This window comes from Ochotona princeps, chromosome 1, assembly GCF_030435755.1.
Source record: "Ochotona princeps isolate mOchPri1 chromosome 1, mOchPri1.hap1, whole genome shotgun sequence".
Taxonomy (NCBI): domain Eukaryota; kingdom Metazoa; phylum Chordata; class Mammalia; order Lagomorpha; family Ochotonidae; genus Ochotona; species Ochotona princeps.
Window position 1 is genome coordinate 111,204,010 of NC_080832.1, and position 71,600 is coordinate 111,275,609.

Here is a 71,600-nt window from a genome sequence, read left to right on the forward strand (position 1 = left end):
TAAGTCAGGGTTGAGTCCTAAAGCCAATGGTTTTTTGTTTTGTTTTGTTTCTAAGATTTATTTAAAATAAATCTTATTGATTTTTACTTTTGCATTGGAAAGGTACATATGCAGAAAGAAGGAGATACAGAGAGAAAGATTGTTCATCCACTGATTTACTCCCCAAGTGACCACAATAGTCAGAGCCAAGCCTATCTGATCCAAAGCCACGAGCCAGGAGCCTCCTGTAGGTCTCCCAGGTGGGTGCAGGGTCCCAAGACTTTAGGCCATCCTCCACTGGTTTCCCAGGCCACAGGCAGAGAGCTGTGAGAGAAGTGCAGCATCCAGGACATGAACCGGCAGTCACATGGAATCCTGGCAGATTCAAGGTGAGAATTTAGCCACTAGGCCTTGGTGCCAGACCCCAGTGGAGTTTTATGGTGAAAGGAATGTAGCACATAAATGTGCAGGCATGTGGAGACGGTCCAGCCGACGAAAGTCACAGTGTGGAGGGATGGGGGATCTTTCTTCTTCACAATGGTCTTTTCTGGTATGAGAAGGCACTGCAGAAAGTTCATGGAAAATGCAACTAAAGACAAGCTTATCTTCGTGCAAAAACAATCCTGGTTCCTGGCTTCTGCCTGGCCCAGCCTCGACTATTGCAGCCATTTGGAGAGTAAACTAGAAGACTGCAGATCTCTCTCTCTCTCTCTCTCTCTCTCTCTCTCTCTCTTTCAGTAACTTTCAAATAAAGAAGTAAATATTTTGGGGGAAAATTTGAAATCATGCAATATTTGAAATCTATAACAGCCAGTTTCCATAAACTCTTCTTGAAAGATCCCTTCATATCTATATTATCTTCTCAACACTTGCTAAGTGCAATTTTCACTGTCTCCAGGAGACAGTCAATGACATTGGAGGAGTCTCCTACATCCAGGGCACAGCCAGCCAGTCTGCAACATCCTCCCGCCCCCGAAAGTCACCGCTGGCTGGGTCTCTGGCCAACAGAGCCATGCTCTAGCCCTAAGCTTAGGTGCAGTCACGAGCAAAGACAAGACCTCTGCCCTCAGATTTCTCATGAGACACCCACTTCCTAGGAGGCTTTTGTGATGTGACAGTACTTACTTGGCCACCAAGCTGTGCCTGTCCCAGCCATCAGTTCAGACCTGGAGTTTTAGTCCAAACCACCAGGATGATTCAGGAAACGATCATTGAGCTGGAAGCAGCACATAGCGAGCCTCTTGGGTGGATGGCCCGGGGGGAGGCCCCTGGGGTGATCCTAAGGTGACCTCCCATCCCTGCTGCCTCTGCAAGTTCCCACCAGGCCTGACTCATGCTTGGCAGAGCAGGGTTTCTTCATCAAATGAGCACATTGAGGAAATGCTGCAGGGAAGGAGAGGACCAGCACCTGCCTGGATGTAGGAGAACTGAGTGACGTGATTTGGTCCATAAAACAGAAGAAGTCAGTTGGGGGTTTCTGAGGACACTGTCACCGTATTTATTTTTATTTATTTATTTTTTATTCATTAATTACATTGTGTTATGTGACAGTTTCATAGGTACTGGGATTCTCCTCACCCCCACCCCACACCCTCCCCTCATGGTGGATTACTCCACCTTGTTGCATAAGCACAGTTCAAGTTCAGTTGAGATTCCCTCTTTGCAAGCATATTCTGAACATAGAGTCCAGCAACTTATAGTCCAGTCAAGTTCCTCAGCTTCTTAGGGAGACCCTGTCTGGTCTGAGGGCAGAACCAGCAGAGTATCATCCCGATCAATTAAAAGCTCCAACATAAAATCAGCAACAATTAACTTTGTTGACTGTCACCGTATTTAAAAACAAAAACAAAGACTGCTAACAGACTTTCTGAATCCCATAATGGCTGCATAGCACCCACAAAAATCCCACAATAATTCAGTAAGTGTGATTCATTGGAAAAGGTGAGAGAGAGAGAGAGAGAGAGCGCATCCAACTCTCAAATAGCCACGATTGGGTCAGAGAGAAGCCAGGAACCAGGAACTTCATCCAGGTCTCCCGTATGGGTGACAAGGACCCTGAAGCCTCCCTGTACTATTGTACAACCACAGAAAGCTGGAATGAGGAACGGAGTCAGAACTCGAATCAAGCACTCAGGTGTGGGATGCAGGTGGTGGCTTAAACCAGACCTTGTTCAGACTTGTTGGACCAAGTTTAGTCTAAGCATATGTTGCAAAGGAATGTTGAAATCTGCACATTGTTTTTCTGTAACACACATTTTCTGTGAACTTCTTGATGACTTCGTGCATACAGACAATGGATTAATATTCAGGCATAAGCATGAATGGCATTCTGTCATTGGCTGCCACGTGGGAGCATTATGTCACATGAAACCAATCGAGCACAGAGAGCCAAATCGGGCCCACTCCCTTTGGATTAGTCAAGTGAGGAACTTCCCTGCTGCCAGACTTCTCGTACTGAAAAAATAAAATGTCATGGGATCAAGTGAACTTTCCCTGACCGCAGCAGCAGTAGGGAGGGGGAGATGGCAGGCAGCGGCACCAGCCCTGGCATGTGTCACCCGGGTGCACATTCCCTCACTGAGGGCCAGTCACATGGCCAACTTCAAAGCTGAAGCCGTGCCGTCACCCTTGTGCAGGGTGAGCTGCGGTGGCAGTTGCCACAATCAGCGAGGACTGGGCGAGCACCTGCTGTGTGCTAGGCTGGGAGCCAGAGACGTGTCGGCAAACAGGGCAAAGCACCTGTGCCGAAGTCCTGCCGGGCCAGAAGCAGCAGCCCAGCCCCTCTTCTACGCCTTCATGCTGATATGTAGAGACTCCCATTACTCCGCCTCTTACATTTTTGTTGCATAACAACAATAACAACAACTTGCCGGTGTGTCTGAAGAGGCTGTAAATCCTTAATGATGAGTCTTACCCCACTCACTCATAAACCTGACACCCAGCCTGGCACCTCGCATGAACAAGAACATTATAGTGTTTATTATCAAACGATATCCGAGGTAGGATGAACTCAGCCACCACGGATAAAAAGCTGACATCAGCCTGAACACGCCTGGTTCTTCATAGGGCAAGAAGCCCAATTAGCACTGTAGGCTTGGTTTCTCTGCTCAGCAACATCACCCAGGACCCAGTTTCTTTCCAGTCTAGCACCATAACAACATAAGCTCTTTGCATTTTCCTTCTTGGGGTTGTGCCTCATGGTCACAAGATTGCAGCCATAGCTCCAGACAGCATATTCCTGTCTCCAGTGGGGGAAAAAAAAACAGCAATGGTCATGAGCAGACCCTTCTCTTACTGTCCATTTTATCAGAGAATAAAAGCCTTTCTAGAGGCCTCTCAGCAGCTTCCACTTCACAGCCCAAATGCGGCTCATGTGACAGAACATGTGAAGAGTCTGCATTTCCTGCTTGCTTTAAGGCACCAACAAAGGGGTTGTGAATGGCTTAGAAGCCACCTGGAAGAGCTCACCACACAGGAAGAATGTGTGCCCCATAAACACTCCGTGGCTGTGGTCTGAGTCTTACAATCTGGGTCTTCCTCCATCTCTGATACCGTGTAAGGCAGCCTAGCCACTGCACCTGCTGGCTGGCATCAGGCACAGCTGCTGCCTGCATGGGCTCCCTGCCAAGGGAGCCTGGGTGGCAACCTGTGCCAAGTCATACAGCGAGTCCAAGGCAGACCTGGGCACAGCGCCCAGGAGTCCTGACTCCCAGGCCACAGTTCTGTCCCTTGCTCCGGGATGTCTTTGTCTGGATATTCCCATGAGTCCTCTGATGATCCGAGAAAAGAAATGCCAAACTGGGAATCAGACATAGTTCAGTTTCAAGGTGATATGCATGAGCTTTGGAGTCCAACAGAGCTAAGGTTTAGACTCTGTCACTTCATAACAATGTATGAGGCCATGTCAACTCCTTGTGCCCAGTCCAGTGGAGGTGGTCACAGCAGCCTCACCTCTCATGTAGGCTGGAGGGTTGTGACGCTGGGGAGGGTGGCAGAGAACTGTGCTGTTCAGTGATCAATGCATGCTGTGGGAATGCTAGAACCTTCCATCTCTTCCACAGGGCTTTTCCCACCTCCTTTAAGTGTAAGGACAACCTGCAGATGACTGCATGTGACAGCAGAGGGAGCCAGGGTGACTCACAGCGGCAGGAGGCCTGGGACTGCAGCATGTGTCCTGCTGCCAGAGCCCCATGTCCCTGTGAGACTCACCAGCTAGGACAGACGATCAGCCCGGGTCACTTGTGGCCATGACCACCCAGGTGTCTGCTCAGAGCCGGGAGCAGCAGGGATTGGTAGAAAGTCACAGGTCAGCCAAAGCCAGATCCTGTCATTTGAGTTCGAGAATGAAAAACTCTTCCAAGATCCAGGAGCTAATCGGAAAGGGACAGTGACATTGTCCTTAGGCAAATTACAGGAGTCCCAGACCCTGTTCTTCTCAAAGCCCTAGGCAACTTCCACCCTCCACTTGTTCTCCAGATCCGACTATGAATTTGTTCTCAAAGCTTTCTCCACACCAAGAGCAAAATAGATTCAATGAACATGCACGTTCAACCAGCGGGCACCTGCGCTGAGCCAGACACTTTCCCAGGTGCTGAGAGAGGGCAGGGAAGATGACACAGTCACTGTGCTGGCGCAGGGGCTGGTGTTCTAGAGGCGTGGATGGCCAGAAGTAAAGGCAGACAGCAAAATGCACCGTGCCACAGGTGCCCTGGGTTTCCTCCCCAGCCTGTGAGTCTAAGGACAAGTGTGGCCAGAATGAGCCTTAGTGTATCCACCTGCAGAGAGGGTACAATCATTTCCCGCCAGGCCCTGACAAAGCCGTCGGGAAACGCAAGTGAGAAAACGTACCCTGGAGAGAAATGCATATGTCGCTAACACTCATCCATGTTGAGTGGCCCCTTGCATGTTGGCGCAGGGTCGGGGGCCCACCTGCCCTGTCCGTGCGCAGATCATGCGACAGGATGGGGACTGCAAGAGGAAGCAATATGCTCACAGTTGTGTCTGTGAGCAGGTCAGGGAGAACACAATGCATAGCCTAAATGTGCTCACTGGTTGCCCTTCTAGAACTTTCTCAGAACAGAGGATGGAGGTCAAGGTTGCTCACGTGGAATGGTTTCTACCAGAAACAATCAGAAGCCCCCTGAACTAAAAGACAGGTTGAATACTCAGGTCACCGGGCAGAGGGTTGAAAAGCTTCCAGAGAACCGACATAGACAGACTGACAAGAATTACAAACCAAAGAACAACAACAGGTTGAGGCAAACTGGTACATTTATTGTTCAAAAAAGCTGAAGAGGGGTCAGCATTGTTGTGTAGCAAGTAAAGCCACCGCCTGTAGCATTGGCATCCATACAGATATTGGTTCAAGTCTCGGCTGCCCTGTTTGCCATTCAGCTCCTTGCCAAAGCACCTGGGAAAGCAGCAGATGGCCTAAGGACTTGGACCCCTGCCGACCACATGGGAGACCCAGATGAAACTCCTGGCTCCTGGATTCTGTGAGGCCCAGCCTAGCTGTTGTGGCTATTTGGGGAGTAAGTGAGCAGATCTCCTTCTCTGTAACTCTGCCTTTTGAATAAATAAACAAATCCTTTTAAGAAACAGAGGAGAGTACCCATGGAATGTACTTAGTTATAGATGCACAGAATGTTCTAAAACTAGCTATGAGGCAACTAACAGTCCTAACTGTTTGGAGGAAGAGGAATGTTGCTCTGAATCCTTTTGGGGATTACAGGAATTCAGCATGGGTGAAAGAGAGAGGAAGGACAGGAGGAGGAAGAGGGAAATGCTGAGCGTGGGCTCTAGAGTCAGACAAACGTGTGACTTTCAGCTGAGTGTATTTGCTCAATTCACACAGCCTCTCCAAGGCTCTGTTTATGCATGAAAGGGATGTGGCAATATCCTGATGCTTCCAACACCCCTGGACCAGAGGCAGGAGGTTAAGACATTTAAGTGCTTAGGTTGAAATGGCTGCTTTAAGCCATTTCACCAGCCAATGGCATCCCACACCCCAGATCAGCTTCTAGACTTCCTAGAGGAGGTGGTATGCGATTCATCATTTCCTGTCTCACACAAGGCCCAAGGCACCCAGCACAAGGGAGTCCCTGTGCTCCTAAGATAGCAGGTCCCACAAGAGCTGGGTAAGGGGCATGTCCTGCATCTACGGCAGAACCACACCCTTGCAGCTACGAGCTCTCTGGTGACGGGGTCCTGCCCTACTGACCTGAAAGCCCCCTCACCCTGGGCTGCATCTGCTTATCAGTGAAAACACCAATTCTCAAGTGCAAGTGGGCATCTGATGCTGGGATGGCAGGGACTGCTAGGTCCCAACGTCTCGTGGAGGTGCCCACAGGTTGAGACCCTCACCTCCCCCATGGATTCCAGTCCCAGCGCCTGACACCATCTTCCCACCGTGCAGACCTTAAGAGGCAGTGGTGATGGCTCCAGTGATGGAGTTCCTGCCTTCCCACCTGGGAGACCCAGATTGTGTCATTGGCGCCTAGCTCTGACTTCAGGCCAGTCCCAGCCTCAGCAAGTCTTTAGGAAGCGAACCAGTGGATAGGAGCTCTCGCTGTTGGTCTGCCTGCTTTTCTGCCTATCAAGTACATAATAAAAATGTCCTAAACTTCATGGAAAATGGGGTGGGGGTGAGGGGTTGGCATTGTGACCTGATGCATGAAGCTGCCATCTTAGACTCCTACATTCCCATATGGATGTTGGTTTGAATCTCAATGTTCCAGCTTATGCAGCTCCCTGCTAATGCACCTGGGAAAAGCAGTGGAGAATGGCCGAAGCCCCTGGGTCCCTGCTTCCCTGCTGTCCATGTGGGAGACTAGGAAGAAGCTCCTGGCCCAGCCATGGCCACTGTAGCCATTTGGAAAGTGAACCAATGGGTAGAAGAGCTCAATCTCTCTCTCTCTCTCTCTCTCTCTCTCTCTCTCTCTCTCTCTCTCTCTCATTTTCTCTCTCTCTCCTGCAAGTAAAAGGAATAAATCTTTAAAAAGTTCATGGGAGACAGGCTTCATGAAAGATTATGGATGGATGGCAATTTTTGTACCAAAATAGACTGCTTTTTAATTTTAAACATTTTATGTTATTTGAGAGACACAAGAGGCGACCTGGTCCACTCCCCAGACATAGGGAACAGGGAAATTGATACAGGTTTCCCACGCTGGTGGCAGAGACCTAAGTGCTTAATCTACCACCTGCGGCCTCCCAGACTCTGTATCAGCAGGAAGCTAGAATCCAGAGCAGAACTAGAAGTCAACCCCAGGCTCTCCTACATGGGATTTCGTCTTCCTGGGCGTCATTTTGACTGGGGTGCAAAATCCTTTAACTCTATATTTCCAGGAAGTTTTTTTGGAATCTCCTGGTACGCATACATACCCGATGTACAGATGTTCTCTTAGCTGTGTGCAAAGCCACCTGCTAGAGACTGGAACCATCTCTGTGTCTATCAGTGTAGGGTGGGACAGCCTCTGTGAGGAAGGACTAAGGGGACAGATGATAAGGGGAATGTCTGTCCAAGGTGGAGTCACCACCTTCATGTAGGCGAAGTAGCAGGTGTAGCATGCATTTCTGGGGAAAGGAGAGCTATAGCCACTGTGGGCTATCATTTCATCCCATATCATCGAGGTGCTGGTGAGGAGGGGAACGTGGGAGACTCCCACTGCTTGGACTGGGGAGAGGAAGAAGATACTGACATTGATAAAGCTACTCCCTAGCTAGAGAAATCCTTACCCAAGCCCAGCACCCACCATCACACACCAGGAGAAGCAAAAGACTATCCACACACTGGACCAGCACCGTGGTGTGGCAGGCAGGCTGGCATTCCGTTTGGGTGCTGGTTTGAATTCTGGCCACTCCACTTCTGACCCAGCTCCTTGCCTGAAAAGCAGCTAATGATATTCAAATGCTTGAGCCCCTGCACCCATGTGGGAGATCCAGAAGAAGCTCTTGGCTCCTATGCTAGTCTGGAGTCAGTGGGTAACCAGGTTTGTGAGCCCCAGGGGTGGGGGATCGGGCAGGGCTCAGGTCGCCTGACCTGAGTCCATATGCAGGTGGGTGCAGGGTTTGTGAGCCCCGGAGGTGGGGGATCCAGTGGGGCTTGAGTCCTGGGGCTTGCCTATGAGGTGGGTACTGGGTTTGTGAGCCCTGGGGGTGGGGGGTCTTGCGGGGCTCGGGTTACCCAGCCCTGGTCTCTTGGCCCACCTGAGTGGTGCGTACTAGGTTTGTGAGCTTTAGGGGCAGGGGATCCGGCAGGGCTCAGGGCGCCTGACCCAGGTCCTCGGACCTGCCCATGAGTGAAAAAGAGCAGCGGATGTAGTCACTGATGTACATGGAGAATATAACAGCACATTTGGAACCATTGCAGAGGAAGAGCAGAACAAATTGGACAACTACCCCAGCAAACAATGACAGCAAAAATCTGGGTGAATGGAGACTTGAGGTCAACTATGTCAGCTAATGGACATTGGGAAGGCTGCTTCACTTAGATTAGTTAAACTGACAGCATTTCAGAATTATCCAAACCACTGTTCAGAACCCCCAGAATATGCACAACAGCAGGACCCTGGGTTGATAATGGGTGGTGGTTCCCCATTTGTGGACACTGGGACATTTGGGAGGCTCTGCTTATTTCTCTCCTTCCTCCAGAGACAGGAAGAAATAAAGAATTTGGAAACAATTATTTCACCCACTTTTTCCTAACCCTCAATCCTTCCCACCCTGGTCAACCATGTAATCATCATCAAAAAATTTAAAAAGAAGAAAAATAAATATTAAAACTGTGCAAGTTAAAACAAAAAGAAGAAGCTCTTGGCTCCTGACTTTGGATTGTCTCATGGAGCTCCATGGACGCAGGTGGGGGAGGGTGTGCTACTAAGGAATCATCAGCCTGGGGACTTGTTCTGCAGAACAGGTGCAGGAATGTGGGTGACCCTCGGCAGCATGGAACAGGGGGCTGCGGGAAGACACACTCGAGGCCCAGGACAGGCTCAACAGTGAATCCAGCTCCGGTGGCTCTCCTTCCCTACCTGTCTGTTCCATCAGTGACCACGAGCTGAAAAGTACCTTGGCAGTTAATACAGTGCCTCGGGAACACAGGCATATTGAGAACGAAGAGGCAAACTTTGGTGTGTGAGGGAGATTGCTGAAAGCCAACCAGCATGCAGTCTGGAGCTGACACCACCGGCCAACGGCGCTGTGGGCTGGCGTGGACCTGGAGCAGCTGGACTTGGGATGGGCTGCCGGAGGAGACAGGGTTGTGGCGGGGCATCCACTGAGCAGCTAATGGAAAACTGGCAGAACCTTCAAAAACTAAACATGGATCTGCCCTCATGACCTAGCAAATCCACCCCTAGAGATAGACTGAAGGAAAATCAGGACTTACCAAATGGCATGCAGGAGAATGTTCTTTGCAGTGTCATTCCTAGCAACACCACATCGGACACAACCAGCCCAAGAACGTACAAACCACAATGCATTTCTGCAATGGAGAACTCCTCTGCAGTGGGGACACGCATGCCAGGACACACAGCAGGGACACAAAAGAGCTCAGGCTTGGCATGAAGGCCAAGAACAAGCAACACTCAAGGGCGGCAGTTAGAATTCTGAGCAGAGGGAGAGACACAGATACCACTCATTTGCTGGCTCACTTCCCAAATAGCTGCATGGGTCAGAGCTGGGTCAGTCTGATGCCAGGCGGCAGGAGCTTTTCCGGGTCTCCCATGTGGGGGCTCAAGCACTTGGGGCATCTTCTGCTGCTTTCTCAGGTGTGCATTAGCAAGAAGCTGGATTGGAGGCAAAACAACCAGGACTTGAACCGGTGATGATGTGGGATGCCGGTACCATAGGTGACAGATTTTCCTGCTATGCCACAATGCAGGCCCCTTCCATCTAACTTCAAATTTAGTGGTGACAACTCTTTTTTTTTTTTTTAAACAAAACACAAAGAAATACACACTGCAAAAACTCATAAAGGACAGCTTATGCTTGGCTTAGCCTTAGTTCCCAGCACAGCGTGAGTGCAGAACGGCGAGGCAGGCTGAGGGCAGTCAGAGGTGGTGCTGGATTCACACCAAGGCCTTCTGCAGTGGCGGCAAACAGGTCACAGCCTTCGAGTGCCAACTGCTCAGAGTAACCAGAAGGCATCCTCTGCCTCGAAAAACAAGAGACTATGAGGGATTAGATGAAAATGGTGTTTGGATAAGGGTAGTTCTTACTTTCTCTGGCCAAACCTCTGCTGTATGTGCCAGCATCCCAGACAGGCAGCAGTTCGTGTCCTGACTGTTCCACTTCCCATCCAGCTCCCTGCTTGTGGCCTGGGAGAGCAGTCAAGGATGGCCCAAAGCCTCAGGACCCTGTACCCACGTGGGAGACCCAGAAGAAGCTCCAGGCTCCTGGCTTCAGATCGGCTCAGCTCCAGCCATTGCAGCTACTTGGGGAGTGAACCAGTGGATGGAAGATCTTTCTGTCTCTCCTTCTTTCTGTATATCTGCCTTTTCAATAATAAATAAATAAATCTTAAAAGAAAGGAAAAAACCCTCAAAGTTTATATTCTTTATGACCGTCTTTTTTTTCATTATTTTTGACAATCTTTACATAGTTAATTATGGCACAAAGGTTCAAGGGCTACAGAAAAGTGGGTAAGACTATTATTTCTACATTGTTTTTTTTTTCCTGTGTCTGGGGTAAAGGGGGAGATAAAGGGAGAAGCCCCACCCAGCCTCCCACCCATTCCAGGTCCCCAATGTGGGGCATGCTCTGAGGGTCTTGCTCCAGTGGTTTTGACAGTTCAACAGTTATGAATTGCTGCCAATCTCGCCATTCCAAGCACAGTGAGGTCGCTGCAGAATCCACTGATTGACACAGTCCACCTTAGAGTCTCCGTTTGCCCAGTTTTTCACTGCCAACATATGACTGGGGTAGTTGATTGATTAGTTCTGTCCTCTGTTGTGATGCTAGGTATCCTCTGCAGGTTCTGATAGACTGCCATATCCTCCATGGGCAGCTGGTTATGCTTTCCACTGCTCTGTCTGAGCCTCTGAGGAGGCTCGGTTCTGATGCTTGTACTCCATGGCAGACCACGGGTTCTGAGTCCGGCAGTTCGATTGGGGAGCGCCCCAAAGAAACTTTGTCTAAGGTGATCCCAGACCTGATTCTTGTGTGTACTTGCAAGTACAGGACCTGGCACAGTCCATCGCCCCGATCAGCTGGTGGTTGCAATTGCTGGGTTGGTTCTGTTTCCATCCCGGTCTTCCACTGGAACCAATGGGTGTTGCAATCCAGCCTGATTCTGCCCAGCACTCACTGGGCCCTCACATAAACCAGTGGGAGCTGCAGCCTACCTGGAGTGACCCATAATAACCCTCCAGGCCCCGCCCCTGCCCTGGTTCCCATGCTTGACAGTACGTGCAGCAGATTAGTCCAGTCTGTCCCACATCCCATTGAGCTCTCATACATGTCAATGGGCATTGAAGCCTAGTTCAACCCAACCAGTCCTACTATCCAGCCCACACACATGCTGTTGGTTGCCTTTGTGTCTAGCCACCCCTGCCCCTGTCCTGATTTTCATGCTCTCTAGTGGGAGTGGTAACCCAAGAGGGAGGAGCCCACTATTTCCCTTCTAGACCACTCCCACTCCCAGATTATGCATTTTCCAGGTGGTGCTGGAATTCAGTTTGACAGATTAATCCTCTAGAGCCAGCCTCTGCCAGCTGATGCTGTGGCTAAGCCCAACCAACCCTTACCCACTTTGCTTTTTGCTTGCATCAGTCGGAACAGTCAGTCCAACCTGGCTTTTCCCTGATCTAGTTCACATGAGGCCCACAGGTGTTGTAGCCCTGCCTGGCCTGGTCTGCCTCCATCCCAACCAATGCTCTCCAGTGGGAGTGGTTGTCCAGCAGAGGAGTATGACCATCTTGTCAATGCTGTGTTGCGACAGCAAAGGCTAGGTCTCCAGGGCATGCTGCAGGCCTGCCCAGCAGGAACCACCAATGTTTGCATCCTCAGCATGGCCTTCAAAAGGGGCCATAACTCAGCAGGAAGGGAAAGGCAGGGGCTCAGACACTGCCCTGGGGCCACTGTCTACCAGCCTCACACAGGTGTCCTTGGCAAGAGCACTCTCGGATAACCCAGCTTTCTCTGCCCTAAGTCTGCAAGTCCTGGCCCTCAGAGCACATGGTGAGTTAGACTCCTGTCCCATCGTTCCAAGAAGCCACTGCCTCCTCCAAGGCTTTCTTCCCTCCTCCCAGCTCTGGTGGAGGTAAACCTGCCTGCAGTCGGCAGCACTAGAGATGTGCAACCCCTTTGTTCCCCTGGGGCCCACATATTCAGGAAAACTGAAGGTGCACCCTCTAGCCCTTTTAGCAGAGTGAGGACCAGGCCCCTCTTGTCTCACAATCAGAGCTCAGGGGCTAGCCAGGTCAGGAGGCACCTGGGAAGTCAGTCCACACTTCATAGAATGAATGTCAGTAAGCTGCTGGAAGTGGCCAAGCTGACTGTGGTGCCTGACAAATGCTTTTTTTTTTTTAAGAAAAAGAAGCTACTATGGGGTCCAGTGTAACTTCATGGAAATGCCATGTCTGCTCTTCAGTGAAGAAGTTGGTTTAGAGTCTCACAGAAAACTTCTATTTCTTCATTGTTGCAAAAAAAAGACACTTTTTTATTGCTGCCCTCATTTGTCAGCTAATTATTTTTTCTGATAAACTCCAGCCCCGGTTCCATGTAATCCATCCCGTCTCCTGTCACGATTCCTGCAGGCAGAAGTTCAAGACGACCTCTAGATGTTTTTTCTGTGAAAGCAGCTGCTATGTACACACGCACACACCACACATGCTCGACTAGGCGTCAACAATGAGTTTCTTGTTCATGGTAAATGAGAATTAAGCTTGCGGTCCTGGACTACAGACTCTGTTGCCTTGAATATACCAGTACCATTTGTCATTGACTCTGCACCAGGCTAAAATGAGTAAAATCTATTTGAAGGTATCTTGTTTGTAAACATTTGTCAGATTTTAATTTCTTCTTTTTGTATTAAAATTCAACTATGGATGTGTATGAAACAAAATAAATGGAGACGGTTTTCTCCCCTCCCCCCCCCAAAAAAAACCACAGATTGTTATTGGAAAGGCAAATTTACAGAGAGGATAAGTGGAAAGAAATACCTCCTGTCCCTTCGTTCAATCCTCAAATGGCCACATTGGCTGGAGCTGAGCCGATCCAAAGCCAGGAGCTTTTTCCGGTCTCCCATTGGGGGTCCCAAGGCTTTTGGACTATCTTCTACTACTTAGTCAGGCCACAAGCAGGGAGCAGGTTGGGAAGTGAAGCAGCTAGGCCACAAACTGCTGCCCATTTGACATCTCGGCATATGCAAGGCATGCATTTAGTCACTGGGTCATCTTGCCAGGCTTGGGAAACGTTTTTATTATTTTCAAATGTTTTAGGAAAATAAGGAGTTCTGTTTCAAATCAGGGTGTCCCCTATCATTACACTATTGCAGATTTCAGTCCATGAACGCCAGTCACAGCATTGACAAAGTCCATGACCCACACATTTGCTCATCCCTAGGCTCTGAGTTTTAAGTTTGTGGAAAGCAGGAAATGTTGAATTACTGAGCTGGTTCAGGACCCTCCTCTCCTGTCTGTGCAATGAGACACAGGCCTACAGCACCCTGAGGGCTGCAAGTTCTCCCCTTCCCCACCCCACCCCACCCCTGGAGCCCAGACCCCTCTAGAGGTGCTGCCTCACCCCCTCCCCCAGAAGCTCTTACATCTGTCCACCTCACACTACTCTTCTTGGCTTTCCTGCCTTGGGTGGCTCCAATGTCCTCCACATATCCATCACCTGCTTTTTCTTGAACCCCTAAGCCTCAGTTTGTTTAGACATCCTGCAGGAAACACAGATCTATTGCAAATCAGGCTCCCCAAAATTAGCCAGCACAGTCCTAACACTCCAGCTTTTGACTTCTGACGTCTGATTCGCTGACAGGCTCCCCATCAAGTTCCTTCTGGGTTCTGACCCCACAGTGGAGGCTGACACCTCCCAGGCACTCAAGCCTTGCCCCAATTTCTCTTCAGTCCATCTCAGAGAGGCTGACCGTTGGTCTCATGGTCACACAGCCTATCAGTGATTGGACCTGTAATCCCCAAACTACCACTGGCTGGCTTCCAGGAGGCTGGGCTGTTGGTTAGTCACTGAGATCGAAATCCATACGATACCTCCCTGAGCCCCGATTTGGCCTAGGCTGTTCATCTGTAAGCACTGACAGATTCATCTGTTCAAATTCTACCCACCTGGACATTTGTTTGCAAAGTTACGGCATACAGTGAACTTGTAATTGCACTCTAAATATTTTTTGTAAATAGTATCCAATTCTCTTTACAATTCCAAATCAGAATTCTAAAAAGATTACATTTGGACCATTTCCCACTGCATTTTCAGGCACTTTAGCATGTAGCGAGATCAGAAGTGGAACAGCTAGGACATGAACCAACATTGATATGAGATGTTGACAATTTCAAGCATAGATTTTGCTTGCTATACCACAATGCTGACCCCTAAACGACTTTTTTTAAATCCCATTTTTTTAAAGATTTATTTTTATCGGAAAGTCAGATATAGAGAGAAGGAGAGACAAGAGAGGAAGATCCCCCACCCGATGATTCACTCCCCAAGTGGCCGCAATGGCCAGTGCTGCGCTGATCTGAAGCCAGGAGCCAGGAAGTTCCTCCAGGTCTCCCACGCAGGTGCAGGGTCCCAAGGCTTTGGGCCATCCTCAACTGCTTTCCCAGGCCACAAGCAGGGAGCTGGATGGGAAGTGGAGTTGCCAGCATTAGAACCAAAGCTCATATGGGATCCCGGCGTGTTCAAGGCGAGGACTTTAGTTACTAGGCCACCACGCTGGGCCTGAATCCCATTTTTTAAGGCTTGAATTATTTCTCTCTAAAAGCTTTTACTATTCCTCATCCAACAGGATGCCTTGCTCCAAGACTTCTACACACATCTGGCCCCAGAGGCATCTGTGATAGGGCATAAACTGTGCTGTGAGCACCTTGAGAACTGTTGGTACGTTGAAGGTAGTCAATGTCTTATCAGATTGAGAGTTTTCTCACTTAACTGGTATCAGTGACAAGAATGTCCAAGGCCCTACAGGGGAAGTGATCATGGAGTTTCTGTGTCCTCTGCCGCACCTGGAATCAGGCATGATCAAAGAGCACAAGGTAAGAGAGACACCATAGGCCTGGCAAGTCTTCTGTTCAAGATGTCCCTTTCCCGACACAGCCATTGGCAGGCTACACGGCCAGCAGCCCTGGGACACATGAAGCCCACAGGAGAGTCCAGGATTCCATCACTGTTTCTTAACTGTCAACCTTGGTCAAGTCTAAACCTGCTGGTCTGGTTTCTCATCTGGAGGTGAAGACTGAGGAAGTCAGGGTACCCTTCGGCTCCAACAGGTGCTGCTAGACTCACATGAAACCCATGTGTCCCAGCCACTCACCCACAGAACAGGAGCAGCAACAAGGCAGAGCAGGCACTGCTGTTAAGCCTCAGCAAGCTCTGCAAATGTTCAGGGGGCTAAGTGAGGGGCAGATCCTCCCAAACATGGCCACAGAGCAGCCGAGGTGTGAGCAGACAGGCTACATGCTCCACAAAGTCAAGGTTCTCCTTCATACTTCTCTTAGGCGTACACGGGTCAGCTGGCCACATTCACCGCCAGCAGGGAGCCCACCACGGCCTGGCAATCCCAGCCCCCAGGAGCCTTTTGGGGGAGGAGTAGGCTGCAGGAGTTGGGAAGAGGAAGTAAGCCCCAGCGACTACACCAAACACAGCACAGGAATGGCTGCCCATTAGAACATTTATTTCTCAGAGAGAAAATAAGTTTCCGACAGTTTTATTATAGTAGGTAAAATTAACTCTGGTATTCTTTACAGGCATAGAGTTTTCTCTGTTTATTACTTCTTATACCATCTGTTATAAACAACTCTAGAAAGCAAATAAAGTCACTTTCTACAATAAATAGAGCATCATGTGCTTCACAGCAGACGCGACAGAGACACGCAGGCCCCATGCCACAGCAGGATCTGAGCCGTTCTCGGCCTAGCAGAGTGTTTTTAAAAAGGAGACTCAGAGACTGGGAGGTTCAAAGAGACTGAAAAATAGACTAGGGAGAGAAGGTGGAGGGGTGGGGAGTGGAAGGAGGAGATAGATAGCAAGGGGGTGGGGAAGAAAGCCCCGAGACCGTACAACACAGGTTAGACAAGGGTCACAGAGTCCACAGTGGACCAACTAGCCGGGGAGAGGGGACACGCTGGCTCCTGGAGATAAACCACACTGTGTAGTCACACACTGGAGGACTCAGACAAGGCCAAGCAGAGGCCTGAATAATTTAGAACAGTATTTTACAATTATATACACCATGTTCTTCCCTAGCCACATGCTGGATTCTGCTTTTTATTATTGTACAAAATCCAAAAACCCGTCCTTTGTGTTAAAGAGAAGTTTTGGTGGTTCCCTTTTAAACTCTGGCTCGTGTCCCAAACATATTAAGAAGTTGTGGTGGTTGGTTGGCTGTATTCTTTTTTAAAAAGTTGAATGTGCAAAAATGGCAGTGATCTCCCCCAGTGACTTCATTTTGTCCAAAACTCCCCTACGAAAAAAGTTAAAACAATTAAAAAGAACGTCAGGTTAAAAATCAACATGGCGATCAACAGCCTGCAACCTGGCCCTGCAACTTTGGTGCTTAATTAAGAGGTGTAAAAAGAAAACGTCCAGGAAACGATGCCGAAGCCTCTGAGAGGTGTGTTGCTTTGTCAGTCAGCATTCCTCATTCACAGTTTTGGTATCCTTCTATCGTTGAGAAAGTGAAGGTGGGGAGGGCTTCAAGAGAAAAGGGGATTGGGAATAATAGGGTTGTAATCCTTAGAGTTGGGATGCAAGAGCAGAGGTGGGCAGGGCAGAGATGCTGGAGGGCAGGTGTTGGTCCACCCACAGTGGGGAAGAGAGGCTGGGACTGTGGCACAGAAATGGGACAGCCCCCAAAGGGGCAAGGGAAGGACAGTCTTCACCCAATCCCCTCCACATCCAGGTGAGCCGATGGACGTTCACACCCAGCCTGACAGGTGCACCTACCTCAGCCTACCTCGAGGGAAGACAGGGCAAAAATAGGAGGGCCCCTGTCGCAATCTACAAGGTGCACCCACACAGCCAGGTCTTGGCAGTGGGGTCTGAGGGGCGCTGTGCTGGTACCAATGTCTGTTTTGGGGAAATGGTCTCTGTCTGTACCCTGAGGAGTCTGGCAGAGCAGCTGGCCTTCAGGGGAATGCAACATGAAAGGAAAAGACCAGCTTGGGCATGGTTCCCATCAGTTTGGCACAAGAGCAAAAGAAAGGAAAAGAACATGAGAGAGAGAGAGAGACTGGCCCAGGTGCAGGGGATGGGACAGGAAGACGTGTTAAAACAGATGACAAGGAGAGAGCAGAGCTCAGGGGGATTGCCCACGGGATCCTGGCGCATCCATCCACAGCATCTCTGGGATCACTGTCAGAACCTCACCCATCCTGAGGTGTTGGTAGTTGGGAGGGGAATGAAGAGGGCCAAACAGCCCCTCATGGAACCCAGGACTTCCTTCCTGCCTTCTAGCCTGGGTCCATTTCCTTGGCTGGGCTCCAGCCCCACACGTTTCCACTTCTAACGGGTTCTTCAATAGAATATCCCGAGGGACCTTGGGTAGGAGTTTTTGGCACACAGCAGGCCTGCCAGGGGAACCATGTATTGGTTGAACTGAGGCCTGGCTCTTGGTAGAGACAGGCCCAGTCCCTGGCCTGCCACAAGAGGGGGAAAGCTGCTGGCTATCCACCTGGCTTGGATTAGAAGAGGCTTCCCTGGGTCCCTTGGACAGAAGCAGGGCAGGTGGATGCAGGCCCAGCTTCGCCCTCACAGGTAGCTAGAGGTGACGAAGGAGTGGGGCCCCCGGACTCGGCTCAGATGGATCATGGCGCGGTCGTAGGCCACCTGCACAGACTTGCGAATGCTGGTCTTACGGCCTTCCAACATCTTGAGCTTGTCCACAGTGTCTTCCACACCCAGAGGTAGGACTTTGTCCCTTGGAAGCCACTGCCTGAAATGCAAGCACAGTGAAAAGCTGGACCATGGGGAGTCCCACCGGTGCTCTTCTAAGCCCACCTGCCCAAGACCAGCCAGACCAGGAGGTGGGAACAGAAGCTACCAGGAACTTGACAGCCACAAGGCCAGGATGAGACCTGTTTGGCAGCCAGATCTTTCTCTGAGCTCTGCTGAGGGGTCTCAGGGCTCAGGGATCACCAAGGGCCCATCTCTCTACCCTGGGACTGGCCGATCCCTGCCTTGGGGAACCGGGGAGCTATAGCTGAAGCTGTGGAGCCGATACTACGCTCTGTCCTCATCTCTGATGGGGCCTTCACTGCACGGTGTTTCCCTGTAAAGCTCCTGGCAGGACTCTACCATGTAGCTGGCAGCAGTTTTCAGCACCCCATCCTTGTGTGCAGCCCAGTTCTGGCTTTGTGGTCTTTTTACTGATCTGAGCCTCGGCTTTCTCATTTGCAAAAACAGATTGTGAGAAGGTTAAATGCAACTCATGTATGTAGTAATTTATTAGGATCAGGAGAAAGCACTCCACAAATGGCAGTTATTCTTCTTGTGATCTTACTAGCTGGTTCTATCTCCTCAGTCTATGGAGGCCGAAGTGAGAGCTTCTCACACTGATGCCAAGAGTAGCTTTAAGGTATTTATGAACCGTGAATGGGCAAGTCCCTTCCAGTGGACACCGCACTGCCCAGAACCCAGTAGCACTGGCAGCCAACAGGCTGGGGCCTTGCCCAGGAAACATCTGCTAAGGGAGCTGCCTGGATCCGGGAGAGCTGCACCCACTGACTAGCTGCCATGGGGGTACAGAGGCACAGCCCAATTCCCAACAACCTCTAACAAACCACCGAGCTCTACACTGCCCCCAGGGATTGGGCTGGGACCTGTTTCAAGCACACTGGGGGTCAACACACATCCCTCCAACTGCCAATACTGTATCTCTCACCCATCTCAACCAAGCTCTCCCTGATTGGCTTCCTGTGTAAATCCCTAAGTCAGTGTTCCCCAGGGAACTCAATCTTGGCGATCTCTGACAGTAAGTCACTATTCCCACGCACGTGCCAGCTAGCTGCTGTCAGGGAAGAGCTCCCACTCACCTGGGCAGAACCCCAACCCTGGCAAACCCTCAGCCACTTACCAGGTCCGCTTGTTGTCAAAGAAGAGGACAAGGAAGAGCTTCTCTCCAGCCTCTGCCTGTCTCTGTTCTCCCAGCTTCAGGACGTCCAGTGGGGGCACGGGGATGGGGACACCATTGTGCAGCAGGCCCTCCCGGGGCATCTTGGGGTCGATGATCTGGAGGCAGAAAGGGAGATGGGCACTCAGCGGGGGAGGGCAGAGTGAGCAGAGACATCCCCCAGCTGTGGGATCCACTGCTGAGGCACCCCACACCAGGGCTATGTGGAGGCTCAATCCTGTAGACAGCCATGTGATGAAGGGGCTACCTTTGCTATGACCCTTGGCACCCTGAAATGGCAATCTTGACAGTTCCCCAATCTCACTGTCCTCATCCTCCCACTCCTGCCCAATCAGTCCTTCTGAGGAAGGAACCTACACCCCAAACTACCAGATCCTAGAGTTAAAACAGAAGCAACAGGAAACCCTCATGCCCCAAGACTGCACAGGGCATCTTTACTGGTCATGCTAGATGGGCACATCCTTTTGTCCCGATGTCCTCAGAGATAAAGAACAGAGGCCATTCTGTTGCTAACAAACTCCCTTTCAGAACGTTTTAAATTCACTTCAGTGGCCAGGGGCCTGCCCCAGGTATGAAAGCTCTAAAGAAAGCTGTGCATCAGCAGGAAGGACGTCCTTCCAGCTGTACTGAACATGACCCTGGCTCCTGACCATCTTCCTACCTGACCTCAATCCTTCCTGGCCTAGGGCACGCCCCTCCCTCAGAGATAATAGCACTCAACCACCAGCTGGCAAAGGATACGAAGGCACAGCCCCATTTCTTAACACCTCTGAGAAGCCACTCTGCTACAGATACAGTGTGACACCTTCATGGTAAGATCAGAAAGGTGGTTTGGTGTATAGCTGGAAGACTGAGCTCAGAAAGGTGGTGCAGAGGTGAGAATGATGTGATTGTAAACAAGGGCCAATGGAGGTGGACATTTCGAGGGCAGCAAGGGCCGTAAGGGCAGGGACTGAATCCACTTATTCAGACCTTTCCCGGCCTCTGGCCCCTGTCTAGCTCAGAACAAGGTACTTGGCAAAATTCCCGGCAATATCAGCACAAAAGAATTCTCCAAGTTGATGAAGCACTTGCAGTTTCCAAAGCTCTTTCTTAGTCATGCATCACCTCCATGCGAGCCCTTGCTGAAGATGCTGGCATGTGTGCCGACAGGTGCTAGGAGGCAGAGGAAAATGGCAAGCACAGGAGAATGGTGCATCTGGTTCAAGCCATGAGCAGGAGCAGGAACAAAACCAGACTCCTGGACAGGGCTTGGGCTTGACTGCCCCCTGCCTCCTACACAGACCCTGCTTCCAAAGCAGCTGGCTGACATCTCCATGGACAAAGACCACAAAGTCCCGGGAACTGACTGAGCAGGCCGACTTCTCCAGCGACGGAGCAACCTTAACTCCTCCACCCGGTCCCATGGGCCTCTCCTCATAATCAACTGCGCTGACTCTTTATCTCTGGCTGCCTGCCAACTTCACCACCTCCCTCTCCAGATAAGCAGCTGAGAGCAGGTGCTCCGGTTAAGGAAGGACCACCCCGACACCACCTGTTAGTAGCGCAATTTGACCAGGACTCTTATTTCTGTCCTCCCAAAACTGAAGCTAAGGGTCCTGGTGAGAATAACCACACACCACCCTCCCCAAAAGCTTCCTGGATAACTAAACAAGACAGTGCGGCTACTCTGAAATGTTGTGCCTTGATGGTTCCTGCCTTGGAACCCAGGGTGTCTGCACAGGGTGAAAAACTTCCCTTCAAGGCAAAAGTAAGGTAGATAAGTCTGGCACATGGGACCAGCTGTCTCATATCAAAATAATAAGCAATGGTTCATTCACTCAGTGAAAGCTACAGAGAGGCACAATATAAAAAATGTTTTGTGATAAAAATTAATTTGTTATATAATAAACACATGCATAAACTATTATTCACAACTTTAACATTTGAACAATAGCAGGAATGCTCAAAGCAAATGTGTCAGAATGTTGGGATTCATGCTGGTTTTCCCCCCTTCTATTATTCTAAATCTTCTACAACATGGTGCATTACTTTCACCGAAAAAAAAAATCTGCTTAAAAGACAAACACCAAGAAATTAATAAATAAACCAAAAAACAGAAAGATTAAAACTATATTCATTATGGCTGCAAATACATATTGAAGTACACACAGGAAAAAGACTGGGAGAGCATATACCAAATAAAGACACAGGTTGTGTTCAGGTGGTGGCTCAATTTCATTAGTCATGAAAGAAAATGTATGTTTAAGAAGGTAAATTAAAAACAACAATAACGACTTAGTTTTAGATTATCTTTCTTACAACTGTGAGGTTTAAAAAGAACCCAAGACTGGCACAGCCCTCATCAGTTCATTGTTGATCAAACTAGAGGTCCTGTCTGGCCCCTGGTGGAGTCGGGCAGGGCCAGGACTAGATCTCAGGCTGATGGACCCCGGTGTGTATTTCAACATCTGTGTCTGCTTAGGGAGGACAGAAGGCAGACCAGCCAGGTTTCCACATGGCTCCTGCAGATGCTAGACTGTCTTTTGAACTCCCATTGTCTTATCTGTCCTAACAAGACAGCTCCTGCCCTCTAAAGGCGCCCAAGCATCACAGATGTGCAGGAGATCGAAGCCCAGAACTGTGTGTGTATGTCACAGGGAGGCATGATGCTTCGCAACCCTGGCTACAGATCATCTAGGAAGCCTTTCAGAAAAATATTCACACCCTAACAGTCTAATGTAATGTAATAGCTGTTGGGTGGATCTGTGTTATTTTACAAATTCTACAAAATGATCCAGACCTGTTCCACAGGTTCAGAATCATTGGTGTCTTCCACAGCTGAGAAAGAGCTCTAAGAAATAACAAGGTGGTAGGAAAGGAATTTTTAGCTACTTATATTTTGGAAGCAATACAAAGCTAGCTACTATTGGTGGGAATATAAACTTTCAGGTAATTTGGCAAATTCTTTATATAATTTTATATGGACTTTGCCAAGTAGGTACACTTAAGCATCCTTTCTAGGTGTGCACAAAGGTAAGATTACTACAACGGTGATTATAGCCAACTGTTTATCTCAGTGAACAGTTCACAGCAATCAAAGTGACCAGCTAGGGAGTGGTTAAAATAGAGTCCATACAACCAAAGATGATGCAGTCATGAAAAACGATGCTGATGAAGAACATCTGAAGAAACAACAGATAATGACATAAGACTTGCAAGTTCGTGGTATGCTAAATGAAGGGGAAGTTAAAAACTGAGCATTGTCTCATATTATATGCACATTTGTGCATTTTAAAGAGGCCGGGTGGAGAAAGACCAAGTTTTCCCTGAGAAAATAGAACTGTGGATGATTTTAAATTCAGTTGGCTTGGGATACAGATTTTAATATCAAGAATTTTGAGTTCTGGGCTCAAATTCCAGTCTTGCCACTTTTCAACTAGATGATCCTATCATTGGTATCAGGTTTGGGTTTTTTTTTCCCCCTGCAAAACAGGCACAACTTTACTTTCCTAAACAAATAAATAAAAGCTATCACAATCCTAAGGACTGAAGCCCACGCGGCAGTGTGCTGCATTAAAGCTGCCACTTGGGGTGCTGGCATCCCATATGCAGTGCTAAGCTGGTGTCCTGGATGCTCTGCTTAAGATCCAACTTCTTGCTGATGCACCTGGGAAGGCCATGAAAGATGGCCCAAGTGCCTGGGCTCTCGTAACTCCCATGGGGGACCAGGATGCTATGGTCCTTTGGGGGAGTGAACCAGCAAACGGAAGGGAATTAAAGAGTGTCTCTCTTTCAAATAAAGTTAAAAAAAACTACTAAGAACTCCAGTTTTGGCAAGCTTTTGGCCTATTTTAACTGCCCCCATTTGGGAGCCTTGCTGATTTGCCCCACCCAGGATGGGAGTCTATTGGAGGACATTGTGACCCTAGGTCAGCAAGCACAGGATTACAGTTGATTGGATAATATTTGCATGAGACCAACCGAATGGCTATCTTTTGTATACCTGATTGGATATCATTTGTATAAGAACAGTTGCGGGGACAGCATGTGTATGAGAACACTTGGTGGAATATACAAGACAAAAGGAGTTCCAAAAAAAGTATAGAAACTGTTGATAGGTTTTGCTGATCAGCTCAATACCTCCTCCCTTATCCCATATGACCCTCAGTGTATAAAGTCTGATGCCACTAATAAACTTTGGCTTTCTGACCATCAGTCAGAGTCCACATGTGCACCAAGTCCATCCCTGCGGGACAGCGAAAGGAGTCAATCTCCCCCTCCCATCTGCAGCTAAGGGTACCCTGAGTCTCACTACTCTGTGCTGGCTTGGTCAACCAAATTAGCCCCCAAAGCAAGGCAAGGGCCAGAGCGGCCCAGAGGAGGTAGGAGGATGGCGTCTGGGGCAGACTCACCAAGGCAGGGTAGGAAGGATAGCCTCGGCACTTGGCCCACACCAGCTCCAAGGGTTCCAGGTCTCCGCGGTCTTCAAAGGGCAGCAGGAGGCTTCTGCCTGGGGGTGGGGGAGGGGAGGAGACAGCTCGAAGGGGACTTGCAATGGTGCCCAAAAGACCTGCCTGTGGGCTCCATGTGACTGGGGCGGTGCAGGAACAGGTCAGTGATATACCCTCCACCCTTCCGTTGCCCTGCCCTTTCCTTCAAAGTCATTAGACCAGATCAGGGATCGGCAAACTCATTCTGTAAAGGGCCACACAGTTTTAGGTTTCATAGGCCGCGGGCTCTCTTAACTATTTAATTCTGTTGCTGAAGAAGCATGACTATGTCTCAATAAAACTTTATTTTGGGGTATTGAAATCGAAATTTCATGTCACATTCACATATTATGAAATGTTATCCTTTTGATTTTTTCAATCATTAAAAAAGTGACATTAAAAATTATATATGTCTTGGTTCATGGGCCACACAAACACATAGAGCAGGTCATAGTTCACCAGTATCTGAACTAGAATCCTGGGGTGGCTTTCCCTGGAAAAATGTAACTGTCTCATCCCTAAGGCCTCCAGCTTGGGCAAAACCACACACCACTCTCTGGGGACCCCCGGGTGGAGAGTCCTTGTGGCCGACTTCAGGGAGGACACCCTGGGAAAGCCACTTGTAAAAGTCCTTTCCTGGTGGGGCTACCCTTGGCTATCTGGGTCACATGAGTGCATGGTCCTTGGCAGAGCCAAGGGGGTCTTAAGGTCCTTCACCAGCCTCCTTCTGTTATAACCCTGCTCTCAAATTCCCCTGCTACCATCCCATGACTGCCACTCCCAGAGCAGCCACTGCACCTCTCGGGAGTATCCTTGGTTCTACACCCTGTGCACGAACACGCAGGAGTGGGTACTACAAAGGCTCTGAATGCCCAGGGGATCCTCCCTTTCCTTCCCCAAGCCTACAAACTGGGAATGAAGAGGTGATCACACTCAACCAAGGAAAAAGGCCCAAATCTCACAGATGGAAAACTAATTTCTAAAGAGACACTATCATTTATCATTTTTTAAAATGCACTGAAATAATGAGGTATTGTTTTGATCTTCCTGAATCAACGGCAATAGCAATCAAAAGGTAGCAAATCCCATACAGAAGGGACAGGCTGAGATGCAGCTGGCGTCATCACATGCTGCCCAGCACAATCCTTTCAGAATGTCACTTGGGAGGTCCACCTCAAGAGCCATTTAAAACAAAACAAAGCAAAAGAGTGTGAGTCATGTGCTCCAGTAAATTCCTTCCCTGGGAACTTATTTTTTTAAAAAAAAACTTAAAAAGTGAATAAAGGAATTTTGAACAAAACTATGGACATATGATATTCTATATAATGTTCAATGTTGGGAACAACTCAAATATCTAACACTAGAATGGATCAGTATACTAGAATGCATTGGTTGTTAGAAACATGGCTCCAGTAGTATGAAATCTAGAAATATGTCAATGTGAGAAAAGTATGGGACAACAATTAAAAAAAAAAAATACAGACGTGCCTGTGCTTTGGGTCACTACTGTTAAAACTGTGCCTAAAGTAAACAGAAGGCAACATGAAGAAATGAAGAAAGGGGTAACAGGATGGAACTCCGGGAGCTCAATATTCTTTGCAAATGTCTTTATATGATTTTTAAAGGAAGGATTGAATGTCACCACCAGAAGCACAAAGTACACCAAACCTCTCCTGGTCTTGACTTCTAGGCACTGACAATCACAGAGGGTAATGGAACAGAAAAGCACGCACTCATCAACACATGTACAAGAAATGAATGCTTTGGGTAAACAAAGCAGTGCGGAAAGTAAGGAGAGAAGAAAAGGCCTGCTGCCTGTGTGTCAGATGGAAACTTCAAACCCAGGGCAACCAGAGTGTGCACAGATGCACAAGGGGAAGCCCAGAGAACAGCCCCCTCTGACCTCCCACCTTAAGCACCACCCAGGCCTCTCCTCCTGGCAAGGCAGCCCCTTAGTCCAAGACAAGATCCATAAAACTACAGGGTTATGTACGTACTAATTAACTCAAGTGAGCACAGACAGTATCTATCAAAATAACAAAGGCACACTTCCTTCAGTTTAGCAGTTTCACTTCTACAGACATACTCCGCATGGATACAGAATGACCCATGAACAAGACTGCTCGCTGCAACACTGATTATGATAAATAAGTGCAAACAATCCAGTGTTCATCTTTCAGAGGGCTGGATAAGCAAATGATGGAACTCCTAAATGAAGGGGCACTAGGTAGCCAATAAACAGAACAGAAGGATCTCCAAGACATGGAAGCACAAAGGTTCCTCAACTTACAATGGAGTTATATCCTGGTAAGCCATCAAAAACCAGAACAGCCAAACTACCACAAATCAGGACTGGTGTGTATCACTAACTGGAAGAAAAAAGATAGCTTAAGAGGATATGTGCATGTCAGGCTCCTCAACTTGTGTTATTTTGGCTTGTATACATGATGACTTCTGGAAAGACATAAAACTGCCTACAGAGGATGCCCCAGGGAGAGGACTGTTGGCTTTCACTAGACACCCTCTTGTACCTTTATGGCTCCCATTACCAGGGGCTTGTATTATATATTCAAATTTAGAATAAACTAAAAAATATAAAACCAAGAATACGAATGACCTGAGAATGAGGGCCATCTCATCGCCCAGGGTCCGAGGCTTTGGGTAGCTCAGGGACCGGCTGTCCGTTCTGAGCCCCAGCAGTGCAGCGGCTTGCAGGGCCGGCTCCTTGGGAGGCCCAGTGCCCCCAGCTCCACCTGAACACTGCTCCTCACCTGAGCCATTGTAGTCAGAGTCTCCGTTCACACCTTCCAGGAAGGGCACTCGAGACAGGGCTGGCTTCCCACGGCTGCGTTTGGGGGGCATCAGACCACTACATACAGAGCAGGGAGAGAGGGGTGAAATGAGCAATTTCAATGACTAACATGACCACTCTTGCTCTCCCATCTCTGACAGGAGTGGAGCTGCAAAAAACCCGTCAGGGAAGCTGCTTTCTTACCTTCCCCCTAAAAACTCACACTAACCCACAACACTGAACAGAAAGCTCCCATGAGGCTTCGAGGAATCACATCACCTACATGGCAGCAGTCCGTCTGGTTCCCTGCTCGGGGACCCAGAGTTTCATAAAAAGGTCCCACCAGCCACTTGTCAAAGCAGCCTGACCATGGGAGAGGCCATCTCTCAACTCTGCGGTTCACATGGCTTCGTCTTTCAGAAACCAATCTATTTTTGAAGAATAAAAATTCATCTCTTTTCCAAATTTTCTATAATGGATATGTCTTACTTTCCAAATTAGAAGAGATATTTTTAAATTGGGAGGGAAAAAAAAGTCCTCTTTTCACTTCCAAATGGTTTATGTGTGAAAATTTTCTTGGACAGAGACAGATGGATTTTTTTAAAACTAAAAAGTACACCACTTATTTTTTTTAACATGGCTACTGCAAAGAGGTAAAACATATATCAGACCAAGACTAGTAGCTAATAAGCAAAAAAATGAGAATGGTGATACCACAACAATGGTACAACTAAGACCCACCCTAACCCATTAGCGTTTTTAAACAGCTCCCTGTAGGATTTTGACCTAGACTCCACCTCATCTCACAGGCCCTGGTTAAGAAGATATGGCCAGGGCTTTTCTCTAAGTTTTGTATGTATAATCAACATATATATTTGTCAACTAAAATACTACTTGAAAGATAGGTTGATAACTTGCAGAAAAGTAGAAATACTTCAGAGCCCGGACAAGCAGCAGCCAGGGCAGGAACTATTAAAGTTCTCCGAACTGACTGAATCATCATCTCAGACATCAAGAAAACTCTGTGAACTGAAGGTCAACGAATCACAGTCCTTCAGTAACCACTGGTTAGGGTGAAATCTTTTATCCCTGCTAGTTAAAACTAGAACTTGTTGAGGAAAACATAAAATGTACCCAGTGCACCTTAACAGGCTTAGAGACTGAGGTCTTACACAAATGTAAGGTGCTAGTTAATTTTATTAGGGAAATCTTCTCAAACCATTCACATCATGAGTCTATGAACACATATTCAAATACATCATCAGGTTAGGGCACAGCCATGGGCCCTTTAGAGCCAGACTACCCGGGTTAAAAATCCAGCTCCTCTCCTCATTGGTTCTGCAAAGTTGACCAAGTTCCTTCTGTGGTGTAGGTCCCCCACGCGAGACTGGAACGATTTAATGGACTAACACAAAGGAAGCACTCTGTACAGCGTATCTACCATGTGTTCAATAAATGGCAATTGTGGTGACTGGATGATGGACAAAAGGTTTTAAGGTGCTGAAGTGCGACAGACTACTAGTGTTTTATTCTAGAATGATGAGGTCAACAAAACAGACAGGGTCTCCAAACTTGTTCTGCGTGTTCCTGATATGTTGAAAGAGCGCAACTGACTCAGTTACAGACTCCATCTCAGCCTCCTCTCCCGTTACCCAGGCCCTAATGGACATCCCAATTCATAATATTCTTGTTGACTAGTTTAACATCCATCCCTCTTCCTAGAAGGTAAGCTCTGTGAGAGCAGACTTCTCCTCAGTACTCAGAATGCCTGGAAAACAGAAGGTGTTTCATTATCAGTAGTTGAAACTGACCCACAGAAAACGGGTACAGCCTCAAAACCTCAACCCACTCAGAAAATCATCAGAAAAGATAAACCCAAAGGTCCAGTGGGGAAAGCCTGGTGGGGTGGCTAGTGACCCATTCTCCCAAGAAATACTAATTCTGGGATTATGATTCCAGTCTAATAAATAAGATCTTCCTTTGCACAATTACTTCTATCCACAGTACTGGGGGCAGGGAGCAGTGTGGCGGGTAGAATCCTGCAGTTGGAGCTTTTTAATCTCCTATTTAAAGCCCTGAAATCCCACCAATGAACACAGGGTTAATAAGGTATATTCACTCAGTGGATTTGTTCCTAATTGAGCAGGGAATCAAGAGGAATCAGTGGCACAGGACTGGAGTTCCACAGAAGTGCAAGCACCCCCTCTGTCAGCAAACTGACCACAATGTGGATGGCTCTCAGGTGGGAGCAGCGCCCTTCGTGGGATGAGAAGAGGACAGTCAAGGGCTCAATGGGGACAGTTTGGCAGCCCCACTTCTGCCCTAATACCAATAGGACGGACTTACGGCTACCTTGTGTTTGAAGGGAGTCGGGAATTCCAACCCATGAACAGACTGGAAGCACCCTGCAAGATTCTGCAATCTCTGCCTCTTTGTCTAGGCCAAGTAACATTTTTTTTTCCTATCTACTCTCCCTGTAGCTTTGGAGGCTTCGTCAGGGAGGGAGAAAGCTAGAGTAATTCTGAGACTTTTTTGTGGGGGGGTGGGAGGAAATCTTAGGGGCCAAAAACGAAACCAGTCCAGGTAGGAAGGCAGTTAGGAGTTCCCTGTAGACCTAACAGCCAGAGTGGAGTGAGCACCTAACAGGACATACTAAGCCTGCCCTGGAAGGGCTTCAAACATCAGCCTGCGGTCCTTCTGGGCTGTCCTGGGCTCATTTCCTCCCTCACTCTAAAACCAAGACCCATTCAGCAGTCTTGTGGAGCTAGGACAAAAATGTTGCTTTTGGGACCGTCGTGTCTAAGTTCTCTCTAAGGTCTCTCACTTCCAGGAATTCCTCTCTCCCTTGTGCCTTGCAGAACACAGGACACGCAGCAGGGGCTCAAAACAAACAAACAAAAAAAAATTGGAAGAACCAGGTTTCTGGTCTCAGGAACAGGAGTCTTCTCTTCATGTAAAACAAGGAGAAAAGAAACCCAATCCTTCTTAGCAAAAAGCTGGCAGAAGAGCTGGGGTGTTTTTTTTTTTTTTTTTTTTTTTTTCCCTGAATAAAAGACAGTTCCAAATTTCCTACCTGCTCATTTCCTATCCTTATACCTCCTGTAAATGTCCTTGCTACCTATCATGCCCCCAGAGATCAGGGGCAAAACCATGTCTGTATCAAGTTAGATTGTGTGTGTGTGCACATTCAGTGGGCAAAAGGAGATTCTGCAGTCCCCACACCCTAAAGCCCAGATGCAGCCCACAAGCCCTGCAAAGCATCAGGACACCTCTCAGATCAGACCCGAGAGCCAACAGTCACCCTGTTTCCTAGGAGCTCTGGTGTTATGGACCAGAGGCCTTAGGAAAAACCAAAGGGAGGAGGTGGAAGAGGGGATAAAGGGAGAGTTGGCAGAAATGCTGAAAAAGCTTTGGGGACAAGTGTTCTTACCTGCAAGCTTCAAATGCCAGTCCACCACTGAGACCCAAACTACACTCCGAGTCAGATCCACTTTCGGTGTGTTTGCCAAAGCCGTTGGTCATGCCTGCCAAGGACACACACAGTGAGCCTGAGCACGTGGAGCCCCTTCCCCTGACAACGGGCTGCAACGTGAGGCAGCTGCCTCAGGAGGACTGTAAGAAGGACTGGAGAAGAGCGATGCCCCTTTCCCCTGGGGAAAATGGGCCTTGGACAGTGGAGAGAACCTACCAGAGCAGAGACCACGGTGTGAGCAAGGGGCCACGTTCCTTCCCATGCTTCTGCTCTACCCTTACGGAAATGCAGCACCCAGTTGACTACAGAGCTCCTGTCCTTCGGCTACAGACGTAACTACGAGTTGGCTCATGAGCCCTAGCGGGATCCACTTACAATTTCAAACCTCAATCATCAGGTAGTCTTCTCTGTGACTTTAGGGGCCTACCTCTCTTATCTCCTCAGAAAAACACTCCCACCCTCTCCATCACTCGGTTGGCAACAGCCAGGTACATGATACAGGCTCTGTGTTGGCCTCACTCTCAGGTATCTGGCAGGGCTCAATAGGGAGTGAGAAGACAGGGAGACTTCTTAGCACAACTTCACTAGGGCAGAGCTTCTTGGGTACCTTAGCTCTGGGACTCATGAGCGAGAGTCAGAACCCAGGGTTCTGGGTGGACTCTGAGGTCCAGGACCCTTTTTCTTAAGCCTTGGCCTCTCCTCCCGTGAAGATGACTTCTTTCCCCTTGTGGAGAGTGCTCTTCAGCTTGAATAAAAGGCCTGTTTATTGCTGACACTTTCAAAGGCAAATGAAGGCTGGTCACCCCAGGGAAGTGATCTTACTGTGAAAGACGTCAGCTCTACAATTCAATTTCTAATCACACACGAGTCCTGCTACTCTGATAGCTGAGCCAAGAGCAGTGAAAAGATGGGTGAACCAGACACCTTATCAGAGAGTTGGAAATTACAGACATGCTGGCCAGAATGTTGTTGAGGGCAGGTGTCTGAGCCAAGGTGTCTTTACTTTGACCCGGCTCTGTCTCTAACATTAGGGCCCCAATTTAAATCGGTGAAGCCAGTTAGCTGTGCCTCACCTATAAAAGATTAATACGTTTTCATTTGCTGTGAGATTCAATTAAGGTTGTGCAGAAGCATTCCTAGTACCATGAAGCATGAACAACGGGGCTGGCTGGGTAGGGGAAGTGCTGAGCAATATCACCAAAATCCCACAGCAGTTGGCTTCCTTGGACAGGATGGGTCTGATGTTTCAACTTGCTTCCCAATAGCAGGATCTTATATTTTTCATGCACAGTATTCTCTGTGTTTTTTTTTTTTTTTTGAGCCAGTTAGAATTGGCAGGATTACAAGAGTTCCTATCCTCTACAGATATATGCCAAGTGTTCTATGTGGGCCACTTCCAATTTTGACAGCCTTGCTTGCTATCACTTGCTTCCATAATGGACTGAAATAAAAGAACAGGCTCAGAAATGTCAATTCATTTTCCCCAAGTTACACAGCTGGGAAGAAGTGAACCCAGGGAGATCTTACTCCAGTCCTCAAGGGCCTGCCTCTATATACCAATCCTCTGCCCTCACACAGGGAGGCTTGTGCCAGATGGGGAAGGTGTTTTGGGCAGGAGGGCAGGAAGAAAGAAAAGTCAAGTGTTGGCCACACAGTCCAAGGCCACAACATCAAAGCACATGAGAAGGGAGAAAGGAACAAAAGCTAAGAGCAGCCCAACCCACCAAACAAGCTGGCCTTCCCTATCCCACCAAGACTAAACAGCTGTCTGGCATTCAAGGCTGTCAACAGCCAGACCCATCCCACACATCCAGCCTTGGCTGCTGTGGCCTCAGGAAGCCCCTCTCCACAACCTTCCTCAGATCCTGTCGTCCCCCGAACCCCACAGACCAGGGCTTAAATCACCTACCTCATCTGTTCCTTTCCATTCTGCCCTCATCCCGTATGATCAACTTCGGCCCTGTCTCCTCAGGAAGCCTTCCCAACTTCTTCCCTGAACACCTAACTACAAACTTCATTCAGCACCGTGGTTCCTCTGCCCCTTAGAGGAAACCACATTGTTTCCCTGCTACACTATGGACATCTCCAGAGCTGGAACTGAGTTTGACTCATTATCCATTAGTGACCAGCTGGTGCTGGGCATGCAGGACCCTTGAGTGACCAAACCCCCATTACCTACCTCTGAGACCTTGTCTCCTCCCTCTTACCCCAGCTCTATCCTCTGCTGCAGCCATACTGGTTCCCCTGCTAATCCCACCTCCTGGGCCTGTGCGCATACTAGTCTATTTTTTTGGAGGGTTTTTCCCCCAGACATACAAACAGCCATGTCTTCAACTCCTTGAGATCTTTAGTTAGAAGTCAGCTTCTCAGAAGATCTCTCTGTACCACCACCCCTGCATTCCCATCCTTCTCTAGTGGATTTTTCTCCAAAGTGTCCTCATTTGCTTTTATCTGTTTTCCCTACTGGAGAGATTTTTGTCTATTCTGTTCAATGATTCCCCACCACCAATCCCAGTGCCTAGGATAGTGCCTGATATAAATAAATGACAAACGGTCTGAATAAAGGTAGGAACCATTTTACCAAAACAACTTTGCACACTCCTAAGCACTGAAGTGCCAACACAGAGTCTGGCCTTCTGAAAACACTTGCTTAGAGACCCTTTTCCTAGGCCACAGCTCATGTGCCAGGCCCAGCTGTGGGCTTAGCAGCCCCCAGAGCTACTACAGGGGCCATCAGGGAGATGGGCAACTGGGGAAAGTGCTGGCAGATAAGGCAAAGCAGGAAAGCAGGTGAGAAGGAGTGAGAAGTCACAGGCAGGGTCACCTGTCTCTTCCTCCTGCTGGGGGGACCTCTCCCCTTCGCTCTCACTACAGCTTCCGCTTCTCGGCCGCTTCCGGGAGTGGTGTTCGTCTTCCGTACTGGCTGGAGAGGCAGGAGAGCCCACCATCCCATGGTCCTCGCCATTCTCCAGAGCCCCATCTGGGCTCCTTGGCAGCTTAACCCCGTTTTTGGCCTTCTTAAAAAGGATGGACGTGCGGCGGCCTACGCCACTATGCAGGGCACCAGGAGGGGAGTCAGGGGCCATGAGGGACAGTCTGTTGATTCCATTGTCACTGAGCAGACGCTGCAGGGGCTCGTTCCCTAGCTGCAGAGGTGACTTTTCCAAGAGTTCATCTTCTTCCACCTTTCTGGCCTTGAGGAATCGGCTTGGAAGTTTACTATCATTGATGGGTTTCAGAGTTGGGGGGTCCGGGGGAGATTCTTGCTCAGACAAGGAAGGCGCAGGCCCAGTTGGCTCCAGGGTTGGTGGGGGAGGCAGTCTGGAGTCATCTGTTAGACAGAAAGAGAATCTGCTTGAACATTTTAGAAATAGTCTGCCACCATAAGGCACATGCTGACACTGATAACCAAGGACCAAAAGCATGGGCTGTTATAAACCTTGAGATACATCACTTGTCTTGGATCTGAGGCTAAGAGAAATGGCTCAAGTTTTTCTACATTAGCAGTTTTTAGTCGTTGTCATGTATTAGAACCACCTAGGAAGTTTCTTTAAAATTCCAAGTCTAGGCTCCACCCTAGGCCAACTAAAGCCAGATCTTTAAAGATAGGTTGTTTTGTCTCCTCACCTACCATCTTGAAACTATTAAAAATTTGGACTTCCAAGCCATCACCCAGACCTGCCCATCACAGTCTGTACTGCCAGAGCCCGGTGGGGAGTGTAGACACAGGCATATGGCAGCTGCCACATGGGGAGCTAGGAAGAGTCACAATGGACACACAGCCCTCTAATGCCAAATGCAACCTGCCAGCCAAGCATTCTCTGTCAACCTAAAATAAAATGGGTCATGCCTTGAAACATGGGCCCCTATCTTACCAGACTTACTCAACATTTTAGACTATGTAGGTAGCAAGTCTTCTTAGCCAAACTTCAGGCTCAGTTTCAAGAGCAGACAGGAAACAACTGTGTTCTCAGAGAAGGGAGGGGGGGAAGATGGGTTTGTGAAAGTCACTACCCTAGCTGTCATACAGCCTGGCCTCTCTGCTTGGGATAGGCCTATAGACCCAGCCAGCTAGGACAAAAACCTTGGAGCAGCTCAAGAGTCCACACCATCCTTTTGATCTTGTCTTCTCTTGCTATCTCCTATTCTCTAACCTAACCTATGGAAAACAAGATAGGCTGATGTTTAACGGGTATGTATAATACCAAATAACTACAAATCAGGTGCAAAATACTGAAAACATTTCTTACCTGGCAGCTGCCAGGATCCATCACCCAAAACTTCCTGAACCTCCCCACAGTTCAGCAACTAAATATTCCCAACAGGAGCCCAAACCAATACAACAGTCTATACACTTTGACTGGTGGTTAAATACTTTAAATACAACTCCTGAATGAATGTGGAGGGATGGCTTCTGCTTACCACACGTGTCAAACCTAAACTTAAGAAAGAAATGATATATATAAAAAAATAAAATAAATAATACTCCCAATACAAGATGTCAGCTTAGCCTTCACCCCAGCCCCTGCTGCCCATTCCTTTCTCTCACCTCTGTCCCCATCATCTTCTGGTTCCTCCTGCAAGGCCTGCTCCAGCACAGCTGCTTCCCCCTGGGGTCCTGCGGGCAGCTCCCCATTGGACACTATCTTGTTCAGCAATGGTGGCTGTGGTGGTGGTGGTGGTGGCTGTGCCAGCTTCTGCCGAAGGGCGTTGATCTCCCGGCGCAGCAGGCGGACACGGCGGGTACGGGCCCCGCTAGACCGCATGGCACTCACCAGGTCCAGTTTCTCCAGCAGCTCCTTCAGCTGCACTTCTGGGGACAAATGGGCTCGGTTCTCTGGGATGAGGATGTTGTCCACTGCCAGGAAGAAGGGGGGACAGAAGGGGCTGAAGAAACTGCCCAGCCCAGGGCAAGGGTAAGGGGGCTGAATCCTTCGGATGCAAGTGTCACTGTGGGGCTTTGGCCCTGCAACACCACTGCTCACGAAGCGGCCAGAGACAAGGTCAGGACCAGGGAGTCGGCTGCAGGAAGCAGTTCACAGTCACAATTAGGGGCTTCCCTGGAGCAGGCATGAGATGGCTTGGCAATCCCCTGGCCTGAGTGACTGTTTGCCAGCTACCAGAGAAGCAGAAAGCAGGGGCAGGGAGGATGTGGGGCTCAGAAGCAACTCCATTTTTCTGGTCCTCCACCTGCACTCTTCTGAAAGAGCCAGACGCACACCAGCACTGCAATGCCCCCTGCCCCAAGTTCCAATACCATCCTGAGAGCATCCAGGAGAGGAAGAACCCTGGTAAGGCTTCAGCTTTTCAAATAGTGAACACCTGGTTCCTCTCTCCTACCCTTCTAGAAATGCTCAGTGCATTGGTTAAGACTTTAATCCTTGGAGTTATTCCAACTACAAGCAGATACACCACAATCTGCAATTACCCCCCGTTTTGCTCCGACTCAGCCACAAGGCCCACCCTGATCCCTAGTACACAGGGCTCTATCCCTGTGCCTCCTCGTGTTCCCACTCCTCCCCATTAATCCCAGCTTCTCACCGTCTTCCCAGGAGAAGCGGTAGAAGTCCTCCAATTTGGGTGACTCGGGCAGGTGGGTGCCCCTCTCAGGGTCATAACCGATGTTCTCTGCCTGCCGCCGGGCATGCCGCAAGATTGCCCCTCCCAGATCCCGTAGACGGACAGCTGCCCGGTGGAAAATTGTGTCTTTAGCATTATACTTCATGCAGTTGGTAACTATAAGGTTAAAGTCCTCCTCAAACTCTTCCAAGGTGCGGTACAGGTGGGACTCCAGCTTCCGCCTCATAGTAGAAAAATCCATTGGCTTGGATATGAATTCCAGGTAATCTGGAACCTAAACATATAAAACCTGTACAATTACAACAACCATTTACTAGCCAAACAGACGCACCCTTCACCAGCAATCTTGGTCTTCCTGTGTCGTGGGCTGGCTATACTGTGCTCACTCAAGGGCCCCAGATGCCTGGCCCACCATGGCCTACCGCTGATCCCTCACCACAGGCAAATCCACTACCAGCTTTGCCAGACTCCCCCCATCCCAGGTTTGTACACCTATTACTCATTTCCTTGCTGTCCTAATTAGGTTCCAGTTTCTAATTCAGGATGGGATCATTGCTTGGGACGTGGAGGAAACTTGCCTCACTGAGGTTGACGGGTTCGGCGAAGATATGTGCAGGATCCTTCTCCTGCAGCAGGTCCAGTGTTGTCCTCAGCAGAACATTGAATGGCATCAGCTCCAGCTCCATCGCAGCCTGCTGGATCTTGACCTGTGCAGGAGGTGGGGACAATCAGGACATCCCCTGCAAAGAGGCACTGAAAACTTGTCTTGGTAACTTGACTTTCACCAATCATGTACAACAAAGTTTTCACTGGCTATCAAGCTGACCAGTACCTAAGGAGCCAGCATAATAACCAGGAATAATGATACCAACGGTGCAATGGTTTCATAGTGCCCCCAGGGGCTATTATGATGGCATGGCAGGTTAAGCCATTGCTTATGATGCTGGCATCCCCTATGGGAGTTCCAGCTCCTCAAGTTCCAATCCAGCTCCCTGCTAATGGGCCTGAGAAAGCAATGGAAGGTGGCCTGCTTGTTTGGGCCCCTGCCACACCAGTGGGAAACCTTCAGGAAGTTGCTGGCTCTTGGCTTTGTCCTGGTCCAGCTCTGGCTGTTACAGCCATTTGGGGAGTAAACTGACTAATGGAAGGTCTCTTTCTGTGTCTCTCTGTAACTCTTTCAGATTTTTTTTTAAGCCACAAAGGAAAGTGTCTGCCCAAATTTCATGTGCTGGAACATTAACTCTCAATGCAAGTGTTAGCAACTAGAGCCTTACTGGGAGGTACTAGAATCATGAGGCCAAAGTGGAGAATTAAGGCTGTTCTCATGGGGTAGCTTCATCTCTATTTCTCACACACACACATGCATGAGCACACATGGGTGGCTTTGTTACCCACCAAGGAGGTGGCTGTGACACACACACACACACACACACACACACACACACACACACACACACCTGTCTTCTGTGCACTCCCTTGTTCTTCCACTTAACTACCTTGGGCTAATCATCACAAAAGCCCCTACCAGATGCCGTTACCACACCCTGGGATGTCCCAGCATCAAGAATTTTAGGCCAAGTAAACTTTCCTTCATAAATGGCCTAGTCTGTAATATTCTTACAGTTATAGAAAATCGAAGATAAACACCACCATTTTGTGACTAATACCCTCATATCAAGTACCAAACTCACAGCAATAATAATTTTAATTAACACCTTTACAACACCCCCCTGAAAAAAGATACGCTCTACTTGGTAACATCACCCACAGACTAGTGGCTTCCTCAGGAACAGGTCCTCCTTCTCTCTTTCTCAATTCTCTGAACCAGAGATGGATCGGGAACATAACCTAGAATGGGACCACACCTAGAATGGCGCTGACAATTTGAACACACGAAGGCCCAGAGAGGTCTTCTATGGTTACCCATGCCAGTGTGGTGAAAGCTACAGGCTCAGAGGTGGAAACCCACGCTACTGCTCTGCTACAGTTAAACAGTCACACACAGTTTGGAGGAGAGAAAGGGATCTCTTTAAGCCAGGCCTCTGAAGCTTGCTATTCCTGGACCACAGAGAATACTTCTGGTTTGCCAATCTTTCAATAAACACTATTTATTCTTTGTCATATGCAATACACTATCCAGGGAGGCGAAGAGTTGCCCATAATAACATAATAATAGCAGCTGACAATCCTATAGCCTTTACCATGCACCAGGTTCTACTATAAGCTCTTACATACTAAGTAAGTCATCTAACCCTTACAAGCACCTTATAGTGTAGGCACAACTATTACCTCCACACTACAGATCAGGATATAGAAGCATTAAGAGATTTGGCAACTTGCTTAATCATATAGATAACCTACCAATATGTGGCCCTTTGTCTGCATTCCACAACCACTCTGCTTACCCATAACCCCTTAACCTTAGCAACTCTTAGTAACAGCTTTCTAGGTAGTCTCCAGACTCTAGTTCTCTAAACCAAGGCACATGGCGCCATAGCTCATGTTCCAAACTTATAAGCTATGCCACCTACCTCAACATTCTCCGTGCCCAGGGAATTAGATGCTCTTAGAACAGACATTGGAAAGGTAAATGACTCAAGACCATAGCTTTTTTTTTTTTAAGATGTATTTTATTTATTTGAAAAGCAGAGTGATACAGAGAGGGAGAGGGAGAAAAGGGAAGAAGGAAGCCTGAGAGGGAGAGGAAGGGAGGGGGAAGAAGAGGGGGGGGGAGAGAAAGGAGGGAAAAGGGGAAGCAGAAAGGAGGGGAGAAAAAGAAGGGTGAGGAGGGAAGAAGGGAGGGAGAGTGACTGATACTCCATTTGCTGGTTCACTCTCCAAATAGCCGTAAGGGGTAGGGCTAGATCAGACCAAAGTCAAAAGCCTGGAATTCCATGGGAGTCTCCCCTGTGGTGGCAGGGGTCCAAGCACTTAGATCATCTCTTGCTGCTTTCCCAGGCGCTTCAGCAGGTAGCTAGCTTCAACCAGAACTTCAACCAGTGCTCATACAGAATGAAGGCATTCAAAAGTGGTAGCATAATCCACTATACCACAAAAATGGTCCCAAGATCTTCAGCGTTTCACAGCCAAATAAGAGCCCCTCAGAAGTCTCATGGCAGAGATTATAAACCCACTACGTCTAACTCAGGCCAGGCTTTCCCTGAGATTTTCTGAACCAGAAACTCCAAGGATGAATGCTAGATATACAATATTAAGTTTATACTTGACACTACCAGGAGCCAAACTCCCCAGTCACTGAAGATGTCAGCAGGATCATACCCAATACAGAGCAGCCAGACCCTGAAGCATGGGACGCTGGGCAAGAAGGGGAATTAGAAAGCTGGTACCACGTGGTCTAGCCTCCCAAGGGCATACTCAGAGCATGAGGAAACCCCTCGAGTTGGCATCCAGGGCTTCTCCTTACCTGCTCCCGCTTGAGCTTCTCTCTCTTCCGGATCAGCTCAATCAGCAGCCGAGCCCGCTCCAAGTCGTGCCGCAGCTTCTGCCAGTATTTCAGCTCTTCCTTCACCGCACTCGTCTTCTCATCTTGCTCTCGCTGGGGGAGGCAAGAGGAGGAGCTGTGAGCCTCCTTCCGGCCCAAGCCCTCTCTCCATGCCTCAGCAGACAGGGATCCTGTCCCCTCTCTGGCCCCACAGACCTGAGTCCCCCACCCCCATTCCCTCTCTAGGCAGCACATGTTCCCACATTGTAGTCCAACAATCATTGCTGGAGGCAGACATTGGAGTGCTCCCCACAACTCCCAAGGATAACCCTGAACAATCACACCCCTCAGGGATGAAACAATTTCAAAACAAAATGAAAGCTACCTCAGGGATAGAGAGAATTTCTCCCTAGAGATGTGACTTCGCTAGAAAATGAAAACAAAGTAAAGTTCTTACTATATGCATGTAGGAAGTGCCTTGAACGTTTTTTTTTGATAAAACACAAGGACAAAAGATTTTATTCCTTCCCTAGAAGAGGCTACAGTTGTATTTGAAGAAAGAAAGAAACTCAAAGTTTCAAACATGAGAAAACAAACGAAAAATGAACATGTAAACTGAATATAAAATACTGAATATGCTTATCAAAGCTGAAACAATGTCACAAGTATACATGTATCAAATGCCACATGATACTCCAGGAATGCATTAAAATTTCAATTACAAAATGCTAAGAGGATGCTAACCAAGGCAGCAAGGAAGCCCTCTTCTGGACCCAATTGGGACCAGAGGGGCAGAAACGAGGAGACAGATTTTGTAGTTCTGTTTTGTGAAAACAGAATAGCCAGAGCAGAGAAGCTGGACAACCACAAAAAGCATCGAAAATCCAGGATTCAGTTGGTAAGCAGCTCAAATGCCAGAAAAGAGCCCTGCCTCGACCTGCCTGGAGAGGGTTAATGTAATTCTGGAAGTGACAGGATGCAAAATGATTTGTGAGTAACACACTAATAGTAATAGGCTAGAGACCACCTGGAAAGCTATTAATGAGGTTAAGAGGACACAGGTAGGCAGGGTAGCTGTGGAAGGGAAACAAAGGGCCACAGACTGGTAAATTCACCCCCACCAAACTGTTTAAGGGATGATTAACTGTGGCACATTACAAAAGTATTAGTCTAAAGTACTTCCAATGGGGGGAACTCAACCTCAGGGCAGGAGAGAGACACTTCCAGAACAATAACAGGAGAGAACATTTACTGAAAGAAGCTAATTCAGCTTCTGGTTATCAGTGTTACAGACAAGGATATTCATGTGGAACTCTCCCAGAGGCACTGAAGAAGGGGAAAAAAGGGAGAGGGGGAGAAGGACAAAAATGAACATTCTAAAGGTTTTATTTGCTACTTTGTTATATCTGTTATATCTAGTTACAAGTAGATTATGTTCTCCAAGCAAATGGGTGGCAACAAGGCTATCAGAAGTGTTATCACTGAAGAGCAGGAAGTGGGATCAGCAAGAGGTTAATCAAAGGGATAGAAATGGTGGAAATGAGGCCTGGTATGGTAGCCTAGTCTAGCTGCTGAAGTCCTCGCCTTGCACTTGCCAGGATCCCATATAGGCACCAGTTCTAATTCCAACGGCCCCACTTCCAATCAAGCTCCCTGCTTGTGGCCTGAAAAAGCAGTTGCAGATAGCCCAAAGCCTGGGATCCTGCACCCACGTGGGAGACTTGCAAGAGGCTCCTGGCTTCAGATCAGCTCAGCTCCAGTCATTGCAGCCGCCTGGGGAGTGAATCATTCGAAGATTTTCCTCCGTCTCTCCTCCTCTCTGTATATCTGACTTTCCAATAAAAAGTAAATAAATCTTAAAAACCAAAACAAACAAACAAAAAAAAAACCAGTGGAAATAGTACCATGAAGATCTTTGATAAAGTGGTCCATAAAGTCAAACGCAGCAATGGTGTCTTAGTAGGTAAGAATCTCAGGAAAAACCTGTCGCAAGGAGGTTGCTGGGATGTTAGGAGAGTTATCAGGAGAGCAGATGGACCTACAGGGCCAAGGGTCCCTACCACGAGCTTGCAGTTCAGGGGTTTAGGTACAAAAGGTGCCAGAGAGATTAGACAAGACATAGAAGGTACCAGGGTCATGCTGCTTTATCCCTGAGGCACCAGTGCAGGAGTGCAGAAAGGCAGAAGCAGTGGAGCAGGAAAAGAGGGAGCACTGAAGATGCAAAAACTAGGAGAAAAATCAGAAAACACTAAACTTGCAACAATTCCCATTGCGAAGGCCGAACAGCAACCACAATCAGGCTGCGCGCCACACCTCAGATCAAATTTGTATAGTCACTGTCTTATCCTCATTCACACAAGGCTGAACTGGGTCTGGTTTACCCCACTTCTTCTCACTTTCTGCCACACATATCTGGGGGGTTTTCCCCATCTGGGAAGTTGGGCATGCTCTCTACCCCTGAATGTGCTGCAACGTTGAGTCTCTTCCATCTTTAGTGGTTGCTGATTAGAAAAACTCTGTGATAACAGGGGTTTTCTCCAAACAGACCATTAGAGGGGTACTCCCTGGTGGCAAAGGGCCTACAGAGGGCTTAGAAAGGTTGCTCCCAACATCACCCCTTCTCCTTCACTCTCTGCCTCCCTCCAGCAGCCTCAGATCATCAGGGCACCTACCTGCTCAGCATTTCTTTGGGACTGCAGGTGGGAATGCAGGCGCCGGATGAGGGGGACACCATTCCTTGCCTGCCGTTTCAGCAGCCAGTAGTTGTGAAGCCGCTGCATGAACTGGTTTTTCCTCTGAAAGGAGAGACCACTACAGATCTTGTTCAACCTTGAATGGGGGCACAGGGAAGTGAAAGAAAAGGTCAGTGGGCAGCCCAGCTTGCAGCCCAAGCATCCCAACCAGACCCTGGTTAATGCTGAACCTCAGAGGAAGACAGAGTAAGAGACCAAATACCTCACCTGGAGAAGGCTTTAAAGGACAGCAGAGGTAAGCAGCTTAGATTCAGCATGAGCCTTTTCACTTGTTTTCCACCTTCTGCCCTTGCAGCTCTGAACCCCCAAAAGAAACCTCTCCCAGAAACCCTGTTTCCTGGACTCTCTTGTTCCCATGTATTGACTAAGAAACAGGCCTGTGCCTCTTCACTCCTACACTTCCCTCTTAATAAAGGTAGAGAAAGGGGGAAAATTTTTTGGGAAAAAAAAATTGAGAAAGCAACAGACAGTGTGGTCACTGTTTCCTGCCTCCTTCAGCTAAAGGTGCCAACAGACCAGGGGACAGCCCAGAACCAACTCAAGGGAAAGCCAGGAAAACATCTGTTTACTGCCTCTGGAGCCCTTCAGGTTGTTTCACCTCTGGGTTTTGACTTTTAAAACCTAAGATGCCAAAAAAATGTTGTCAAGGACAGAGAATCTGAAAACTTAACTGGCTCAATTTAAGGTCAGATTTTAATCCAGCAACATCTGGGGAGAAGAGAAAGGGTTAGGAAAAGGAACTAATGAAAGCCTTTAATCTCTGTCCTAAAAGAAAATTCACTTATTTACAGAGGCTGAATAAAAATGGTCACAATAACTAACAGGCACTGATGTTGTGGTACACCATGTAAAAACCATCACCTTGTGGGCCCAGCACAGTAGCCTAGAGGCTAAATGTGTGCCCCTTGCATGCACGGGGATCCCACATGGGCGCAGGTTCACGTCCCAGCTGCTCCACTTCCCTTCCAGCTCTGATTGTAGCCCGAGAAAGCAGTCAAGGATGGCTGAAGGCCTTGGGACTCTGCAACCACATGGGAGACCTGAAGAAGCTGCTGGCTCCTGGCTTCAGACTGGCTTAGCTCCAGCCCTTGAGGCCACTTAGGGAGTGAACCAGTGGATGGAAGCTCTTTCTCTTTGTCTCTCCCTTCTCTCTGTAAATCCACTTTCCAATTTAAAAAAAAAATCTTTAAAAAAGAAAAACAAAAACACCTATGATGCCAGCACCCAGTATCAGAGCACTAGTTCGAGTCTTGGCTCTTCTGCTTCTAACCCAGGGCCGTGCTAAAGGAGCCTGGGCAAGCAGCAGAGGTCGCCCGAGTGCTTGGGCCCCTGCACCCACGTGGGAGATCCAGATGGAGTTTCAGGCTCTTGGTTTGGCTTGCCCCAGCCCCTCTCAATGCAGCCATTTGAGAAGTGAACCAAAGGATAGAAGAACTCCCTCTCTCTTTCCCTTTCTCTGTGTCACTTTACCTTTCAAATAAATAAAATAAAAGCCTTAAAAAATATGTAACACAGCCACCAAGATGGCAGACTAGGGTGGAACTGGAATCTATGTCTCTGCTATACCACGGCACATCCCATATTGGTTAGTCACAAGAGAAACGAAGCCTCATACTCCTGTGGCGTTTCTTCTGCCTTTTCTCTTCACTTCACTCCAAAAGGAAGACAAGCAGAGCTAAACTAGAAGGCCGAATCTGAGAAGGGTGGGCAAGTTGGACAGGACGTTGCTCACTTTGGCCTCGCCCCTCTCCAAGCCAAGCTCACAACATCAGGTCCTAAGGCCCTTCCCTCAAAGGACAGATCCCCACCAATGCCCATGCCAAGCACACCTGCCCAGATGCAGGTAGCCCCCTCCCTCTATAACCTCTTGGCCATGGAGGGTTTCAACAGCAATTATGCAGGTAGGGAAAAAGAACAATAATAATAAAATAGCAACAGCAGCAGTAGCCACCATTTATCGAGCACTTACTATTTGCCAGGCACTGCGCTAAGTGTTTGACTTACATTACTTCATTGGCTTCTCACAACTCTGTGGGTTGGGTGCATTTACAAATAAAGCATGGTTTAGAGCAATTCCGCAGGCTGCCCAAAGTCCCACAGGCACCAAGTGACAGAGCGGGATTTAAACACAGGTCGGTTTGGTTCTCCCGGACCTTGCAAGAGACATCTACAGGAGCAAACAAGCCAACCAGCGTACAGCCCCTGTGTAGAACTACCTACAGATGTGGACTAAACAGAACCCCACTCCCCTCAGAGAAGAGGCAGTCCAGAACAGCTATCATGCACTTTGACTCACTGAAATTCTAACTTGGTCCATGGCTGACAAGAGACCTCCCCTTCCTGATCTTGGTCAAGTGTCTTCCTCCCAGCATGGCAGTTTGGCTGCCTAGTGCCCTAGTGCCCCTCATTCTGCAGGACCCTCCAGGACTCTCTCCTCCCCACTCTTTCCATGAAAGAGGCGGGCAGCAGAAAAGCAATCCAGCGAACTCAGGAGTCCCAGATGGTGGTTTCAGAGTTTGTCACTCTCCACCCAGTCCCATCCCTTAGAACAGGACGTGGCATATAGTTAAGTGCTCAATAAATATCTCAATGAATAAATAAAGGAGCGAACAACTTTACCTCCTGTGGCCGCAGTTTCTTCATCTGGGGGGTGTGGGAGAAGGTGCAATAACTACATTAGATGAATAATCTCCAGGATTCTTTCCTGTTCTAACAATGTACACCTTTTAATGAACATGACCCTTGCAATGAGCCTCTACCAAAAATCTTCCCTATTCTCTTGATTCTCTGCCAGCTCCCACTCCTCTAACAGCTCCAGCTACCTCCCTGATGGTTTAGGACAGGTACAGTGGAGTCTCTGCCCTCTGCAGGGGGGTCCTAGGAGCCTTTCCCCCTACAGCTGATGCTCCTCAAGAGACTGCATGTTTTTCCCCCACACCATTCCCTCATACCACAGCCAAGGCAGAAATTTCTGGGGAGAAGGTATCCATACTGACTACCCTCTGTGACAGTGGTACTAAGAGTTCTTTTTTTTTTTTTTAAACTGGGGAGTGTCTTCAGTGTTCTTGTCACCAAGAACAAGTAATGGAGAGGGAAATGACAACTGCCACTTACAAAGATGAACAAAACCAAACATCTAGACAGGCATGGCAGGATTCCAACAATGACCAAGTTATCTTGCCCCCAAAATGCAACTTACTGTCTCTGCAGAAAAATACTGCTGTACAGGCCCTGTCACCTGAGTTTCTAAGCAACTTAAGTGTGGTGCTTTGCCTTTTGCCAAAAGAACAGTGAAAACCAGGATTCCAGGAGAAGTTTTAAATCTGGTGGCACAGACAAGAGCATCTACCAGCCATAACTGGGGAGGGTCTGACCCAAGACCAACAGCAGCCCAAGAGAAACCACAAGTCCCTAAGGAGCTCTTCTGGGAAGACTCACCTGTAAGAGGGGATCTGTGGGACAGTGACCATTGGGACGGTGGAGGGTGTGTCTCGGCCCGTTTCCTCTGGCTCCTTCTTCATCTTCTGCTTCAGATTTGTCTTATTCTTCTTGGGCACTCCTTTGATTGGGGCACCCACCCCGCCTGGGCCTTCCTGTTCCTCCTCTCCCACTTGTTCCTCCTCATCCCCCTCCCCACCACCCTCCTTCAGCCCTTCCTCATCCCCAGCCTCACTGAGGCTTCTTGGGGAGTCACCCTTCCTCTTGGCAGTGGCAGCACCTGGCGGGGAGTGTGCCTCACAGTAGGCAGTCTTGCGCACTGTGAAAATGGTGCCATTGAGACTGGTTTCTCTCATGGGCTCAATCTTCATGAAGAGCCCAGCTCGCTGGGCACACGTCACATGGAAGGCTGTGTAGCAGTTCACTTTGTGGCATTGGATGGCTGCGCCCAGCCCCTTCTGTTTGCAGATATAGCAGGTTAGTTTCCAGCGGGCAGGTGGGATGTTGTCGATGCCTTCAATAGGCTCCAAGAACACAGTGTTAGCAAAACAGACCTCAGGGATCCAGATGGCACACACCACATGGGCCCAGTGCCCATCACTGGTCTGTTTGAAGGCGCCACCTTTATTGGGACACAGAACACAATCCACGGGCCGGGAAGGGGACTGCAGGCAGCAGCGGCACAACCACTGGCCCTCAGGGATGTAGGGGACCCCATAGCATTCCTGGTGTACAGCCAGGTTGCAAATGTCACAGAAGAGGATGACATTGCTATTGTGGCATTCATCGTCCAGGCACACACAGCAGAAGGCGTCTTCGTCAATGAGTGACTGCTGGGCCCCACTGCTGCGACTCTCCAAATAGGACTCCTTCTCAAGTCGGTCCACCAGCAGCTCGAAGGTGTCTGCTGACACTGAACTGTGCCCGTCCATTCGCCGCTTCTCATTCACCATGTCTAGCCAGGCGAGGTCTTCTTCATCCATATCATACTCAACTTCTGCATCCAGGTCTTCAGGAGGTTTTTCAATGTATCGGTAGTAAGCTGCCGGCAGCGGGGGTGCCTCAGGCTGGTTGCCAGGGTCTACAATGCGGAAGCTGGGCTGTCGGAGGTGGATAGAGGTTCCGGAGGCGTGCTTGGAGCAGGATTCCTTCTTCTTGCCCTTGGACGAGGGTTTCTTGGACTTGCCAGGAAACTGAGGCTGCTCGCTGTTCTCCTTGTTACTATTGCATTCAGTGATGTCCTGGGCTGTCAGCTCATCCTCAGTGATGATCTTCAGTGGGTCATAGATGCTGATCCGATGAAGGCGCCCATCAATGTCCACCTCCACAATCCGCTGGGCCTGGGCATATGTCAAGGTCTCCCGCGTTGGGGAGCACTTCAGACTGTAAGGGGAGGGGGAACGCCGGCCTTCGGCATTCTGCCGTGTCTTCCGGCGAGGCTTCCTCATGGCCCCTTGGGAACCAAGCAGACAGACCTGAGGAGAGAAGGCCAGGGCAGCATGAGTTGGAGGTTCCAAGGTACATGGCCACTCACCTTTCCATGGGGTCAAGGGGCCACTCAGAAGATCACACAGCTAGCCCTGTCAGGCATCCACATGGCTGGCTCCTTCCCTTCCTTCAGGTCTTCCCATAAACACTTCTCACTGAGGCTTTCTTTGACCCTTCTAGCCAAGACTGCCAATCTTGCACCAGCGTCTACTGTTCATCCTATTTTTCCCTGTCACATCCACCATCTCCCACTAGGTAATCTGCCTGCCTACCATTGATGTTGATTACTTGTTTCCTATCACTAGAATGGACGCTGCCTGAGGAGAAAAGGTCTGACTAGCTCCAGGCAGTATTCTCAGGACTTGGAGCTTAGCAAGCATTACTTAAGAACAAGGAGAAATCAAACACTCTGATCACTGTCCTTCAGGAGCTCCTACTGCCTGAAGGGACAGCAAAATAAACCTATCACTACATTGTAACAAGGCAAGAGTTCTCCTGATGTTCCTCAGGCTGTGGGAGAGCCAACAATGGAAAAGGAGGGGCTCATTAAGGCTTCAGAAAACAAACAGAAAGAACAGGATCTACTTCCCAGTTCTATGCTTGAACACAGGGTCCATTTTACAGGGGCCCAAACCATTGTACCAGTAGTGAACAGTGAGCTTCAAACCACAGTGTGTGAGCCAGGTATTTTCTGCAAAAGGCAACACCAGGGATGCACCATCCTAGTACATTTCCAGAAAGAAACCCAGGAAGTTCTGAGAGATCTCTGGTAGATGTCTGACACCTTGAGTAGCCAACAGGAGCCCCCCACTAGACCCAAGGCCAAAGTGATCAGACCAGCAGCAGAGATAAACTTCCAGTGCAATTAACCTCCAAAATCCCTGTTTTTCCCAACAATTTAGCCTTCCCACATCATGTTCTGGATGGAGAAAACCACAAGCTCATTAAAGTTCCGGTGGATACTCACCAAAGACACCACTACCAGCAAAGACCTTTAGGAAGGTCCACCATGTGGACAGAAATTTGGAAGGATATGAACAAGGAAAGAATTTCAAAGGAAAGATTGATTTTGTCACCTTGATAGCAGGATTTCCCAACTTGGTCAAGTACAGATGGTGATAACATGTATACTTTTACAAATCAGATACATTTTCCTTTAGTATCTATTTCTGCTAACTGCTTTGTGAGATGGTAGTATACAAAGTATCTTCACTTTCTCCACCAAGGAGAAGCTCAGAAAGATGTCCTTTAACCCAAACCTCGGAGGTAACCAGACCACGCAGAGGTAAGGATATCACAAAAACGCTTTGATCTATTACAAAAAGGAGGCTCTGGGGTTAATCTAGGTCCCATATCTTTGCCCTGTGTGACTGAGGCAAAATCACTGCAATTTCTACATACCTCCACTCTCCAGTAAAATGAGGGTAATAAAGGAAAAAAAATCCACCTCTGAAGTGCAATTTGTGAATAAGTTTTTACTAACATTTTTCTTTAAAAGACCTTGCGAACCCAGAGTGTGACTGAAACAAACAACACAACTTGGCTGAGGAACAGTGCCAGGCGTGCAGGCACACACTCCACTTGGTGCCAAAGGAAACAGAATCATCCTAGCAGTTCTGTATCGGTTCCAGAGGCCCTTGGCCTCCAGATTCCTTACAAATGCCAAGTCTTCCAAGCAGCCTGAGCCAAGAGACCTGCTTTATTGCCCAGCCCTCCAAAGGCAAAGAGCCCCGAGGAGAGAAGCAAGAACATCCATATCAGGGCCAACTTTCCAGTCTCCAGAGACCATGGGAGCTCCGGGCCTTCCCTGAAGCCACATGATGGTCCTCCCCAACTGCTCTCCCCTCAGCAGCCCACCTATCTCTCCCTGGATCCCATCCAAGCCTCAGGACACACCAGGAAGCACACGCCCCGCGGGAGAGGGCTGCCACTGAGGGGAACGCGAGCTTCACCCACACGGAGCTTACAGTCTAAACCTTTTTTTTTTTTTTTTGCGGTAGTTTCTCAACCTACACAGCCCTTCCCATGTATACACTTCCAAAATATCTCCAACAGCCCCACAGCGATTCTCTCGGCACCCTCTGGACTCCCCCTCTTGCCCAGCCCTCTCCTTAGGTGCCAGAAAAACCGGGAGTTCGTTGCAGTATGTATCTCCCACCCCGCACCCCACACACAACCCCCAATCAGGGCTTCCGCCCATTGCAGGGGCACCTCTTCCAGAAAATTTTGGTCCCTCAAAGGAGAAACGAAGGTAAAGAATATCACTGCCCCACACGCGAGGACAGCAGAAAAAGACACAGACCGACGCGGAATCCGACAGAGAAAGCGAGCGCCAGCAAACGAGCTCCGCAGAGAGCCGAGCGCCCACTGGCCGCCCGACCTGCTCGTCAGCAGGAAAGGGGGAATCAAGAGCCGCTCACGGGGCGGGACTCTCTGCTGGTCCGGCAAATTGGGGAGCGCGACGGGGGCGGGGCTTGGCAGCATGATCTCCAGAGGCGGAGGGGGGAGACAAGATGGCGTCTACGGGAGGGGGTCCTTGCTTTTCAGCTCCCCCCCTCAGCCGCCTTCTCCTTCCCTGCCGCCGCCCTCAGTCCCGAGGAGAGCTTTCGCGCTGCCTCCGCCGCACCTGGGGAGCCTCTCGCTTTCCCAGATGCCCGCCAGCGCGCACGGTCCCGGATCCCCTTAGGCCCCGCTGCCCCTCTCCCCGGCTCTGTCCGCTCCCGCTGCCGCTCCCATTACCTCAGCCGCCTGCCTGACCCCACCGTTCGGGGCGCCTGGACGCGGGCGGGCCGGCCACCGAGCCGGTCGGCGCGGCCCGGGGAGCGGGAACGCGGCCTCCTTGTGCGCCGGTGTCTGCGGCCTCTGCCGTACCCGCTGCCCGGCCCGCGCTGGGGGACCCCAGGCTCGGCTCCCGCCGCCGCCACCGCCACCGCCACCGCCAGCGCCGCCGCCGCTCCCGGGGGAGGAGGGGGAATGGAGCCGCCGCCGCCGCTGCCGCCACGGAGCCCGGCCGAGGGGAGGGAGGGATCAGCCCCCAGGCAGGATCCGCCCCTCCGGCCTCCCCCCGCCACCTCCACCCCTTCCCTCGCTCCCTCCCTGGCTCCGCGGGCTCTCCCGCAGCACTGGAGGGAGAGCGCGAAAGAGGGGAAAACGGGAAAAAAAAAAAACCCACAATCCACCCCCCCGCCCGTCCCCGGGGCGGCGCGGAGAGGAGCGCGGAGCCGCCGCCACGGGGCTCCGTCCCCGGCTCGGCCTCACGGTGGCGGTGCGGACGCGGCAGGGACGCCGAGCCAGAAGCCGGGGCTGCACCCGCCGCGGCCCCGGCTCACCCCGGGCATGCCAGTGCGGGGCGCGCCTGCGGAGCGTTCGGCTCCAGCTGGGGGAAATGGGAACCACCGTAACTCTTAAGAATGGGTCAATCGCCCCCTTCCCCGGTCCATCGGTGGACGCAGCAGTTCAGGGCTGGGCGGACGCATTCTTTCCCCCAAGGTGGAGTCCACCTTGTGCGATCTTTCTGAAGTCTTTGGCTTCCTTGGGGGGTGCAGGTGTCTGCGCTCCCCGCCCCGTGTCTAGATCGTGGGGACAAAGGTCTAGCGCCATCCATCCCCTCCCCCAGTGAGGCCAGCCGAGAAAGCCCTCCTTTCTGTGTGTGCAGGTGAGAGTCTGGTTCCCTACAAGATACCTTCGTTTAGGAAACTCATCTCTTTTGGTTGAGTGCCATCCTTTCCCTTCAGAATTTTTAGTAAACATAAAAGTTTGATCATCTACGTTTAAGGACATCTAGTAACTCGTTTGTCATTGTAAGCATGGGAAATACTTTTGTCCTCAAACCTGGTTTGACTAGGAATCGGTTAATTTAATGCTCTGGACAGCTTTCTAAAAGACGCTAGGTAATTAATCAAACTGGCTTTTGTTTTGATTTAAAAAAAGATAAGTAAAAGCACTCCTTTGCCACCCCCTTCTGCCTGTGAATTGGAAGACTTGCCACACTTCACTGAAGTTTGAACACCAATACTGAGGGATCAAGGATGCTTACCTAGGCTGCCTTTACAATGTGAAGATAAATGACACATTTTGAAAGTGTTTCCTCTCCCGCACTAGTGATGTAGCGGGAGAAACTGTAGCAGTGATCTGATGATCAGGAGGTGAATTTTAGGGACAGGAGGGGGTGAGGGAAAGGCTTAAGATTCCAGGCTTCAAAATGTTTACAATGACATGTTGCTATCAAAGTAAAGACATTCATTATCCCGAAGGGTTTGGGCATACCATATCTTAAAGTTTAATTGAAGGAAAGCTAATTTGCATTCCAGAGGTATGTTTTTGAGTAGATAGTCCCATCTTTTGGCAAAAGGCAGTGCAAAAATATGTGAGTTAACCAAGTTTGACAAAGGAAGGAGTGGCTTACCTCACCAACAGCAGGGCAATGTTTTGAAAGTTGTGAAGATGAAATAATGTGAATTATTGTCAAGTGTTCTAGGGAGAATAGTCATTTGGAGGGAAGATGTGGAATAAAATAATTAATTGTAGAAGGGAAAGCCCCAGGGGCAAGAGAATATTGCAGTTGCTTTTAGTTAAGAATAATAATTTAAAAAAAAATGTAGACCAGCAGAAGCATTAATCTGATTTTTCTATTCTTTTGAAACATGAAGTATTACTATTTGTGTAAATGATGAGTACCTTTTATTTCAGCATCTTCTTACATTTTATTTAGCAATGTTCTCATTTATGTGATCAGGAGCTATCTTTTTCCCCTAAAATGAATGCATAAATACCTTGAGAGGATATGATTTACACTTGTTAGTAAAATATGGTTTAAATACTCTTGAAAATGCGTAAAGTCACCCTAAAGCTTGTGATTTCCAGGTTTTTCTATTCAAAGTTTTTATATTAAAACTGTATTCAACCTAAATGTTTCTCTTCCTTTCAGCAACTCTTTCTCTTTTTTGTTTCTAGTGGAAAATAACTGTTGTCCTCGCTTTTAATTGTCAAATGAGGAATTGGTCTCTGACAGTGTAACTGCGCACATAAGCAGTTCACTATGATGTAATCTTAAATGTAACATGGAACAATTATGTCATTAAAAACAAATTTGGAACATGTATCAAAAATCCCAGAGGCACTAAATTTAATTCACTTTAACTGTTAGCTATTTTAAAGAGTTTAATTTCACCAGCCTCTGACCTTTCCATGAAACCATACAGCAATTCAATTTAATAAAGGCACAGAGCTTGGGTTTTAGATATTTGTTTTTTAAAATCCTCCGTCTCAGTGGAAACTAACTTGGAATATGTTTTGCAATTTAGAACTAAAAGAAGAATATAAGGACAAAAATGTCTCCCCTAGAGACATACCTTTTTTTTTTTTTTTTCAGTATCTCAGGATACTTTTGCTAATACTTCACTAATGTCATTGGTGAACCAAGTCAAGAAACTGCTGAAGGGTCAGGTTCAGCACCCACCAGATTAAAAGCAATAGGCCTTGACTGATTAAATAGAATATTCCTTCCCTAAATGCTTGGCCAAAAGAATTCAAAAGAGGAATGAAAGTTGAAATCATTATGATCTTTCTATGCTGTAATGAAAATGCTTAAATAATAAAAAGTTTGCTGAAGAAAAGTTTAAGTCAACAAAAAGCCTCAAATACAATATCATGCCCTCTATATTTAATTCTATATTTATAAGACATGTTTATAGGAAAAACCTATAGGATTCTATTGCTACATATGTTTCCTTGGAAAATAATGACAAAAATTTCAAGCTGGGAAGAGACTAGTGATCATACACAAAGTAGAATATTTTTTTTCCCCTGCCTTTAATAGTGTGCAAGCAAGAAGCAAGCCAGAAATAACTTGTAGCTACTCCATTTGGGAAGACATTAAGAAAATAAAAGGCTGAATTGGGTAGGAGGGATGGCAAGGTAATAGGGTTAATAAAAGTAGTATCTAACCCTTAGGTTCAAAGTACTGTGTTTAATGCTATTTATTAAAACTTTGTTATTGTTAACTGAAAACCAATTCAAGCTTCTTTAATAAAGGAAATTATTGATTCTTCATACACAGGAATTACAATGGTGCATCTGCCTTCCAGCAAGGCCACATCAAAGACACAAATTATGTCATCAGGACACTCTGGGACCAGAAGCTGTGGCCAAAGAGATGTGCTGTTCTGGTAAGATCTGCTTCTCTAACTGCTTCCAAAACCCAAGACAAGGGCAAGAGATTACCCACAGAGACAGTAGGCACTTGTGAAAGCTAGGTCCAAGAGGCACATCACATTTTACTTGTCAAGCTGTTAATGAATCAATGAATGATGTTGAGGACTGCTATCCTCATTGTGTGTAGGGTGAACAAGCACCAGGAGATTAGGCAAACCAGGAAGAATATGGGCCACTAGACCTAAAAACACAAAGGTACAACTAGAGTAACAGAAGAGGCGATAGAGGAGGAAGGGGAAAGGACACATTGCCTCAGAGGACAAATGAACAGCTTGATGACAAATGAAATCCGGGATGGATCTAAGTACAAACTACAGAGGTCTTTACCATGCTGGTGGAGATCCTGCCTGATTAAGAGGTGGGGAAGGCTTGGCTACTCAAAGCCCTTCTGTCAAGGCTGAACATCCAAGATTGGGGAAACAATGGCATGAGCTCATGTTTGGAGCCTTTTTTGGTCAAAGTAAAATACATATTGGATAACTGTTTGTGAGCCACAGGTAAGTTCCTATTTTATGACTGTGCTGGCCACAAAGGTGAAAAGGATATTGGCTTGAAGGGACTGACAATCTAATTGTGAGAACAAAGCTAGTGCATGAATAGAAACCTGACAGAACAAGCGCTTCAAGAAAAGATGTGAGCAACACAGCCAAATTTGGAGAAGAAAGGCCATGAAGAAGGTGACTTCTGAGCTCCACATAGAAGCCTGGGTAAGTGTCAGGTAGAAAGCTGGCAGAGGGAATGTGGACCAGGCTGAGCCACCAGCAAGAGTAAAGAAAAATGTGTTAGAGGGGAGGCACCATGGTCTTCAGGCTAAGCCTCCACCTGTGGTGCCAGCAACCCATGTGGGAGCCAGACTCATCCCATTTGAGTCCCCAGCTGCCCCACTTCTTTTTTAAAAATAATTTATTTTGTTTTTGATGATGTTTACATAATTAACAAGCATGTATTTCCATATGGACCACCTGTTAGGGTGGGGAGGGTTGAGGAATGGGGGAAAGTAGAAGAGACAACTGTTCCCAATCTCCTTTTTATTTCCTGTACCTGGGGAGAGAGGGGGAGAGGAGAGCTCCCAGCAGCCCAGCGGCATCAGTAGCTCCCAGCTAATAGCATAGGAAAGCAGCAGAAGATGGCCCAAGTGTTTGGGTCCCTGCACCCCAGTGGGAAACTTATATACAGCTCCCAGCCTCCTGGCTTTGAACTGGCCCAGCTCCAGCCCTTGCAGCCATTTGGGAAGTAAACTAGTAGATGAAAGATATCACTTCCTGCTCTCTCTGTTGTAACTATGCTTTTTAAATAAAAATAAATAAATCTGTTAAAGGAAAAAAATGTGTGTTGAGCAAAATTTCAACGAATTCTGTTTGAAAGCTCCAGCTGCCTTTTATTAGTGACTCATGAACGAGGCAACATCCAGTCTACAGCAGGGAAAAGAGCTAGACAGAGTGGGTGAGTCTTACAGGCAGGGAGAAAAGAAAAAAAAAAGAACAAGATTCTGACTTTGTCTCTAGTCCAGGCCAGGGTTTCATGGCATTTGGGGTAAATTACCAGATGAGAATGATCTCTTCTCTCTGTCTTAGTCTCTCTCCCTCTTTCTCTCTCTCCCTCACTCCCTCCCTGCTGTGTATCTGTCAAATAAATACATGCAAATTAAAAAAAAAAAATAAAGAAGTTCCTGGCTCCTGGTTTTAGATCAGCTCAGCTTCAGCCATTAGGACTATTTGGTAAGTGAACCAGCGGATGGAAACAATCTGCATATCCAACAATAAAGGAATAACTGATTAGTAAAAAAAAAAAAAAAAAAGAGCAAGAGATCAGGAAAAAAAAGATCAGATCGTGCTTTCATCTTTTAAGAATGCTTTCCCTATAAGCTAATTATGCACATTGTCAAAACTCATCAAAATGTACAGAATGCGTGATGTTTATTTTGGAGAAGTTGTTACCTGTTATGACTATTAGTTAATAGGAATACCTGCTATGACTATCTTTTTTCAAAGATTTATTTATTTTTATTACAAAGTCAGATATACAGAGAGAGGAGGAGAGACAGAGAGGAAGATCTTCCGTCCGATGATTCACTCCCCAAGTGACTGCAATGGCCAGAGCTGCGCCAGTCCGAAGCCAGGAACCAGGAACCTCTTCTGGGTCTCCCACGCAGATGCAGGGTCCCAAGGCTTTGGAACATCCTCGACTGCTTTCCCAGTCCACAAGCAGGGAGCTGGATGGGAAGTAGAGATGCCGGGATTAGAATCGGCACCCATATGGGATCCTGGGGAGTTCAAGGCAAGGACTTTAGCTGCTAGGCCACCGTGCCGTGCCCTAGACTACTAATTAACTGGAAAAATAAGGATATAACTCACAAACTCTAGCTGAGAGGGAAAAAAGAACTTTTTTTTTAAGATTTATTTATTTGAAAGTTATATTTACAGAGAGGAGGAGAGACAGAGAGGAAGATCTTCTGTCTGATGATTCACTCCCCAAGTGGACACAATGGTTGGATCTGAGCCGATCCAAAGCCAGGAGTGAGGAGTTTTTTCTGGCTCTCCCACACAGATGCAGGGTCCCAAGGTTTTGGACCGTCTCTGACTGCTTTCCCAGTCCACAAGCAAGGAGCTGGATGGGAAGCAGGGCTGCTGGGATTAGAACCGGTGCCCATATGGGATCCTGGCATGTGCAAGGGAAGGATTTTAGTGGCTAGGCTACCGTGCCAGGTCCAAAAAAGAACAATTTTAAAACTCCTTCACTCAAATAGCAAAGGAAGAGAATTTAGTAAAAGTGGAACAAATAGAAAACAATAGAATGATAGATTTGAACAATTTGTAAACTACATTCTATACCATCTATGATTGTCAACAATAAATAGAATACTTTCGGGAAAATTTAGTAGATGGTTTAATATGTGTTTTGAGTACATGAATTTATTCCTATTCTCCTTTTCCCTCCCAGTACTGGTAGTAGCAAAGGCTAAAAAAACAAATCCACAAGATAATGAAATCTGTAAGAAGACATAAGGTTTACCTTATCAAGAAAGTGGACTTAAGCACACCAGACACCAGTAAGGAGAGGAATGAAGTGCCGTACAGAACATGGGGATTAAAATGAAGCTCCACATCCTGTTCCCAGGCTGATGGGGCGGGGGGAGGAAAGCTGCTACAGATTGCAAGGATCTGGTAGTCCCGAAAGGCCCCAGAGAAAACCACACACATTCCTTTCTCACCAGCTGATTTTTCCAGTGGGGAATTGATAAAACAGTGTTTTTGCATCAAAATCCTTAGTGTTCCTGTGCCTTCTCCCTATTGGTTTGCATAACACTAGGAGCCAGGTTTATATCACAAATGTTTTACCCAGATTGTTGTTCAAGAACCAGTCACATTGGCAACTCTGGGAGCTGGCTAGAAATATGGAATCTTGGGCCCCACTCTAGACCTTACAAACCAGAATCAACATTTTAGTAGAATTCCTACCAGATGATTTATATTCACATCAAAAAATTTTTTTTAAGATTTCTTTATTTTGAAAGAATATTCCATCCTGCTGGCCATGGTGGTCAGGGCTAGATCAGGCCAAAGGTATTCATGCAGGTCTCTCACATGTATGGCCTAAACACTTGGGGCATCTGCTTTCCCAGGCACATTAGTAAGGAGCTGGATGGGAAGTGGAACAACCATGACAGAAATGTTGCCCATGTCATATGCCAGTGTCACAGGAGGCAGCCTTAACCGCTGTGCCATACCAGTACCCAAATTAATATTTGAGGAGCAGTGGGTGAGATGATATGAGTGAATACTAAGACCCTTTAGTGAAGGGCCCGGTGTGATAGCGTGGTGGTTAAAATCCTTGCCTTGCACTCGCCAGGATCCCATATGGTCATGTTCTAATCCCGGTTGCCCTGCTTCCCATCCAGTTCCTTGCGTGTGGCCTGGGAAGGCAGTTGAGGACCTGAGACCCTGCACCCGCGTGGGAGACCCGGAAGAGGCTCCTGGCTCCTGGCTTTGGATTGGCTCAGCTCCAGCGCTTGCACTCACTTGGGGAGTAAAACATTGGACTGAAGATCTTCCTCTCTGTCTCTCCTCCTCTCTGTATATCTGACTTTGCAATAAAAATAAATAAATCTTTGGGGAAAAAACCCTTCAGTGAAGATGGAGAAGGTACCTAGTTATGAATACAGATTTTTAAACATCTTCTTTATCAAAACCACTTGAACAGTACCCTCGGAGCATACCCTGAGTCAAGGACCCTGGGATGGGGTAGGAGGCTGGGCGGGGCTTCTCCCTTTATTTCCCTCCTTACCCCAGATAGATAAAAAGAAGGGAAAAAAATATCTTCCTGTAGAAAAGCCAGCTTGCTGGGGTCAGCACAGTGGCTTAGCAGGCTGATCCTTTGCCACGTGCCGCATGCCATACGGGTGCTTATTCTTGTCCCAGCTGCTCCACTTCCAATCCAGCTCCTTACTTGTGGCCTAGGACAGCAGTAGAGGATGGCCAATTTTATGAGCATCTGTATTCAGTGTGGGAAACCTGGAGGAAATGTCTGTCTCCAAACTCTGATCAGCTCAGCTCTGTCCATCGTGAACATTTGGGCAAGTGAACAAGCCAATGAAAGACCTCTCTCTGTGTTTCGCCTTCTCTGCAAATTTGCCTTTCAAATTAAGAAATAAATAGATCATAACAAAAATCAACTTGTCACTTTCTGCCTTTCTCCTTCCCCAACACAATTTTAACCTTTCTTAAAAAAAATAGTTACTGGAGGCAGATATGCAGAGAGAAGGACACACAGAGGGAAGATCCTGCATCCGCTGGTTCACTCCCCAAATACCTGTAACAGCGAGAGCTGAGCCAATCTGAAGGCAGGAGCCAGGAGCTTCCTCCAGGTCTCCCATGTGGGTGCAGAGTCCCAAGGAATTGGGCCGTCCTCTACTGTTTTCCCAGGCCACAAGCTTTTCCCCAGGAAGGAAAATGGAGCAGCCAGGCCATGAACCAGTGCCTTTATGGGATTCCACACTTGCAAGTGAGGGTTTAGACATTGAACCATCATGCCAGACCCTGAACTTATTAGCAAATCGTTGGATTTTGGGGGTGATTCTCAGTGACCCCCTCACATATCTTTTAAGTTAAGTATTCCATTAAAATAATATAATTATGGGAATTTGACTTCAGATGCCTGTAATTATATGATTATATGTGATGAATCACTTCTCTCGAACTGCTCAAGATTCTTTGTTCCTTAGTCCTTGCTTCCAACTAGTTGATTATGATGTGTTTGGCTGTGAATCTATTATCAGATTCAAAATGAGTTGGACTTTTTGGATCTATAGATTCTGGTTTTCACAAATTTGGGGGAGCTTGAGCCATTATGTCTTTGAATGTTCTTTTTGTTTCTCTCCTCTGCCTGTGGGACTTGCATGTGCCTCCTAATCCATTTCATGGTGTTTCACAGATGACCAAGGCTCTATTCATTCTCCTTTATTCTTTTTTTTTTTTTACTTTATTATATTTTGGCAATCTTTGCATTGTTGGTTAGGGTAAAAAAGTTACAAGGGCTAAAGGGAATATTGAGGAGAAGCCCCACCCAGTCTCCCACCCACCCCAGGTCCCGGTAGTTCAACAGTTATGCATTGCTGCCAATCTCGCCACTCCAGACACGATGAGGCTGTTGAATAATCTACTGATTGACATAGTCCATCACAGAGTCTCCCTTTGTCCAGTGTTTTGCTGCCAACATATAGCTGTGGTGGTTGATTGACCTGTTCTATCTTCTGTCTTTTCTTGGTTAAGGTTCTGAGTCCGCCATTTTGGTTGAGGAGATCCCCAAAGAAACTTTGAGGTGTTCCCAGACCAGATTCCTATATGTACTAGCAAGTACAGGACCTGGCACAGTCCATCTTCCCAATCAGCTGGTGGTTGCAATTGCTGGGTTGGTTCCGTCTTGAGCCCCAACTTCTGTAGGAGCCAATGGGTGCTGTCCAACCTGGTTCTGCTCATCATATACTTGGCCATCACACAAACCAGTGGGAGCTGCAGCCTGGTCAGAGCGACCCACAATAACCCCCACCAGGCCCGCCCCTGCCCTGATTTGCCAGCATGTGTAGCAGACTAGTTCAGTCTGCCCCATATCCCATTTGGCTTTCGTAAATGTCGAAGGGTATTGGAGCTTAGTTCCAACCAACCAGCTCAACCGTCCAGCCTTCACGGATGTTGTTGGGTGCCTTTCTGTCCAGCCATCCCAGCCCCTGTCCTAGTTACTATTGTGCCCTCCCATGGGAGTGTTAACCCAAGAGGGGGGAGCCCACTATTTCCCTCCCAGGTTCCTTTCTGTTGTCTCTATTTCTCAGACTGAGGACTCTAAATGTACCTCGCTTTCAGTTTGCTGAGTTTCCCTTCTGCCAGCTTGAATCTCCTGCAATAGCCCTGCTAGTAAATTTGTTGTTTCTGTTGTTGTAGTTTTCAACTCTGGAATTTCTACTTGGTCCTCTTTTATAATTCTGTCTACCAACATTTTCTGTTTAGTAAGACATAGTTCTTTCAGTTCTTTCGATACTGTTTCCTTTGGATGTCAAAGTATTTGCAACAATGAATTTATAATACTTTTAGTTCTTTAGACACTTACCTTTGCGTGTCCAAGTACTTGCAACAATGAATTTAGAGTCTTTGTCTGATATGTCTAACATCTGGGCTGCCTGAGAGACTTTTCTATTAACTGCTTTCTCCTCCCCAGCCAGGACACACACATTGTGTGTGATGGGGTGAGCTGGGTGTTAGTGAGCACCCACCAGGTTAATTGACAGCACACACAGCCTGAAAATGGAGACTTTGAGCCCTGCCTTTCCTATGCCCTCACGTCATTAAAGTTAATTGAATGCACGAAACTGGCTTTGGAGGCTCCTAGCATGGTCCACCCCTCGTGCTTCCTGCACCATTTAAGTTAATTGACAGTGCTGAAATGTCTCTGAAGCTCCTTGCACCCAGCCCCTCCTGCCTCTTACAGTGATGCCATTTAGGTTAATTAACTGCACGGAAACTTTGGGCTCTGGAAGTTTCCTTCCTGCCACCTGCCACTTAGTTAATTCAGTGTGTAGAAACTGTGTGTGTAGAGCATGGCTGTCAAGCTGATTGGCGGATGAGAACTTAAAAACCCCTGACTTGGGCCACCCAGTGCAGTGGCTCCTGGAGTGTAGTGGGAGCTGGCGTTGCCAAGCTTGGCCGGTGAAGAGTCTTTCTTTTTTTTTTTTTTTTTTAAAGATTTATTTATTTTTATTACAAAGTCAGATATACAGAGAGAGGAGGAGAGACAGAGAGGAAGATCTTCTGTCCGATGATTCACTCTCCAAGTGAGCCGCAACGGCCGGTGCTGCACCGATCCGAAGCCGGGAACCAGGAACCTCTTCTGGGTCTCCCACGCGGGTACAGGGTCCCAAGGTATTGGGCCGTCCTTGATTGCCTTCCCAGGCCACAAGCAGGGAGCTGGATGGGAAGTGGAGCTGCCGGGATTAGAACCGGCGCCCATATGGGATCCCGGGGCATTCAAGGTGAGGACTTTAGCTGCTAGGCCATGCCGCCAGGCCCTGAAGAGTCTTTCTAACATCCTACATTTGTGTCTGCTGTGATTTCTCTGATTCTCTGTAACAGTACATAGCCTGTATTTTTATGTTTTCTTTTGTGTTTCAAGAGTGTTGAAAACTAGACAAAGTAATATAGCATAACAATTCCAGAATCAGCAGGGAGCTACTCTTCAGTTTATTATGGTTGCTACTTACACTCTGACCACTAAACTTTCTGCCTAGTTAGCTTAGTGAACAGTGTTGGGTTTAAGATTTTAGAGTCCAACCAGTTAACGCAAAAAAGACTTTTGTTGGGGAAAGGACTAAGTCTGAAGTAAGGCTGCAGCTCTCCCAGATAGTGGGCAGGGGAGGGGAATGAATCTTTAGCCCACTGCACAGTGGGCAGCAGCCCTTCTGAAGCTGCTTGTCGAAGAGGGTCATCTGAACGTGCCAGAATTTCAAGTCACTCAGGGTACAGGTGAGTTTGAATATGCAGAAAAACCCCATTGGCAGTTACTTATTGAAACTGATTATTTACAATATGTGGTTTTGTGAATTTGGTATGTCCCATAAAAAATGATGCCAGTGAGGGTGGTAAGATAATATACGTTGGGTGTAGGGCTATCTACTTACATCCAGTACTGTAGACAACAGACTCAAAGCAGCACTAAACAATAGTAAAACTACTATACCAATGCATGAGGGGGGAATCGGGTGCGATCCTGACAACCTCTTAACAGGAGGTCATGTGCGTGGAGCAGGGGGGCACTCCAGGGTAGAGCAGATGGCAAGGAGAAAGCCTGGATCCCAACCATGAAGACTCCCAGACCTTCACCACAAACTGTTAATACGAGCAACAAGGACTATATCCCAACTGCCAAGGAGGCCACAGGGAATTGGATGCCCTCGGAGGCTGAGTACTCTGAGGTCACCCACCCCTAACCGGATCTCCCGCAGGGGATGGAAGAAGTCCAAACACTACCGCGCAGAAACCAACGTCATCGGAAAGACAACCAGAAGCCCTGAGCGGTCCGCAGAAACAGAAGAACAATAAACGTCCCTCGGGACCAGGGAGGAGAGCTTTCTCTGGACCGAGCCTGGCTCCACCTCTGGACCCCCACCCTCCCTTGCAATGACCATCAGGATCGCTCCGAAAACCCCTCACAGCAAACAAACAATCATACAAACTAAAAAAAACCCTAAAATAAATAGACAAACAACAAAAAGTAGAGCTTGGAATCTGACAGGAAAGAGCTGGCATGGATTGGTTAATGCCTCGCTGGGTAGGACACGAAGATTAGTCACTCTTCACCGTGGTGTTGGGGACTTTCCTGCACACCCCCCCAAAAAAAAAAATGTTCTGCACCTTAACTGTTGACAAATGTCTTGTTAGAGTTACAAGCCAGTCTAGATTATCCTAAAATCTGCCAAGATCAGCAAAATTATACTTCAACACAACAAATGGCTAAATACTAAAATGAAATAGACACGAGACAGCTGAATGGTACCTTATAGCCATTTTAAGGTATATAGCAGCTGGTCCTGTATATGAACTAAAATTGAAATGTCAATGAGCTAATCATAGGTTGTGGTTAAGAACTTGCTTCTTTTTTTTTTTTTTTTTGACATACTGGTTACGCAAAACCTTGTCAATTCCATAATGTTACAAATTGCTGTTGATGTTATATTGAGACTCTTAATTGACTGGGATGATATTCTACCAGCTCTGACTTTGGACCAGAAATGGTCTCCCCAAGAAACTGTTCAACCCATCTGGACAATAAGTAGCTGAACTCTATGCTTGTTATATGTTTGCAAGGAAAGAATCTTGATGGAATTTGAACTGTAATACTGCATCAAGGTGGAGGAATCCACCAGGGGGGAGGGGCGTGGGGAGGGGTGGGGGGATTCCCAGAGCCTATGAAACTGTCACATAATGCATAATAATTAATAAAAAAATTAAAAAAAAAGAAATTAACAATTTATGACCCAGTGACATTGCGGATCTTAGTTATTAGGTGATGATTGGACATTTACTAATAACTTGAATTTGTAAGCCTCCTGGCCTTTGCCTCTCTGTGTACTGGGGCATACTACCAACACACAGTGCAGAACTCTGCTTTAGCCTATGTCTGCCGATGGGTGGTGAATATTCCTTGGCAGGCATGCCATCCTGATTAGGAACCCAGCATGCCTGGGGCATTCTGGAATTCCAGCATATCCTGAAGCTTTTCTTTTTTCAAAGATTGACTTATTTATGTATTTATTTGAAAGATTTACAGAGAGATGGAGATACACAGAGAAAGATGTTCCATCCACTGGTTCACTCCTCAAGTCGCCTCAACGACCAGAGCTGAGCCGATATGAAGCCAGGAGCCTCTTCCAGGTCTCCTGTGCTGGTACAGGGTCCCAAGACCTTGGACCGTCCTCCACTGCTTTCCCAGGCAACATGCAGGGATCTGGATGGGAAGTGGAGCAACCAGGATTAGAACTGGTGCCCATATGGGATCCTGATGAATGCATGCAAGGTGAGGACTTTAGCCACTAGGCTACCGTGCTGTACCCTGAAGCTTTTCTACATACTTACAAGATAATATTCCCCAGTTTTTCCTTCTGAGCTTTTTGTCAGCATCTTTACCTTAGCAGTTCTTACCCCAGGCACCTGAGAACAGTTGCTGCTGATTGTCTTACACATTCCAAGGATAAAGGCCTTTCCCTGAGTCAATCCAAATAAAGACAGGCCTTGAAGCCCTCTGGTTTCTATGGAACTGTTAGTGAGATCAAATAGGAGCTCTCTGAGGATGAGTATTTGGGAGACTCCAAAGCCAGGACACCCTAATCCATGATTGCCACGCTGCTGATTGTCATGGCTACTGTGTAACTGAGGAGAAAGAAATGGAAATAGAGCAAGTTAAAAAGCTGCAAGGCTAGTGGTTCTTAGCCATTTTTGTGTGTGTAAATAAAATGTATCCAGATCATTACCTTTCTCACTAGTTTACTCAGTATTGTTGCCAAGTAGTAATCCATATTATGGAGCTCCCGCAGCTTGTCTAGCCACCTACCCATTCGAGGACATCTGAGCTGTTTACAGTTTGAGGCTACCATGGATAGTGCCACTGTGAATGCTTGCACACAGGTAATTGCATGAATCTGATATTGTTTCTCTGAAATTGATGGTCAGCAGTGCAGTTGGTGACTCATGTGTCATTTGTGTGTTGAGAGTTTCTTTCACTCTTCCTTTTGTCCTTCCTTCCTTCCTCCTGCCCCTTTCTTTTCTTTTTTTCCTTCCATCTTTCCTTCCTTTCTGCTTTAAGAAGTGTCTGTTTTCCAGAATAGGTGTACTATTTCACATTCCTACCAGCAGTCTAAATAAGCTAGTTCTCCATATCCTTGCCAGCTTTAGATACTGTCAAAATGTATTACTTTAGCTATAATTATACCTGTGTGTTCATGTTTTTATTGTAGTCCAAATTTGCTTTTCTCTCATGGCTGAAGATAGTAGGAATCTCTGTGTGCTCATTTGCCAGCTTTAGCTCTTTAGCAAATTGTCTGTCAATATCATTTATTCCTTTTCTGTTAGTTTTTTTTTCAAACTGTTGAGGTTTGAGATTTATTAATCTTGTTGGAAATCTGACTTGAACATATTTTCTTCAATGTGTAGCCTTTCTTTTCATCATCTTTGCAATTTACATTTAAAAAAATTATCTGAAAGAGCATCAGAAAGAGATTTTTTTAAAAAAAGATAGGTTAAGACAAAGAGATCTTCCATCTTTTGCTTCATTCACTCCTCAAGTGTCCAAAATGGCTAGATTTGGATGTGTTGAAGCCAGGAGCCAGGAACTGCATCTGGATCTCTCATATGGACAAGCATCAGGGAACCAAGTACTCAGCCACTATCTGCTGCCTTCCTAGGTGTATTCGCAGGAAGCTGGACCAAAAGCAGAGACAGCTGGAACTTGAACTGTAACTCTGTTAGAGGATGCTGGCAACACAAGCAGTGGCTTAATCTTCATGCTGCAGTGTCAACTCCTCTTTTCATTTTCTCAGTGTTCCCCACCATCACCACCAGCAAACTTTTTCTTTTCTGTTTTTGGATGGACTCCAGTCTATCAATTTTTGCTTTCAGTAATCATGGTTTTGGCATCAAGTCTAAGAAATCCTTACCTGCTGCTAGTACTCAAATGTCTTCTCCATTATTTCCCTAAAGGTTTTATCATTTTATACTTTACAGTCAAGTCTATAATCTATTTTGAATCAACGTTATGTAGAGAATGAGATATGTGTCAAGCGTCATGAAATTTTTGCCTGTGAGTGGCCAATTACTCTAGTACCCAATGTTGAAAAGACTGTCTTCCATTAAATAGCGTTTGCATTTTTGTCAAAAATCATTTTGGTGTTTTTGTGTAGGTCTATTTTTGAATTCTCTGTTCTGTTCATCTTTGAGTCTATCTCTGCCAATATCATATCATCACAATTAGTTATAGCTCTATAAAACACCATGTAGTTGGGTGGACTGGTGTTCCGACTTTGTTCTTTCTTTGAAATGTTTTAGTTATTCTTGTTCTGTTGCCTTTTCATGTGATTTGGGAATAATTTTGCCTATTCTGCATAAAAACCTGGTGGGATTCTAGTCGAAATTGAATTTAAGATTTTTAATTTCTGAATACTTGGGGCATTTTTATTTCCTTGTTATTAACATCTTATTTAATTTCATTATAGTCAGAGTGTAAGCAATATTATATAAATTCTGTAGTTTCCTGAGACTTGATTTATGAGCTTTCATTGAATTATTATAAATGTTACTCCCAAATTAGAAAAGAATGAATATTACCTAATTTTTAGGGTTCGGAGTTTTATTGTATTCCAACAATTAATTGTGTTCTTCAAGTCTATTATATGTTTACTGATTTGTGCTTGTGAATCTGTACTCAAAACTTTAGGGTATATTTTTCAATTTATGTAATGAACTACTTCCTGCCTTATAATGTTTTTGCCTTAAAATCCATTTTCTCTGATATTTCCAAAACCACCTCACCTTTGTTTTGTCAGTGTTAGCCTCAGTTCTTATATATATATATAACATTGTATATTAATTCTGGGCCCAGTGTGGTGGCCTAGGTGCTAAAGTCCTCACCTTGAACACACCGGGATCCCATATGGGTGCCAGTTCTAATCCCGGCACCTCCACTTCCCAGCCAGCTTCCTGCTTGTGGCCTGGGAAAGCAGTTGAGGATGGCCCAAAGCCTTGGGACTTTGCACCCACGTGGGAGGCCTGGAGGAAGTTCATGGCTCCTGGTTTCGGATCGGTGCAGCAGCGGCCATTGTGGCCACTTGGGAAGTGAATTATCGGACGGAAGATCTTCCTTTCTGTCTCTCCTCTTCTCTGTATATCTGACTTTGCAATAAAAATAAATAAATAAATATTTCATTAATTCTTATTAGAAAGGCATTTTTACAGAGAGACGGAGGTACGGAAGAATCCTCCATCTGCTGGTTCATTCCTAAAGTGGCTGTAACACCCAGAGCTGATTCAATCTGAAGCCAGGAGCCAAGAGCAAGGAGCTTCTTCCGGGTCTCCCATGTGTGCAGTATCCCAAGGCATTGGGCTGTCCTCTCATTTTCCCAGGCCACAAGCAGCGAACTTGATGGGAAGTGGAGCATCTGGGACACAAACCAGCATCCATATGGGATTCTGGCACATTCAAGGCAAGAATTTTAACCACGAGGCATTGTGTTGAGCCCACCTAAAAGTTTATCTTTTTGCTGCCAACTTCTCTGTGGACTTAGGTTTTGGGTGAGTCTATTGTAAATGGATAATACTGGATTCTGCTTCATTTTGAGTGTAGGTATCTGTCCTAATCGGCACTTGTTGCTCCCTGCTCTTGGTGTCACTGTGAGATAGTCACCTTCCTTCTGTCATCTTACTTTATGTGTGTCATTCTTCCTCACTTTTCCTGTGTCTCGTCCTCACTCACACACATAAACACATTTATTGCCCCATTTTGAACTTTCTTCATTTGATGTTTTCCTTGTAATCATTCACTCCTGATTTGGAAAATGCACAATTCTAATTTTATTCCTTTGTGGTTCCCATTGAACTTTTACTGTGAGTACATATTCCACTATTGAACTCTGTAAGTCTTCTCAAGAAAAATTCAAGGAGCCTGGAACTTTCTTACTCTCCCTACCTAAACTTTTGCCTTCACCCTATGATTTTCCCGTATTTTAGACTTGTCTTTTTAAAATTTGGCTTTTGTGACGAAGTGATAAATTCACAAAATTCCAAAGCTGGAGATATAAAATGGTGTATAGCAAAAAATCTCCATTCCATATTTGTTTCCCATCTGCTCAGTTCTCACTCATAGAAAATCATTTATAAGAGTTTATTATGTAACCCTCCAGAATTGCATTAGGCAAAATGCAAATATGAACAAATATAAACATAAGATTTTTGGTATTCACCCACCTGCTTGTAATAGGTAAGGTAGCATGCTACATTTGCTGCCTGAAGATCTATTTATATCACTACACAGAGATCATCCTCTTTTGCTTTTCAGTAGTTACTTGGATTTTATCGTATGAGTTACCATAATTTAATGGCCAGTCCAGCGCCCAAATGTGATTCTTGCATGTGCAAAGTGAGGACTTTTAGTCAATAGGCTACTATGCTGGGCCCCTAAATAAATATTTTTAAAATGGGATATATTAGGGCCCAGCACAATAGTGTAGTGGTTAAAGTCCTTGCCTTGAATGTGCTGGGATCCCACATGGTCACCAGTTCTGATCCCAGCAGCCCCATTTCCCATCCAGCTCCCTGCCTGTGGCCTGGGAAAGCAATTGAGGACAGCCCAAAGCCTTGGGATCCTGCATCCGTGTGGGAAACCCAGAAGAAGTTCCTGGCTCCTGGCTCCAGACTGGCTCAGCTCCGGCCATTGTGGCCACTTGGGGAGTGAATCATTCAACGGAAGATCTTCCTCTCTATTTTTCCTCCTCTCTGTATATCTGCATTTCCAATAAAAATAAATAAATCTTTAGAAAAAATGTGATACATTATGCATCTCCCTCTTGGGTTGCCACTCCCACTGGCGAGCATGAGACCCAGGAGTGGAGCAGGCATGGCTAGACAGAGTGTGGCACCCACCAGAAAGTATGTGAGCTGGATAGTGGGGCTGTCTGGGTTGAACTAGGCTTTAATGCCTATTGACATGTATGACAGCTGAAAGGAATGTGGTACAGACTGCACCAGTCTGCTGTACTTACAGGAAAGCATGGGAATCAGGACAGGGGGCAGATCTGGTGGGGGTTATTGCAGGTCGTTCTGACTAGGCTACAGCTTTCACTGGTTTGTGTGAGGGCCGAGAGTGTGCGATAGGCAGGATTGGGATGAGCTCCAACACTCCTTGGTTTGCATAGAGGACAGGGCTAGAGACAGAACTGACCCAGCAACTGCGACTACCAGTGTGTGCGACAGACTGTGCCAGAACCAATATTGGCATGCACACACAAGAATCAGATCTGGGAATACCTCAAATGAAGTTTATGTGGGGATCCCCCCAACTGAATTGCTGGACTCAGAACCCCAACCATGGAGAGAAATACAGGTTCCATGGTCTGACCATGGAGTGCATGTGTCAGAGCTGGGCCTCCTCGGTGGCTCAGTTGGAGCAGTGGACAGCATATCCAGGTGCACATGGAGGATATGGCAGTACATTGAAGCCTGCAAAGGACACCTGGTACCATAGCAGAGGACGGAGGAGAGGACAAATTGATCAACTACTCCAGCCAAGTGTTGGCAGTGAATATCCGGGCAAATGGAGACTCTAGGTGAATTATGTCAACCAATGGATTCTGGAAAGATTTCATTGTGCTTGGAATGACAAGATTGGCAGTAATTCAGAACTGTGAAACTATCAAAACCTCTTGAGCAGTGCCCTGGAGCTTGCCCCACATCAGGAACCCTGGGATGGCATCAGGTAGCTGTCCTCTATCCGAGGATTAGGAGGCTGGGTGTAGCTTCTCCCCTTGTATCCGCCTTTCCCCCAGATGCAGGAAGGAAAAAAAAGAGAGAATGTGAAAATGGTGGTCTTACCCACTTTCCTGTAGCCTTTGCACCTAATCAACTATGTACAAATAATCACAAATAAAAATTTTTAAAATGTGATGCATTACATTGTTTTCAAAATTGTTTATAGTTTAATTTTTAAAAATCATTCTCTAATTTTTTGTTTCTGTCATTCCTTATTTTGTGTTTTTGTATCATATCTTCTTTATTAATTTCACTACTGTATTATTTGTGATGCAGGTCTTCAAATGGTTGTTATCTTTATTGTAAGTTTTTCCTTTTGAAACCGTGGGGAAATCTTATTTGACTTGTTTGTGTGTGTGTGTCCTTTGACATTAAAAGCAAGATGACAACCCTTCTAAACTTTGTGGTTAACTATGAGCTGCTATATATTCTTTTGCATTTGGCCTTCCTGATTTACTTTTCTACTCCATGGGCATTTTCTGAGCTCCACCACGTCTGGGCCATTTCTCTGTTTCCCTCTCGTTCTTACTGTACTCATATCCACACAGTCTCTGACCAGTTGCTTTCTGTCTTGTGGTGACGGATGTAGGTTGCTCACTTGAGGGTGAGCCCTGTACCCACAGGAAGTGCAGTTTTGCTGATGTTTTCTGAGATCTGCCACCTCTGGCCCCTTTATGTTTCCTTTATCCCATGTGGCATTTGCTGTGCTCCATCCCCTTGCAGCCTCTGCTGATGCTTTGGCAATGTTTGTGCATTGTTGAGTCTGTAGACAAAACTGCCACCTGTCTAGCAGAAAACAAAGTGAACTGATTTTTATGCCCGTCTGTCTTGCTTGCAGTTTTTGTCAGACATATTCAAGAAAAAAGAAATTGCCTTCACCAATCCTTTTTTACTGTAAGCCTTGACCTTTCTATAGCCCTACATCGTAGATATTTTGTTATAATCATTTTACAAAATGTTTGTTTTGGTTTGCCTACATATTTTTAAGCCCTCATTGTCTCTTATATATTAGACCACCATATTATTTTCTGCCTGCAACATGTTCTTTAATAATTTCTTCAGATAAAATCTATTGAGTTTTGTTTATCTGAAAATATCTTTAATTCATCATTTTTCTTGAAAATATTTTTTCATATACAATTTTATTTTGATAAGTATTTTCTTTTTTTTTAATTTCCTCAGAAATAATTCCTCTGGAATTTATTGTTGCTATTGAGAAGTCTGTCTGCTTATCATTCCTTTTTAGAGTGTCTGTTTTTTCCTTTTCAGCTATTTGTGTTTTTTTTTCCTTCAGCTGCTTATAAAACCTCTTTGTCCTTGGTGTTCTAAGTTTTCATAAATTGTCTTCAGAGATGACTCTTTTTTAAAAAAGGCTTTATTTACTTTTATTTATTTGACAGGCAGAGAGAGTCAAGGAAAGGGAGAGCTCTCCAAATGCCTGGAACAGCCAAGGCTGGGTTTGGCTGGAGCTGGAAACTGGTCTCCCCCAGGGAACAACCCAGTGGCTTAAGCCACTGCCACTACCTCCCAGAGAGTGCCTTGTTGGGAAGCTCAAGTGAGGAACTGGAGCCAGAACCCAAACCCAGGCTCTTCAATGTGTGATTTCAGAATCCCAAGTATGAAGCCAAATTCCTACTCCAACCTACCTAACCTGTAATTACTTATGAGGTTGTGGTTGGTATCGCAAGCTTCGCCTTCAGCAACATGTGCCACAGTCCCTTCACCTTTACATAGGGGTTTCTTGCCAAACTTAACTTTCATGAGAATGCTAAGTCCTTACAGGTATACAGTTATCTTATGCACATTTTTGCCTCTGGGTGTGGCAGTAGAGATCTGCTACAGAACAGCAGAGATGAGTTCTGTCAAGATGCCCTGCCCTGACTTGGAAGCAGCAATCTTCTTTCTCCCTGATGGCCAACATTCAGCATCTGTCTGTCATCCTAGTAGACACTACGACCTATCTCTTCCCTGCCCCCCTTTTTTTATTGGCCTAATCATGTGTGGTATCAGAGACCAAATGACTAACAGTGGAAACATTGTTTTGCCTTTTTAATAAAAGCAGTAATCTTTTGGATTCTCAAATCCCTAGTCAGCAGAGCCCCACGTTACAGAGGAGAAGCAATAATTTGATGAGTAAGCTATTCGAGTTAATCATGAGAGGGACTCTCCCACTTACCAGCCCATTGTTTCTGCACCTATATATTCAAATTACAGGAGAAGCAACATGACCGTGTGCATTGGCTTATGATTCAAACATGCAGTGCATCCTGCCTGCCAGCACCCAACCTGGCACCACTGGCTCTCCAACAAGTGTTCTCATGGTCTATGAGGCAAACTGCTGGGCTAGACATAGTTGGAGTAACACATTCATGCAACTTATTGTGTCTTCAGAAATGGCTGGCATCTGATTTTATAGGAATAGTTTATACCTCTTATAGCTAATGCTACAGTGTGTAGCCAGGTGGCTCACACAGCAGTGGTAACAAAGGGCAGCTTTGTTACAGTGTTCAGGCCCCTCCAGGACCCAGCCCCAAGGCCAGAGCGATTTCTCACAGTGAGAATAATCACGTGTCTATGAGAGAGACCTTGGCTTTGCCCTCTGACTTGAAGGGCCTGCCAGGGACTCCTTATCACATTCACAACCGCCGCCCACTCACAGAACACCACAGGCCTTGCTGGGTCACAAGGGCCAAGTGAAAGAGCTCCCTGGCTACTTCCCAACTGTGGCTTGAGTGTGCTGCCCATGTACCTCCTCCCAAAAGGAAGGCCATCGGGACACTTTTGGTTACAGGTAAAACTCCAACTCAAACTGTCTTATGATTGCTGGAGGAAAAAAAGAAAAGACACCTAGCGTACTACATCATTGAACTTTTGAGACACAGTAAATTGTAGATTCATTATGGTCAAATAATCAATCCAGTCACCAAAAGTGTTCTTCGTGTTCCTCTCCTCTCTCCTCTCCTTCCCTTTGTTTGGTGGCCTTACTATCAAAATCATAAAATGACTACAGTAATTCCATGTGTCACAGCAAGACACCACAAGGGCCAAAGGAACAAGAGAGGATCACACCTATGAGAATGTTTGTGTTTTGTTTTAGCATTAT

At 47.2% G+C, this 71,600-nt stretch overlaps 1 protein-coding gene across 6 annotated transcripts; it reads right to left on the reverse strand.

The window, feature by feature from the left end:
- Positions 1-15,812: 15,812 nt before the first annotated feature.
- On the reverse strand, positions 15,813-50,185 carry BRPF3 (bromodomain and PHD finger containing 3). Of its 6 annotated transcripts, none has more exons than XM_058663952.1 (13): positions 50,057-50,184; positions 45,240-46,714; positions 41,721-41,877; positions 39,031-39,162; positions 36,185-36,313; positions 35,568-35,880; positions 34,576-34,884; positions 32,851-33,357; positions 29,985-30,078; positions 26,535-26,632; positions 23,686-23,783; positions 19,235-19,389; positions 15,813-18,094 (listed from the first exon to the last, which is right to left on the reverse strand). In XM_058663952.1, exons 1-13 carry the CDS (start codon positions 50,063-50,065, stop codon positions 17,911-17,913), a joined length of 3,660 nt encoding a protein of 1,219 aa, XP_058519935.1. In that variant the 5' UTR covers positions 50,066-50,184; the 3' UTR covers positions 15,813-17,910. The 6 variants fall into 6 exon arrangements, 5 of the variants coding, with proteins under 5 accessions (XP_058519935.1, XP_004590377.2, XP_058519949.1 ...); XM_004590320.2 differs by lacking the exon at positions 50,057-50,184 and adding an exon at positions 49,467-49,660; XM_058663966.1 differs by lacking the exon at positions 50,057-50,184 and adding an exon at positions 49,030-49,397.
- Positions 50,186-71,600: the final 21,415 nt, after the last annotated feature.

Coding starts and splice junctions, on each gene's coding strand:
- BRPF3 (XM_058663952.1), bottom strand. Junction 36,314..39,030: donor AGAAGCTCAAGCGGGAGCAG/GTAAGGAGAAGC, acceptor CCTCCTGCACAG/GTCAAGATCCAGCAGGCTGC. Junction 33,358..34,575: donor AGAAGATGATGGGGACAGAG/GTGAGAGAAAGG, acceptor TCTGTCTAACAG/ATGACTCCAGACTGCCTCCC.